Source organism: Fukomys damarensis, unplaced genomic scaffold (genome assembly GCF_012274545.1).
Source record: "Fukomys damarensis isolate Sample0158 unplaced genomic scaffold, DMR_v1.0_HiC HiC_scaffold_33, whole genome shotgun sequence".
In the NCBI taxonomy this organism is placed as follows: Eukaryota; Metazoa; Chordata; class Mammalia; order Rodentia; family Bathyergidae; genus Fukomys; species Fukomys damarensis.
In genome coordinates this window covers 20,097,823-20,169,911 of record NW_022900945.1, presented here as the reverse complement: position 1 = coordinate 20,169,911, position 72,089 = coordinate 20,097,823, and the positions used below count along the sequence as shown (strand labels likewise).

The following is a 72,089-nucleotide window of genomic DNA, read 5'->3' as shown; positions in this document are numbered from 1 at the left end:
CGAGCCAGTAACCCCTGAAAGCTGGCAGTAGAAGGGAGCATTGGTTCTTTGTAAACTGAATGACCTGATTTTTTTCTCTAGTTGGATTCCAGGAGGAAGCATGATGTCATTTCAACCACTGGCCAGAAAACTTCTTGCTTAATGAGCACTTTGAGCTTACTGGCAGCCAAGAAGGCCTTTGTTTACTGTGCTTAGCAGCAGGGGTCAAAGAGCCTTCTTTTCTGGTTCTCAGGAACAAAGGGGCAAGATTGCTAACTGGCCCTCGTCTGGGAGCAAGTCTGACAATAGGCAGACAGACAGATAGAGCCGACTCCCAAAAGGTTAGGAAGCCTACCAGGTCAGGAGGACAGGAGAGAGGAGCTGAAATGCTATCAAAGACAGGTTTTCTTCCCCTCATTATGCTATGGAATCATCCCTGTCTGACCCTAGTAGGGGCTGAGTTGCAGCCAGGCATCCTGTGCCCCTTTTCTGTCGGTAATTCTCACACACTCCTGCCCCAGCCGCAGGTCCCCTCAGCTGTTGGAGCAGCTGTTTTCAGTGGCCTCCACCCACTGGAAGCTGTTGGGATCTGCGCTCTCTAGCACTCTGCTTACTCACTGCCGAAGGTGAAACCAGGAATAGAAGAGGAAAAAGTGCTGCAGGCTGATGTCTGCTTGTGGTGCACAGTAAACTGATATTGGGCAAAAGAGACCAGTACTGACGAAAACAAAGTGAAGCCCATTCTTCAAATAGTGTCAAGCCTCCTGATGATTTTCTGTGTAGGAAGCAGCTTTATTGACTGCTGTGGTGACAGGTACCTATAATCCCAGCTACATACTTGGGAGGCTGAGGTAGAAGGATCTCAAGTTTGAGGCCAAGCTGGTCAGACCCTGTCTCAAAATAAAAACGTGTGTGTGTGTGTGTGTGTGTGTGTGTGTGTATTTGGTAGGGATGGCTCAGTAGTAAGAGTGCTTGCCTACCATGAGTGAGGCCCTTGGTTCAATCCTTAGTATCACACACACACACACACGCGTGCACACACACACACACACACACACACACGCACATAGACAAACACATGCACACGCACAGAAGCAGCTTTATTGGGGTGTAATTTCTGTGTCATGAAATTCATATGATTAAAATGTACAGTTTGAGAAATGTGCATACACTTGTGAAAAATCCATTGCCATAATGATGTTGTTATAGGAAATAGTACCAGACATGAAATATGAAATATTATATCTCTCAACCAGTTAACTGTATGATATGCCAAGTTCCTGTTCTCTAGAAATTGAAGAATGAATCCTAGGAACAACAGAAGTTAAGAGTAGAAAGATATTTATTAATAGGAAAGCTCCGGAGGGGAAGGAGGGGGTCCCGAGTGAGTAGCTTGGGGAACCCCACTTTACAGAGGGGTTTTATAGGGTGAAACCCATGTGGGTACAACGTGGGCCACAGCCATGAACATCCAATACGGTTATAAGGATAGTCACTTAGGTAATGGCGGTCCAATTGGGAAGCAAGTCATGTAGCAGGAGTGGATGGAAAGAGCAAAGATTCTCCCAGGAAGAGGTGGGTCCAGAGGTCTCTGGTCACCCAGTCTGGTGGTCAGTGTCTATCGGGACTTCTTTAGGCCCAGTGTCTGTTCTTTGAGGAAGTTTGCAGGTCTGGTCATCTTGTCTTTATCTGGAGGCCTGGTTTTTAGATGATGTGTCTCTGGTGCATCTGTGTTGTGTTTCACCTTTGTCCTGACCCTCTGGAGGACCTCACACTATCTGACTGCCTGTGATATTTCTACCTAGCTCATCTATCTATAATAATGTGTCAAGGTAGAAAAATGTTGGATGGGGTTTTGATATAGGAAATGATGTAGGATTTCCAAATGATAAAGGAGAAATAGAACTTCCAACCTGCTAAGTGTCCGACATGCAGAGTTCCTATTCCCCAAAACTGAAGAATGAATTTTAAGAAAAATGGAGGTTAACAATAAGAAATATTTACTGAGGGGAAAGATACCGTTCCTGAGAGGCAAGAGAGGGCCTGAAAGTGGGTTGCTGAGGGCCTCACTTCTCAGGATAAGTTTTATAGAGCACAACCATGTGCATACAATGTGGGTTACAGCTATGATCAACCAATAGAATTATAAGTATAGTCGTTTAGGTGACACTGATCCAAAGAGGAAGCAGGTCATGTAACAACTGTACATGGAAAGAACAAAGGACTTTTCAGAAAGAGATGAGTCTGAGGGTCTTGGTCGCCTATCCAGGTGACTGATGTCTATCTAGATGTCATTAGACTAGGTGTTACTTACCTTAGGCCCCGTTATTTTGTCTGTATTTTTAGACCTGCCTCCAACAGATGCACCTCCGGCCACATTTGTAATGTGTTTTTACTTTTGCCCTGACTCTCTCAAGGACCTAGTCCTGCCTGACTGCCTATAATATTTCTGCCTAGCTTAGCTGTCTATAATAGTCTGATAATGGAAGAAGCTGGGTATGTGCGAGTGTGCATGGGGAGAGTGGATGGGAAATCTCTGTACCTTCTTTCCAACTTGTTGTGGACCAAAACTGTTCTAAAAAATAAAATCTATTTTTTTAAAAATGCTAATTACAAAAGCTTTCACCATGATCAGGAGCATCACTCCCAAAAGTTGCTTCCTGCTGTTTTGTAATTCCTGTTGTACTCCCCAGTGAACTTGCACTGCTTTCCATCACTAAAAATTAGTGAGAACTTGCTACAGATTTTGCACAATGCAATCATATGTAATTATGCACTCTTTTTTGGTGGGGAGGTCAGGCTTCTTTTACTAGACCTATTATCCATGTTGTTGTGTATATCATTTCATTTTTTATGGCTGAGTAACTTTGTAGTATTCCATTTGTGGCTATACCACAATTTGTCTATTTACCTATAGGTAGATATTTGGACTGTTTTAGTTTTTGATTATTACAAGTAATAATGATGTTTATACGTCGTTCTATGGACATACCCTTTGAGTAAATTCTGAGGAGGGAAATCACTTAGTCAAATAGGAGAAACTTCCAATTGCTTTCCAAAGGAGGTTGTACTATTTCATTTCCTTATAATCATTATATAAATTTTCTTGTTCTTCTATAGCCTCACCAACAATTGGTGTAGTCACTTCTTTTTTTTTTTTTTTTTTGGTGTTGAGAATCGAACTCATGTCCTTGCACTTGTGAGGCAGGCGACGGCACCCCTGAGCTAAATCCCCAGCTATAGTCACTTAAATTTTGGCCTAAATAATAACAATATACTAACATCACACTGTAATTTTACTTTGCATTTTCCTAATGATTAATATTGATAAATATCTTTTCCTGTGCTTATTTGCTACTTGTACATCTTTTTGGTGAAAATTTTTCTCCTTTTACCACTGGACATCTTTTTTATTCAGATCTGTTGCCCATTTCAAAAATTGGATTATTATTTTCTTGTTATTGAATAGAAAGTTCTTTGTATATTCTGGATATAAGTTCTTTACGATATGCTATGCAATATTTCCTCTCAGTTTGTGTCTTGTCCTTCATTCTCTCAACAGTGTCTTTTGAAGAGCCAAAATTCTTAATGTTGAGATGATCTAATCTATTAATTTCTCTGATGCTATTTATAAAAGGTTAGAGCCCCATCTAGGATTCGATGTAATTTTAAGTGTCTCTACAAATCTATGACTTGATGTTTTATGTGACCTAGCAAGCTCTTTCCTGGCCAAATCTCACTATTACAATGTTCAAATAGGATTGGAAATTTAGCTCAGTGGTGGCACCTCCTGCAAGGTCCCACGTTCAATCCTGGTACCACCCCTACAAAAAGTTCAAATAGCTCAAAGCTGTCCATGTTTCAATGCACACCTACTTATTTCAAACAAAATTCGATAAAGCAAAACCCACAGTACCACAAAGCAATTTGGACAGAAGCAGAAAGGTGTGGTCACATTTTTATAAATGAAACCCAGAAGAGGACAAACCCCCCGAATTGGCAGATACACGGTGAACAGTTTTGTCATCAACCACAAGAAATAATAAAGGCCGGCAAATTAGGATCCCTGAAGAGCTGTGGTGCGAGTCTGCACCGAAAGGCTGAAGAAGGTGGGACAGGATTCCGCAGGAAGGGCATCAGCAAAAGCTGCACCTGCTCGAGCCGAATGGAGCTTCTTAAAACAACCTACTGCTCCCTTCTTCCCCTTTCATTCCGTTCAGGACTCAAGCCTTTTGGATGATGCCACCCACAAACAGGATGGGTCTTTCCCCTTCAGCTTGCTGTCCTGATGTCAGTTATCTCCGGAAACACTATAGACTCACCCAGAAGTGTGTTTTACTGATCTGTTAGGTGTCTCTTAATCCAATCAAGTTGACATTCCAAACATATATTTCCACATGGTGAATGAATGTTTATTGGACACCAGTACATGTGCACCTAACACATACATATCAACTCATTTATATCATGCGCATCAACTCCTCAAAACCTATGGGATTAATAATAATATTGTCATCCCTATTTTTGATGAAGAAATCAAGACATAGAAATATAAAATTAATCTCCATAAGATCTCATAGCTACTTTAGAATCAAAAATAGCCATCTGACTTAGAGCCTAAAGTTTTTAAAAAATTTTAAAGGGTTAGGGAATTAGCTCAGTGGTTCCAATGCCTGCCTCGCAGAGGCAAGATCCCAAGTTCGATCCCTGGTACCAATAAAGAAAGAAAGTTTTTTAAAAATTGATTTATGATATCATTATAGTATAACAATTACTTTATGCATCTTTATTTCTTCTTTGTTAAGAAGGACAAGAATTTGGTTAGGATTCTTCGTATTAACAGAGACAAAACTCTTTCTAGTTTTTGCAGAAAAGAGAATATATTATAAAATCATAAGTCTACCTTAACAACACCAAGAACAATAGTTAAATCCAAGCCTCAGGAATGGTGTCTAGTAATAAAAATAAAATCTTACCAGCTTAAGTAAAAATGGAGCCAGGCATTCTTGTGATCCCAGTACTTTGGGAGGTTCAAACAGTAGGATGGCAACTTCCAGCCCAGCCTAGGAAACTTAGTGACTTAGACCTTATTTCCCTTTAAGGCTGGGGGTGTAGTAACCCAGTTCAAAGGAACAGGAAAAGAAAGAAGAAAAGGAAGGAAGGAAGGAAGGAAGGAAGGAAGGAAGGAAGGAAGACAAAATGGGGAGTTTACAATTAAGACTGATGGATACCTTACCAAGCCAAGGGCAGGGAGTGTAGCCATGCTTTGCGGGGGGGGGGGGCTAGAGAAGAAGGGAACCTAGCATAATTAGAACGTCAGGAGCCATACTCTCCTGATCTCTCAGCTCTGCTTTGCAATTTGCAAGTGTTTCATTGCTCTCACTGCAGATTTTCTGCTTTCCCCCCTAAGCTAGGTAGGACATTCAGAGCCTAAACTTTTAACCATTATATAATAATTAGTCTTCATAGCACATGTAACATTTAAAAGTATTTATGTCCTCTATGCTGCCTCCTTTAGCCAGAAGAGCTATAGATTGCTCATTAGTGTATCCTCGACTTGGCCTTGGGCCTAGAAATACCAACAAATATTTGTTCACTGAGTGGTAACGTAGGCAGTGCAGTGGGAAGAGTAGGGCATCCAGAATGATATCAGTCTGTTACTTTGCTGCTTACCAAGTAGGTAATTATTTTAATAGATCAGTTGCCATAAAAGTATTGTAGTTTTTGAACCTGAAAAATGGAAATTAAATTATTATGGGAATTTATTGTAACTGTGGGAAATTGTGTTAGAAATGGCACTCCTTTGTAAAGGATAGAATGGTGGTTTCTTATACCCCAGGGGTAACTGAAACAGGATTCTTTTCCTTTCCCAAAGAGAAAACACACAAGAGACCATGACCAGAAATATGTTTCTCTCTACCCGATGCTGACTAGGCCTGTAGTTTAGACCTGAATTTCTAAATTAGGGCATGAGAACCTTTGTCTGTCTTACTGAATATGCAGGGCTTTTTCCTACCTAATACCATCTGCAAAAAGCAAGGACAGGAAAATCCCAGAGAATTCTGGAAGCAGGCAGGATAGTTTATTCAATGGCTCATGAGTGGAGAAGAGGTGCTCGTGTTGTAAAGGTGCCTTCTCCCTAGCAGGTCTGAGGTTTGGACTTTTAGAAATGGGTTCTGAGCGGATCTGGTATGAGGGTGTCATCAGAGCTTTTCATGAGAAGGGATAGAGATTTCCAGGAGTCAGGGTGCCACATCTTCTCTTTCCTAAATTGGGCATAGTTGCATCTTGTAATTATGACACTGGTGGATGTGTTTTTATTAATTCAGCAAGCCCAAGGTCATCTGGAGTGTCAGCATCAGTCCTGTGCTTGTGGTGCCCACCCTGGTGATTTGAGATAGGCGATAACTCAGTGGCTGCAGCCTGTTTTTATCAGCATTCAGGCCTGAACTTTTGCAAGCAAGTGGCATGCCTGACAGGACAACAAGCTGTCAATAACTTCGAGGGCAGGTTGGTCGAAGCGGCCCAAAGAGGCCTGCTAGAGTCATTGAAGTTCCACCTCTGCCCTGCCCCTTGTGAGCTCTGGGATGTGAGACTCAGTGTGATCACGTGGAGGGGGGCGTGGCTCTAGGGACAAAGCAGGGCACAAGGACAGTGCGGGGACAGAGCCAGAGATTGGGAACAAGAGAACTGTGAATCCACTGTCCCCACTCATCCTCATAGCCCTCTACTGCCAGAGGAGGGCTGAGAGGGACAGACTCAGGGCTGTGTGGAACATGGGGCTGAGGGTGCTGTTTCCTTCACGTGCTTATCCTGAGTGAGGCTGGGAAAAGCAGGGCCAGGAAAGAAATCGTAGAATAACTTGGTTTTGATAATGTAAAACCTACAAGTAAGGATAGTTGTTAAAAATCTTAATTGCCTATGTCTACTAGTACTGTATTAGGGTACAGTACTATGAAAACTAAGAAGAAAAAGTGATGCCTTTCTGAGCCAGGCTGAGCATGGTAGGAACAGGTGGGGTCTACTTAAAAGACTGGCTGTCCAGTTAGAGTCCATGGTAAGTTGCGTTTGGTCTGGCTTCAGAGACTTGGACAAGTCTTCCTAAAGGACATGGACAGGAGAAATATGGGTTGGTTGCAACTATCTGCTAGGCCCTGGGCTGGATAATAGGAATATAAAGATAAATGAATAGTTCTTTACTTATTCCTCCAGGGTGTGGAACATACACCTCTAATCGCAGAACTCTGTAAAGCTGAGGAAGAAGGATCACAGATTTGAGCCCAGTCTAGGTAACTTAATGAGTTGACAAGACTCTGCCAAAAAATAAATCAACAACATCAACAACTAAAAAAAAAAAAAGAAAAAGAAAAAGGGATGTAGATCAACATAAGGGTCTGGGCTCAAGCCCTAGTACTAATGGATAAATACACAGTTTTTCCCCTAAAGGAGCTTTCAATTTAGTGGATTTTCATTTTGATTAATTCTAAAAAGTTAAAAGTACAGGACTAGCCAGAGATTTAGTTCAGTGGTTCTGCCGCCTGCCACACAAGAGCAAGGTCCTGAGTCTGATCCCTGACACACAAAAAAAGCAGGATTGAGGAATAGTTACCTAGATTTCTATTTCTAGTGTAGCGCTAATCAAACTTTAAAAAAATCAATGGCATCCAGGTGTGGTGGCACACAGCTGTAATCCCAGGATTTGGGAGGCTGAGGCAGGAGGATCACCATGAATTAGAAGCCAGTCTGCACTACATAGTAAATTTAAGACCAGACAGCTCTACATAGTGAGATCCTGTCTAAAAAACAAAGAACCCCCCAGCAAAAAAAAAAAATAAAAATAAAATAAAATAAAAAACAGTGATATAGAGACATAGAAGGAATGGAAATCAAATTTTTGGATGTCTGAATCACCAAAAAGGTTTTATTAGACTGGAATCAATTATGTCCAAATTGAACATTAACTTAGGTTCAAAATAATTAGGTGAGTATACTGTTAAAGAACTTCTGACTTATGGGCAGGGATTTAGCTCAGTGGTTCTGCCACCTGCCTTGCAAGTCAAGGTCCTGAGTTCGATCCCTGGTACTAAACAAATAAAGAACTCCTGACTTAGTTTACATTTTTAAAAAGCGTAATGTATTAGTTAACTACAGAATAAGAGTTAGGGGCACAATGTAGTTTCTACAAACATGAATGCAACTCAAAAATGGAATAACAGAATTAGTATGTCTGGAACAGAGAAAGTTATACCACCACCATCTCTTTCTTCCATTTTTGGTAGATAGACTATTCAAAATGCTTTGAGAATTTTTATAATCACCTAAGTAAAAGAAGCTTCAACTCATGAGGAAAACTTACAGCTGAGGAACCAAAATGCTAAGGAGTACAGGTTAGTATTTACTTTCTGAGATCTTGTCATTATATTCCATAGATTTCTCCTAAATTGACTCCGTTACACAATATCCTCTTTCTTTAGTCTTTTTTCAGCTCCTGAACCTGTCAGCCTCATAACTGTGGCCACTTTTTGAATGTTGTTATCAGCCTCTTTGTCTTTTCTCCTGAAGAGTCCGTCTACTATGGCTCACAACTACTTACTTCTTGGATAATCTAGGAGTCTGAAGTTGTGTCTTTGACCTTTTCTTGAATTCCTGTGCCTCGTTCCATCTATTTAGGGAAAGAAGGCAGAGAATAAAAGACTTAAAATGTATTTAGCAGCATTTCACCTATTTTAATTTATTTACTTCCCGCAGTAACCCTGTTTGGCTTAGGTATTAGTAATTTTCAGATGAGCACACCGAGGCTCACTATAAAAACCAGACTCTTACAGAATAACAGGCTGGTCACTTAACATCCTGGCCTTGTGGCTCCTAGTCCATGGCTCTTTCCATCACAGCATAACTCTGCCTCTTCAAATTTATGGCTTGTACTTGGCATTTATTTATTCACTCCATCCATGTACCCACCTACAAACACTGCATGCTGACCATTTTTCAGGAGCTGTATTAGAGACAGGCAATAAAGAAATGAATAAGCCAAGGTCCTTTCTTTGAGAAGCTAACAGCCTGCTAGGGGAGCTTGAAAAGGCAGGTGACAATAAAAGGTGATAAAGACTTTAATCTGGGATGGCATGAATGGTTCGCAGAAAATATGTGGGGAGGGAGTCGAGAAGAAATATTTGGTGGAGCCTCAGTGGAAGAGTAGAAATCTGCCTTCCCCCTTCTATTAGGGCTGTGACTTTCAGTTCACTCTTCACGTTTATACGGGACTTGCTTTCCTCCTCACTGCATGCATGGACTTGTCAGCCTTCACACTGTGCATGCGAGCTTCTAAGAGGAAAGTGGCTGCGAGGCAATGAAGAATACAAACTTAATTCTTACAGTGAAATTGCAGGACATCGACTGGAATGTGGAAGGAATTTCCTCTCCACTTTGTAAGGGATGAACAGACTCAGCAGTAATAGAGTAACTCGTGTCAGTTGACACATTTGGTGACCAAACCTTGAGCAGGGCCTGCCCCCCGGGCTCCTCATCCCCTACGCACACTTTGTAGCTGTCCATGTCTCAATGTGCTGCTGTCTTCAAGAACAGCTAAAGAGAGAGCCTGAGCAAGAGCACACACACATTTCACCGCTGCAGGTGAGGCGAGGATCCCACAAAAGTGCATTCAGCATCCAGATGCTCATGGCCTATTAGGATCTCACAATTCTGGCAGTTTCTCACCACCTGGACGTTAATGACTGCAATTAGTTATTCACTTTGATCTGACCCTGGGAAAACCTGTTCTGTGCTGTCCTTCCCTATTAAAAACACACTTTTCTGCCAAAGAGACAGAGGTTGTGTTTTGGCCACTAAATTCATACAGGGGAAGCAGTTCTTTCCAATAGGTTTAAATCTGAACTTTCATAAAAGGCACCTTATCTCCCCGACTTTCTCATATGTCTTCATCTGTTCTATTGACTCTCTTTGATGGAATATGTCAGCAGGCACTGCAAAGTGCTTTTTAATACTTCAGTAAACAGTCGAGAGAGAAACCTCATTACAGATAAAGTGAGAAGTGAAGTTGGACAGCCCATTTATCTTACTCAAGATGGAATAAAGGCTATTGTTCAATTAGGCTAAAATACAATCTCTCATGTTTCCTTCCTAATGTCTTGTTTGGGGGCAGAGGTATGTGCGTGGGGGAAGTGAGTGGCAGGATGAGTAAACTTCTGAAATATTGCCCAAGAACGTGACAGCAGAATGCAATGAGGGGGGTGGGGGAGGGAACAGGCATCAGCAGCTGCTCCTGCAGAAGTCTCTTTGCGTTAATTTCTGCCAGCAGGAAGCAGGGACAGAGGTAGCTAAGGAGAGGAGGAGGGAGCCAGCTCTAGGCCCTCCTCTTTCTGGCCTGGCTTTTCATTAGCATGCCTCAGAGAGGAAAGGGGACGGGAGGTGGCAGTCTGCAATGGGTTATCCTCAGTGCGGCCTTAGAAAGAGGAGTTGAGAAGAATTAATTTGATCCAAACCTAAAATGGATGAAGTTTGCACATCTGCTTTTATTCTTTAGCCATTAATAGTAGCAAAGTTATGTACATATACAAACTCCCCCCGTGAATGTTGTTGTTATGTACTGCAACCATGTATTAATACATTTTTAAAAAATCATAACAAAGATTTTGTTGACTTTATGGGGATGGTGGGGGGATATGGGAGTTGGGAAAGAATGTTAGCAGAAGAGAAAAGAAATAAAGCCATCTTGTTACTCAAAGCTTGCACCTGATTCTGTGTCAGTCTGCTGTGCAGGTTGAGAGAATGCTTTATTTATTTTTCCCTTGAATACATATATTCATTCTTTAAAAATTGAGAAAAATCCCAATGTTTTTGCTTTTAGGCTGTTAATTTGGTATAAAGCTGAGATCTTTGCAAGGAAATATGTTTTTTCCACTTTGAATCAGATCAAATTTATCCTGAGATTTCTGATCTATTTAAAATAAAAAGCAGCTAAGTGCAGATTATTTCACATATAACTCTTTAGAATATTACCAGTATCCACTAGTATTTTAAAGGTTTTACATATACTCTTTTTGGTAATCATTCCTCTCCTTTTTGGTTGGTGTTCAAATATGGCAAAAAAAGAAAAGAAAAGAAAGAAAGAAAAAAAAGAAAGAGTGCTTGGCACATGCCTGTAATTCCAGCGGCTTGAGAGGTGGATGGGAGGACTAGAAGTTCAGATACTACCTTGATAATTTGGTGAGAACCTGTCTTAAGAAATAAATGGGCCTGAGGACGTAGCTCAGAGAAACTTTGTTCATTGTATCATTTCGTTGCCTTCACCTAAGCAGTCCCTGGAGATAACCAGACACTTCAAGTGGTCCACAAACACTTTATGCAAACGTGAGTTAGGAACGGTGCTCCAGTTTTCTGTTCATAGTCATTTGTTCTGTGTCATATGGGCTCCGTGTGAGCTAAAGAAATACAGCCTCCTTGCTCCCAACTCTGTTAGTGTAGTATGACATCAGCAAAGGCACTTGCAGAAAAACAAAATAAAGCAAAAAGCAGCTAGAAGGAAGGCAAAAGCTCTGACTCATTAATTTGATATTTTAGGCTCTTCTAAGCCCTTAGTATTTATCTTATTTTATATATTATATCTGTGGTCATACATACTGCTATCCTACTTGCGGCAATAAGATATTTAATAAATATATTAAATATATGAATATATTTAGATAGGAACTAGAAAGAGTTCATTTACCTTTTTCTTCAAAATTTTCTCATTAACCTTAGAAAATCATGTGCCCAGGTACTGCCAATGGTATTTTGATTTAGTTCCCAACAGGGTTATTAAAATAAGATTTGGGGAACTATTTGGGCTGTTCTTCAGTTTTGTTCGGTGCTCCGGGACACCACCTTTAATTTGCATTGCTATGAAGAGCTGTAAAAAAGGTAGTGAGACTGTAGTTCAGAAGAAAGGAATAGAGCTAAGTAATTGAGAAAATGCCTTCTCTTGAAATGATATCTCATAATAAAGACATTAACGACATGCTCATTGGAAAAGCAGCTGGTGTTGAAAGATTTCTGGGACTTAAGAGGGTTAACGAAAATGTGTAAGTGAGACTGGGCATAAAAACCAAATATCTCAGTCAGTAGTTACTAGAGAAACAGGTATAACACAAGATATACAAATATATCGGAATTTTCAAGATTGGCTTACAGTGGCCACCCACAGGGTCGGATGAGAGAGGGTACAGAGGGTCTGCCTGCCCACTGGGAGGCCTAAGGACTCAGTCACAGGTCTGGAGCTCACTGCAGTGTCCCATGTGAGGCCACATCAGGAGGCCGGTGGGTCTTCAATGGAAGGCTGAAGAGCCTGAAGTGGAAGCCAGGAGATGATGTCCAAAGTGAAGACAGCAGCTCCTTGGAAGGAGCCAAAGCAGCAATCTCCTTCCTCATTTCCACTTTATTTTAATTCTCCATGCAGAGCTGCTTTAGGGTGGATTTCCCACACCCTGGGCCCTGGAATTGCTCAGCCAATTTAGCTAAGCTTGGGGTAGGGGAGAGGGAGAGGGTGGGGAGAGGGAGGAAGGGAGGGAGAGAGAGGGAGGGAGAGAGAGAGAGAGAGAAGACAGACTTAGAAGGCTGGCCTAGGAGATGTATCTGTGTGTGATAGCGATATCTGAAACAGAAGATGCAGCAAATGAAAGTGAAACAATATTGAAGCAAGCTTCCAGTGTTGAAGAATGAATTAGCTGACAAATAGAAAAGACTCACAGAGAACCTTTAAAATTTAGTGAAAAAAAGCCTCGACATATCCTGGCGACTTTTTAAAATTTCAAAGATAAAGAAAGTATCCAGACAAAGCAAACAGGTTACCTATAAAGGCGCAAAAGTAAGGCTGACTTCAGTTTTTCTTTTGCAATTGTAAATGCCAGGAGACAATGGAACAATATTTACAGAGTTTTAAAGGAAAATAATTTTGAACAAAAAATTATACCCTGCCAAGTTACTATTTTTGTATGAAGGCAACTGGAAGACATTCTCAAATATTCACGAGTTAAAAAGTATATCAACCAAGAACCTTCTCTGAAAAATTTGCTGATTGATTAACTTCAGCCAACAGAGAACATGAATTAAAAATAACTGAGGAGAAGAGAGACAACTGCATGAAAGAATTGTTGGTAAGCATTAAAACTATTAAGAAGCATGCTCTCTGTAGTCACTTTCTCACTGCTGGGACCTAATACCTACAACGTAAGGGGAGGAGTTCATTTTGTCCATAGCTGACTGGCTTCAAGGTAGAAAGGCACAGGGGAGGGTCTGGTAGGGGAAAGCCGCTCACATCAGCTCTGTTCAGGAAGCAGAGAGGGAGGGGAAGAAGGAAGGAGGGAGAGGGCCCTTCCCGGTCACAGCCCCTGACACTCTTCCGACCTAACAGCAGGTCAACTCTCTTGTCCCAGTGATTCAATCACCTAGCAAAAGCTCTGCCTCCGAGCGCATGAGGCTACTGGGAGACATTCTTGATATAAATTGCGATGCATTCGGTCTAAAATTGTTACACACAGAGCAATAAAATTAAATGCAAAAAAGAGATTTGTAAGGTAGCTCTAAAATTTTCAATTTATGTAGTTTTAAACTGTCAAAGAGCATGTATTCAATGGAGTGGGCAAATGAATGCTGTTTTATTTTTGCCATATAGTATTATATATAAAGATGCCTGTTGTTAAGCAAATGTATGCACAAGTGCCTTTTCACTGTGCATAAGACAGGAACAATAAAAACATTCTAAATGTTCATCTGATAAAATTGAAAAATATTATATTTTTATTTGCCTTATGTTCAGTTACAGAGGGAAAACCAACAAGTTTGTCTAGAATGTTAATACTGACAATGTAAGAAGAAAAAGTCCAAGGCACTGGTTGGAGAGGAGTACATAAAACATTGTTTGATGTACTGAACTGGGAAAAAGGGTGGCTTCTGCATCAGATGGTAAAGTCCATTTGTCATTGAGTTGTGACAAAAAATAGAATATATACATCCAAGTTTTTGAACTAGGAAGGAAGTGAAAAACCAAGAAAAAGTAGCAAAAGAAAAATAGCAAGGAAGTATCAGAATTAGCATAAAAGAGATTGATAGATATCATACTCACAAAATGGTTAAAATTTCAATTTTAATAGGATTTAAATTGGGTAAAAAAATCAATCTCTAATCCAAGATGCCTACATTCATTGGTACAAAGCAGTAGTCAAAGGCCAGGGATGCACAGCTCAGCGCTAGTGCTTGTCTAGCACTGCAGAGCCCTGACTTCAATCCTCAGCCCTGCCAGACAAAGACAAAGGTTAAAGGGATTTAGAGATAATCGAAACTCTTTTATTAGGCAATAAAGATGTTATAAGGCATCTCATATCTGAAGGACTTTATGTGGCAAATAAAACAGCATTCATATATAAGATCAAAGTTCAGTTTTACTTCTGGAAACTAACATAGTTGCATATGTTTAAAACACATTTAAAACTTGTACATTTTGTGTACTTAAAGTACATTGAGTGATTTTTTTTAAATTAAAAAGTACATGTAGAAAAAACAAAAATAAGATTTCATATCTTCAAAGCTTCCTCCCTTTCAAAGGATAACCAAGAGCTCCAGTTGGAAGGGCAACAAACCTCCCTCTTGGCTGGTCACAAGGCGATGAAAACCTCAGTAATTATCTCAACTCCAAAACCTAAGAGCACCTTCCTGCCCCAGAAGATCTGGGACTGTGGCCCAGGCTGTCTCCCCCAATGCCTCAGAAAAGAGAGAAAATGCTTCAGGAAGCACTTTTATGTTTGTGATATATATGGATCTGCTAAACATTCTCTTGTTATCATCACGGATTTGTTTTAACTTATTTGGAATGTGCCGTAAAGCAACATGCAGCCCAACTGGGAAATTCTTCAGGCAGTTGTTAACTTCTTAATGAGAATCCAACTTGCTGGTTGCTTGTTGGGGTAGGTAGAACTGAGCAAGAATGGACAAGAATCAGAGGGTAGAACCAAGTGGCCAACAATCAGTCTCTCTTTTAGCCACTTGAAACATTTAGGAAATGTTACAATCATTTTCTAGGACTTTTGGCAGTCTGTATCACTGGGGAGGTGATTGAATTAGCAGCCATTGTAACTGCAGTAATATATATACTTGTAGTTCTCCCTATGATCTGTGAGCCCTGTGAGGGCAGAAATCCTGTATTTTTCATTTGTTTAGTACGTATGTAATACATGTGACCCCACTCAGTGGAACTAGTGGACTATTTGACATATCATACTGTAATGAGCACTTCAAAATGGAACTTTAAAAGTTAGGGTTTACCGCTGGGGATTCAGCTCAGTGGTTCTACTGCGTGATTTGCAAGCGCAAGGTCCCAAGTTTGATTAGATCCTTGGTTAAAGAGAGAGAGAGAGAGAGAGAGAGAGGCAAAGTTAGGGTTTAAAAATTTTTTTCTAGATATATATAATCAATCTATCCCAAATTCCTCCTGCTGAGCTCGTAATGAACACCCCCTCCTTGCCTTAGCCCAAAAGTAGTGACAAAATAGGCAGATACAAGCCCAGCGGAGGCCAGAGTCCAGTTTACTTTCTATGAGAAAGAGATGAGCTGACATGATACAGCAAGTGTGGCGGTCTGTACTGTCTCTCTGTGCCTCACCCACCTATACACGGGAGGTGGTGACTCGAGGCAAACAGGCCCTCCATCTCCTCAGAGCTGGCTTTGAATAAATCCCTTTACCTTTATCAAAATAAATGGCCTCTTTCGATTTGGCCAGAGCCGAGCAAACAAACCTAAGCACATGAACCTAAGTAACCAGAAACTCTACTGCTGTGAACTACAGCAGTGGTGGCGAACTTGTGGCCTGTGTGCTGCAGCAGGGCTCACAGAACCCTTTCTGTCAGCAGGAGAGCCATGACGCTTCAGCTGCCAACCATCGGAAAGGTATGGTTATTTTCTCTAAACTAAAACATCAGCATTGAGGTTTAATTGCAGTGTCAGCACTTTGTGATAAATAAGTGGGTTTTGGGTTGCAGTTTGGGCTCTAGGTCTCTAAAAAGCTCACCATCATGGGACTGCACAAAATACTGTGTCCCACTTTTCCAGCAAGTCCAGTGGGAAGCCTCCATAGAATGAAACAAGAAGCATATTCTCTCATGAATATATCTGTATTTACAAAGTGGTCATCACTAGGCTGGGTCTGAAGATCCCGGAAGCTGAAATAAAGAACCTGTCCCCACCCTTTTGTAGCAGGTTTGCTGACTCCTGTCACAGAAAAGGATTTTCAGGATGCACCAGAAAGAGGCAGAAGAAGGGTTTATTAGGCAATCAAGAATGGAATGTGGACCCAGAAGCCATCACTTCATTCATGGGTCAAAATGGCAGGGAGGCCTGCTGTTGCAGCCTCAGGCTGGTGTCTGGATGGTATCGGAAAATGGTATTACAATGCTGCGGGATTCAATAAGCTGGGCTTAGTGCGTGATGATACAATATACAATGACAAAGATATAAAAGAAGCCAGGAGAAGGCTTTCTGAGAAAGTTTATAATGATAGGACGTTTCGCATTAAGAGAGCATTAGACTTGAGCATGAAGCATCAGATCTTGCTGAAAGAACAGAGGAACTGTGAGGAGGATAAATTCTACTTTGAACCATATCTCAAAGAGGTTATTCAGGAAAGAAAAGAAAAAGAAGACTGGTCAAAGAAGTAATCACATAGTTGAAATCTGTGGATGCAGCTGTCTTCAAAATATTTTTATGAATTTGGTTAAGCCTGAAACACAATTTAAGTCTTCAAACATCCTACTTTAAATAAATGTCTGAGTAACTGAAAAAAAAAAGAAGAATGGAGTTCAGGTGCTCAGAGACATAAGACATATTAGTTTGGAAATGGCAGCATATATACCTCTGTTGAGGGGTAGAAAAGCCCACAAAAACATGCCTCCCTTCCTGAAGGGTATTGGCTCATTTTACAGGCATGTGGCGCTTTTTCATTAAAAAAAAAGATAATTTTAACATTCTTTGAGTTTGTTTTACCTGTTCCTTACTTTCTCAACTAAGCCAACTTATGAATTCTTAGTATTCCTAAGGAATTTTGGCTGTAATGGGCCCAGAAGGGAAGGAGTCTAACTTTAACCAAAGGAATATTGATATATTATTTCTAAAATAACCTGTTGAGGCTCATGGCAGACTCTGACATTGCACTGATCTGCAGCATAGGTCTTGGAAGGCATAGGACACATTTGCAGAGTGGTCAGGAATGGATGTGCAACATTCTGCTTTGATAACTCCACAAATTCCACGTTTGCTGCTTTTGGAACATCAAAGGCTATTTGGTTTTGTGAAATGGATTTTTTCTCCATTTTTACTTCTGTATTTAATAATGAAATTCCCTCTGCAGTGTCATTTAGAGCTTTTTGTGTATAGTTAATGAGAGATTCAATGTGCCCCTTTACATCTTCAAGTCTTATTTGGGGAATAGAGGACAAATGATTATACCAGTGAAAAACTGATCTAGTCTATCCATGCTGCAAGATTGGGAGATTAGCTGGTTGATATAGCTTTAACTCAGTGCCCTTGGACTCATGAGTATCCTAGTGCACATCTTCGCATCTATTTTGGAGGCAACCAAGGCCATAGGTGCTGGGTACTGTTTGGGGCTGGCCATTTTATTTTAGCTCTTGTCCTCCAGCCAGTAGCAAACAAGTCAGTATCTCTTAACACAATCATGTGATTCTCTGGGTAGAAATTTATCTCGTATTTTGAATGGTATTGCTCTATTTATTGTAAATATGTAATTTTTTTTGGTTCCCCCCAAAAGGATGCTAGTTGGTTGAGTTGCCCTATAGTAGATGTCAGCCAGATATGTTTATCCTAGACCTGAAAATATTTATCTATGAATTGATGGCTAACTTTCATCATAGGAGTTTCAGAAGTATGGAGTAGATCAGGATCTCTATATTTTGATACCTGAGTATTAATTGTGACTAGAGAAAAAATTTCCACGGCCTTTTATTTATTTACTTACTCTTTCATACATTTTTTTTGTTTTGGTTTGGTTTTTTGAGACAGGGTCTTGCTTTGTAGTCCAGTCTGGCCCTGAACTCATTATGTAGCCCAGACTGGCCTTGAACTCATGGCGATACTCCTGCCTTAGCCTCCTGAGTGCTGGCATTACGGATACCATGGCCGGCACTTTCATACATTTTAAAGTTAGTATCTAACATTTTTGTTGTAAGTTTAAAAATAAAATTATTGTGGCTATTAATACATTAAATTTATGACATCATTTTAAAATGAATTTCAAGGAATATAAATATCAAAATAATTTTCTATTATTTTTGTATCAGGAGTCATTAGAGGAACAGACTTAATATAAAAATATATAAGATATATAAAGAATATTCAAAGTAGACTTACAATGGCTGCCTGCATAGTCATGGTGAAAGAATACAAACTGGCCACCTGCCCACTGGAGAGCCAGAGGAGCCAGTCGAACATCAAAGGCTGGAGCTCACTGCAGAGTCCTCTGTGAGTTTAGGCTTTACGTTGGAAAGCTCAAGAAATTGGAGATGAACATCCAAAGGTGATGGAGAACACCAGAGCACCTTCCAAGAGAAAAAAAAAAAACCCAAAAAACAAAAAACAAACTCCAAGGCCTTTTAGTCTCCTTATTGGCCATTGGGAAATATTAGAGCTGGTAGCAAGTTTTAAAATTGTCATTGCAGAGCCAGGAGTGGTGGTGCACACCTGTAATCCCAACACACAGGAGTCTGAGGCAGGAGGTTTGCTGTGAGTTTGAGACCAGCCAGGGCTACATATTGAGTTCCAGGTCAGTCTCAACTACATAGTGAGACCCTGTCTCAAGAAGCCAACCAACCAAACAAACGAACAATAAAAAAATAAATTTGTCATTGCACTTTGCAGCTGTTCTATACTATTTTAAAGCTTTATTCAATAATCTCCTTGTAGAAGATCTACCTACCATGGTAGTCTACATGCACAGGAAGTGGGCAATTGTCCACAAACCCAGTATGAATCTTTGTTAATGTTTTTGGCATATTGCTGGGCCCAGTCAAGGAAAACATTGAAGAATGGTTTAAGGGTCAAGAAAATATTAATTGTCTGATTTCAGTTTTGGACTGGTAATGAAAACTTGTGATAGCTATAAGTTATTGGTGTAGCTAGAAACTATCAGAAGGGATTAGTATAGTATTTGGAGCCTCCTTTTTATTTCGTCATGTTTTAACTTATTATTATTATTATTATTATTATTATTATTATTATTATTATTTTCTTTCTCCATTAGGGCATGTTTCCACCCCCCTGCCCAAAAAAAGGGCAGCCATGGCATCAGGTGAATTGAGCTTATGTCCTTTGGTCTTGCGGTGGTGGGGGAGATCAAAAGAGCAGTTGAAAGGACCTCTGTCAGGGTAAAGTGTTTAGGACCCACATGTGTATGCTTTTGGAGATTGCTTTCTCTGATGTGACTTGGAGACCACTTCTCTCCACTGTGTTTCAGGATTGGGGTTTCCCATGATGGCTGCATGAGAAACATTGCTCAAGACACTGGATAGGGCAGCATTCTTATATTGTGTTTCTGGACAAGTGGGCTCTCAAAGTGACAGTGTCGAAGATGACTGAGTGGTGAGCAGCAGAGAAAGAGCCTCTCTGAGATTTGGTGTCCTGACACTGGAATATAGTAGCATGAGAAGAAGGAGGGAAGTGTGTCCCCAGGACCCAGGAAGGGTCTGATGCAAGAATGGAAGCCCACAGGGAGAGCAGAGACTTCAACAAAGGGGAGGTAGGTGGCAGGTGGTGCTTTCTTCCTGAGCCTGGGCTCACATGGGAGAAGGCTGCTCAAGCCTGCAGGCACATGGTAACTACTGGTGATCACAGATGCCTCCATGGAGAAACACACCAGTGGAACAGAACAGTGGATCCACAGACTGCAGTGGCTAGTGAGTTATTTGATTTCAGATGTTCGCCAGGATAGGGTGATTGGCTAGTAGCTGTTTTAGAAGGGATGAACTGATCTCAGAATTTAGAACAGCTGAGGACCAGCTCCATCTAGTGACTCCCAGTGTCATGGTGAAGCCACTGAGTTTAAATTGGCAGGAGCCAAATTCAATCCTGAAGGGAGCCAAGTGTAAGCCAGAAGGAGGCACATGGATTGTTGCAGGCTCAACAAAACTGGTTCCAGCCTCACAGCCAGAAACCAGCCTGAACTTCAGTGGAACTAACGGCACAGCCTTTCTGGGATTATCCATTAATCCACTGTAAAACTACAGCTGGCTTTTTGGGATTAATCAATTCAGATCTAGACTCTGTCTACATTATCTACCAGTGACAGCAGAGACACACCATGAATTGGGCATTTTTTTTTTTCTTATTTTCTTCTTTTCCTCTTTTCTGGACAAGCAAGATATTTTTGGTCCCTCCTAACCCAGGGATAGAGTGTGAGTGATAGATAATTTAAAATTACCTAGTGAAGCTGCTAACCCTCCTTAAGGGTGTCTCCTGACAACTCGTTCCATTTATGGTTAAAGAGAGCAAGTGTTTCCTGTGTTTGGTGTTTTTATGTATAAGCATTCATTTTCTAGGGGCTTAGGAATCTCTAGCTGCTTGAAGGGAAGAAAACTCTTAAGATAGAAGAAGTTTGTAGAAAGGGAGAAAGAAAAAAATAAGCTATGCCTCAGAAGCAAGGATTTGGAAGAAAACTGCTTCAGAGGGCCAGGGGTTGGGAGTAGGAGTAAGATGAAAATAAAAAATAAAAATAAAAAGTGTTAAAATATTTTTTAAGGGCCAGGGATTTAGCTCAGTGGTTCTGTTTTGCAAGCACAAGGTCCCAAGTTAGATCCCTGGTACCAACAATAAATAAATAAAAAAATAATTTAATTTTAATTTTTTGAGACAGGGTCTCACCATGTAGTCCAGGCTGGCTTCAAACTCACAGCAATTCTCCTGCCTCAGCTGCATCAGTGCTGGGATTATAGACATGTGCCACCATACTCAGCAAAAATTCTTTGGTTGAACTAGCAAACTTGCCTCCTTGATGCCTCTTTTTGTCTCCTTCTGGCCCATGAAAAGAAAATGTCAACCAGCTAGGTCTGTGGTTTCCCAAGCGTAAAATAAGGAACCTATTCTACCCTTTTGTAGCAGGTTTGCTCATTCTCATCATGGAAAAAGAATTTTCAGGACATAATAGGAAGAGTCTTAGGAAGAGGTTTAGCATGTACTCTAGAATAGAGTGCAGTTGTTCAGAGAAATGATTACAATTTGGAGCTGGCGACATTCATACCTCTCTTGAAGGGGAGGAAAAGCATGGCCCACCCCTAGAAGAGTATCTGCCCCCTTTTTCTATAGGTATGGGCAATGTTACAGCTTGGGTCTAGATGCCCCCCCCAGCCTCATGTAGTCATAGGTGGGACTTTTTCAGGGGCACTGGATCTAGAATGTGTGATTAATTCATGATGCAATGTTAGGATTAAGGGTGCCAGGATTAAGGGTGGGTGATTACTAAATCTACTGATTGGTTTAGCACCACCCTAATCTCAGAGGCTTGTCTTGGCTCTTGCTTGGTTCGATACCTTCTGCCCTCTATGAAATCTTTTTCCTTTGAGATACTTGTCTGCCATGCCACTTTGCCTTGAAGCCAGCCGATTATGAACTGAAACCTCTACGAACTGTGAGCCAAATAAACCTTTCCTCCCTTAATTTAGGGCATTGGATATTTTGTCTCAGCAACAAGAAAAGTAACGAAGACAGGCAGTTTGTTTTTTAATAGATAATATGAACATTCTTTGGGTTTACTCAACCTGCTCCTTTATCTTGTGATCAGGTTTTTGTTCTTCACTTTCTCAATAAAGCAAACGTATGGACTTTTAGTGTTTTTAAGGAATTTTGGGTATGATAGGCTTGGTAGGGAAGGAGTATAAATTTAACTAAAGGAATGCTGGTATGTATTGTCCTGGATAGCTTTAGCTGGTTCCTTGAAGTCATAGTCTTCTCAAAAGCACACTTTTAAAATTATACTTTCTTTACCTCCTTTCTATATTTTATTTCTTTTGTCCTACCTCAGGGTGTAGGGGCTATGTTGGGGCAGGAAAAGTTGCTCAGGTTTTCACACAGCTGCATCAAATGAATGAAAGCCATTCAACTCCGAATCCAGTTTCCATGTTCACCAGTCCACACTTAAATTACCAAGGTGGTTTTCCAGATATATTTCTATGAGGAGGAAGATGCTGAGGTGAGAGGGATGCAGAGGAAAAGCTAAAGTAAGTGTTCACAGTCTCTCCATTCAAGTTTGCAACTCCATTAAGGACACAAAATGAAAATAAATTGCAATTAACAGGCAACATAAAGTAGAGGAATTGATTTTATCTTTTGGATGGAGACTCTTAAAACCCAAATATAGATCAGAAAGCTGGCAAGCTCTAACATTCCAAAACACTCAGGTACACATGTTGAGCTGGACTTTGGGTGCTCTGTAGACCTTAGGGCAGCAGTCTCCAACCCAAATGGAATGTCCACCCCTTGGAGGGGAAAAATGACTTTCTATGAATGACTTTCTATGGAATTAATTTCTAGGTCCTCAGTTTCAACTGGGCCCTTTCCTAAAACCGACCTGCCACGTGTATGGTTGGCTAATAGTTGCCACTTCTATTTTTTTTTTTTTTATCTTTTTCTTGTTTTGTTTTGTTTTTTGAGACAGGGTCTCACTATGTAGTTGAAACTGATCTGGAACTCAATATGTAGCCCAGACTGGTCTCAAACTCACGGTGATCCTCCTGCCTCAGCCTCCTGAGTGTTGGGATTAACAGGTGTGCGCCACCACGGCTAGTTTGCCACCTCTATTTTAAAATCCCTTTCTTTTTCTACTGAAAGACAAATCTTTCACTCACAGTAAAAGAGTATCAACACAGCCTGCCATGGGGCACCAAACAAAGGGACAATTCCAGGAATCCTTGCTTCTGAGGAGGGTATCCCATGCCAACAGGAGACACTGAAGGGACAGTCCCTTCTGTTACCTGAGAGATAAACCCCTGGCAAGACTCTGAGGGTTCATCTACTCATCTATCCTTCTTTGAATTAGAAATGAAAAATGAGATCACCAATATGGGGATGGCATTAATATGCTTATCTGAATTGAAAAATGAAGTAAGACTTTTTCTGACCTATGTAAATCTAATTTAGATGACTGGACTACAATGAGACCTGAGTGCCAAGTTATGTTGTCTGTAAGTTGAATGAGCTAAGCGTAAGGCTCCAAGATTTTTGACAACAAATATATTCAGAGCCCCATATGCATCATTGAATATGTTGGAAATTAGACATAATTAAAACTTTTAGATGTCAGTTTTAAATTCTTCAGGGCACACAAATTATTTTTCAAAAACATTTTAAGGGAATAGGCAAGAAAATCTGAAGACAACTTATATAAAAGGAACTAGGCTACGTTGTAGCTGTTTCACGATTTTGTGCTTGGTGTTAGAGATTGAAAGGGTAGCTGAGAGGTTAAAATGGATCACTTAAAATTAGGACTTTTTTTTCTTTAAGAGGTAAACTACTTCTGCAACTTCCTTAAACTGAGAGTATAAACTATTGGCCCCAGGAAGTCAAGATCCCAGTTTCCACAAGGGAGGGAGGGAGCAGAAAATGGCCAGGGGATAAAACAGCTGGAAAACTTTCTTTACTATTGTCTCATTGGATTCCCCCCACCTGCTTCCTTGCAATGAAAGCCCCTACACATATGAACGAAGTGAGAAGAATTGTGGAAAATGCCTTCTTGTCTCCTCAGAGCTGGCTTTGAATAACTCTTTTTTTCTTTCCATCAAAGGTTGTCTCCTGTGTTCTTGGGGAGCGAGAGGCACTAGAGACCTGAGCAGCTGCTAACAAAGGGATGGTTCAAAGTGAAAAGGCAGAGAAAGGAAAGGCTGTCTGGTCATTTGTTCAATGTCAATAGCGTGTGCAAGGACTTCAGTGTTGATCAAACATGTCTAAAGAAGGGACAGTCATATGGCGAGAGCCTTAGGAATGGGATGGAAATAGCTTTGGTCACCTGCCTCTCCTTGAAAAGATTTACTTGCTGGAAAATAAGAAGGTAGATTAGATCTGTGAATGGGAATTAAAGTTAGGGAAAATTTGGAAGGAATGTGGATTTTAAGCCACATGATCTAAGCAGGATTTAATCAATGATCATCTCTCTTATCTCTAAGCAGGCTATGTTGCCCTTCCTCTGAATGGAAAACAGTTTCCATTGTTCTATTATGATATATCTTCCATGTTATGGCCATTATTTATTTACATGTTGGTGTTTTCCTTTACTGTGTGATCTCTTCAAGAACATGGTCAGTGTCTTATTTAAATGTTGGTCCCTGGCACGTTTTCTTTCAAGTGTCAAGCTGTTGATAAACTTTTTTTTCTCCAGTATGACACCCAGGGCCTCACACATGTTTAGCACTTGTTCTACCACAGGGCCACATTCCCATGCCTTTAAAATTTTCACTATGAAACAAGGTCTCTCTGAGTTCCTTAGGCTAGCCTTGAATTTGTGATCTTCTCACCTTGGTCTCTCAAGTGGTTGGGATTACAGGTGTGTGTCACTGTGCCTCACTTTATAAACTTTTCATTCAGAAGTGAAAAAATGAACAAAAGAAATCCAAAAGGAAGATGAAGAGGGATGAGCTAGGAAAAGGGCACCAATACTGCTATGTATTCCTAGGTACTAGGGAGTTCTGGTCAGCAAGCTCTCCTCACCTGAGCCAAAGTTATCGCTGTTGTAATCCACACCTGTCTGTGGTTCATAGAGTCAGTCAGTTTGGTGGGTAGGAACTGTTATTATGAAAAGAGAACAGTATAAAGGATTAACTTCTACTTCCACTCCTGTGTGTGTGCACATGTGCTTGTCTGTGTTTGCACATGGTCTCAATGTAAAATCCATTTCTTGCTGTAGCTCATGATGAAAAAATTGTAAAAAATGCTGTAGGATGCTTTGTTGCCTGGTAGTAATAGTGCTAATGGAAAGTAAGGGATTGATGGTAGAGACATTTGAAGCAAGGGTGGACAGTATTTAACACTTGATCAGTTGAAGTCAAGGATCTGTGAGGTTTGGTACCCAAGACATTGGAAGAATATGAGTATCAGTCAAATAAGAATTAAAGCAAGGAGGTCACCTCGGTCATTAATGCTGTTCATACATGTCCAGTTCTCTGCCTGTGGGTACTTTATAGGCTTACGCTTGATGACCTATGGGCAGAATGAACTTCTTTCTCTTCCAGGCTGGTGCACGTGATGGCTGGTGTGAGACCTTCTAGTAGAACACGCACTCTCTCTGCCTTGGCACCTGGAAACTTGAAATCATGGCTTTTCTGTCAGTCTGAGAACTGGAGTGACTAAATTTGGAGAAGAGGTCCTTGGCCAGCTTGTGGTGAATGTGTGGCTGGAGCAAGAAACATACTTTTATTGTGTTAAACAACTGAGAATTGGAGCTTACTTATGGCAAAACATGTAACCTATTCTAGTTGACAGTGGGTAGTGCTGGTGGTAAGGGGGGACTCTGCTTTTTTCTTTACAAAGCTGGTGGTGGGAGGAGGCATAAGGCACATCTGGTTTCTGAGGGAACTCTGGGCAAGCGAGTGAGAGCTATGGGATGAAGGGAAAATGAACTGAGAATCCAGAAGTTCTATTATCCAGCAACACTAGGTCCAGAGTGTCACAAGTGTGGAAATGCACCTCTATCTCCTTCCACACTTCTCCCTTAGCTGGGACAGTTCTTGAGCCAGCAGCCTTATTTCCTGTGTGAAGAGGAGCCATAGCTCTCAAAGGTGACCATTCCAAAACCACCCTGTGTAGATGTTACTTTTTCACAGCAAATGTGATTTTTGCAAATATCATAAGTATTTGAGATGGGAAGATTTTACTGGTTTGCCTGGGGCCCAATCTAGTCACATGCATCTTTATAAACACAAGGAATCAGGGATGACAACAGGAAAAGGACTCAATCCTCAGTCTGATGTTGCAGGTTTTGAAGATGAAGGAAGGCATCCATGTTCCAAAGATAGAAGTCTCTAGAACAACCTGGAATCTGGAAAGGCAAGGAAATAAATTCTCCTTTAAAGCCCCCAGAAAGAAATGTAGTCCTGTCAGCACCTTGATTTTAGCTCAGTGAGAACAGTGTCAGACTTCTGATTTTCAGTACAGTAAGACAAAGTATATATTTTTTAGTGGGGGGACAGTATGGGAGATTGATCATGGGACCTCAAATCTACTCTGCAAACAAATGCTCGACCACTTAATTACACCCCTGATCTTTTTAATTTTGTTTTGAGACAGAGTCTTGCTAGGTTTCCCAGGCTAGCCTCAAACTTGTAATCATCCTGGCTCAGCCTCTAGAGTAGCTGGGATTACAAATGTGCCTCATTGCACTTGGCTGAATGTGTATTCTTTAAGCCAACATGTTCGTAAGCATTTGTTATAATATCAACAGAAAACTAATACACGTTCCTGGTCATATAAAAAAAAAACTTTCCTTATACTTTCTTTCTTGTATATCTTGCATTTACAATCCCTTCAGTCTGAATATTTTCCGATGATGTGGGCACCTTTTCTGTCTTTAAAGTTTGAACCCCACCTCCATAGGTGTCATCACAAGTGCTCCCAGCTGAAGGTAGCCAGCCACTTGGGTTTGGTCCACAGCTTTACTTTTTTGATCTGGTGTACAATCTCCTACTTACTTGTCACTGATTTCCACTTTGTGAATGAGGTTTGATATATGTAACTCCCATTCCAGCAGTAGTTAAAAAGCAAGACTTTAGGGTTGGGGCTTAGCTCAGTGGTGTTGAGACAGGAAGGTAAGGCATAGCTAGAACTAGTTGGGAAAGGAGGCCTGACAAGGTCCCGCAACACACGCACAGAAGAGTTTCCAAAGCCCTGCATGTGGACTTCTCGATAGGATGGCCTAGGCCTGACATCCGCCTGAGGAGTGGGTGGTACAATGAGGACAGTTCACGTTGAGTTTTTGCGTGGTGGCTGCCCTCACAGCGCAGGATGTACTTCTTTTCCTACTTTTAATTGGCCCAAACTCACCCTGAGCAGCCAATTTCTTTTCCTACCTTTACTAAAACTTTGCTACCATTTGCACTTGTCTCAACCAATTCTTTGCTCAGGACAGAAAGAACCCAGAAACCACTTTCAGAAAGAGACTCCAGCACCCCAAACCCACTAACAGTAGAACACATGCCTCACATATATGAGGTCTTGGGTTCAATCCCTAAAGTAACACTTAAAGAAAATAAAGTTTTTCTCTTCTTTTTAAAAATTTTGGTCTCTTAAAAATTATTTGGCATTTCAGCTGGCAGAAGACATCTGAAAGGACAATCAGAAATAATAATAATAATACTGTATTTAGTACTGAGGGTCCTAAACAGAAAAGCTGTTACTTTTCCCATAAAGTCTGTGCTGTCTATAAAATTCTTCAAGATGCAGGCTACTGGTTGCTAATCTAGCACATACTCCTTACTTCTTAGCTAAGAGAAGTTCGGTTTTATTTTTAGGCATCAACCTTGCCTCATACATTTAGGGGCTGTATGCCCAGCCTTTAGTATGGATCCTATAGGGCTGAGCTAATCATATTAATCCCATTCTGTCCGCTAGCAATTTGTTAGAAATGATCAGAGACAGCTGGGAAAGAAATGTCTTTATAGAATGAGACCACAGAAGTGCCTGAGTCTCTTTAGGCTAATACAAATTTAAGGAAAAGGGAGATTCTTTTTAGGGCAATGACCATACATTAGGTAAAAGCATAGGCTTTTCTTTTTAAATGCTGTCAGTGAGGTCAGCAATGATCTTAATTTACTTCTCATGCTTTGTTTAGACAAGATAATGCACTTAGTACTGCTTAGTTGGTTTCAAATGCTTGGCTGCCTCTCAAAGAGCTTTTGATTTGAGGAAGGGATAGGACAGGACATTCCCAGCCAGCCTTATCAGTACCAGACAGTACTTAGACTGTAGCCTCAATTGTGCATGTGCTCTTTTGTGAAATCTTTAAAAGGCTGTATCTGCTTACAGAGCCATTAACTGCAGGGTCCCACAAGTCATCTTTCAGGGAGTGGTTGAGGATCCCTCTCTAAGTAAGCAGGAGTCTTTCACTCTTAACCTTTTCCAACCCAAGGCATTTTTAACAGATGCAAAGAGAAAGAGTCGTATCATCTCTGTGATGGGCAACTTAGAGGAACGTGATTTTCCATTCATTCATTTACCCAGGGACTCAGCCGTTCTCAACAAAGTTGTCTCATATGAACCAGAGCACACAGGAATTATTTCTAGTGCCTATGTTGTCAGTCCTTCCAAGGAGGGTGCATAGCTAGGGCTATTCTTCATACAAAGCAGAGAAGTTGATTTATACATTGGATGATGGGAATTAGACTTAATTATTTCATGGAATTCCAGCCCATTTGTTCAATGTATTTAGTGAGTGCCTATTATATGCTGACTACTCTTATAGATACTGATTGTACAGTAGTGAACAAATGAAGTTACTGCCTTCATGGAACTTACATTCTAGTAGAGAATTCAGACTGAGGCTAAATATAAACAGTATATATGTTATGTTCCTGAGACTAGAAGAAAAGAAGGGATCTAAATAGTAGAAAGGGAGACCATCTAGCATGGGAACAAAAAGCCATATAGAAACAGATCTGGGATGCCTGGTTGTGTTCTTCTCTTTTCCAAAATGGAGGGGCTAAACTCTGACCACTTAACTTCACAATCCCTAGGCATATGCCTTTTTGTCCACGGGGCGATGGCCAGGTGCACCTGGAGTCAGGTGTCACCTAGGATGAAACTGGAAATTTGATGACAAACCTGGAGATCTGACCCAGCGGAAGTGTGTACACTCACTTACATGGTATGATCTAGGCCCTGAAGGGGTCCTACAGCCCACAGATTCTTTTCTCAAGCAACTCTACCACACCCCTATACTGGTGATTGAATCCAGGGCCTTAGCATTAAACTATATAGCTGTATCCCCAGTACTTTTTTACTTAAAAATTTTTTTTTTTTATATAGGGTCTTCCTAAGTCACTAAGTTGCCAGGAGAGGCTTAAATTTGTGACCCTCCTACCTCAATTCCCCATAATTGCTGGTATTACAGGTATGCATGACCAAGCCCAGTATCAAGCACTATTTTTTTTTCTTGGTATTGAATTTGGGACCATGTGTTTGTGAGGCACACAGGGGAACCACTGAGCTAAACCCCTTGCCTTCAAGCACTTTTTAAGGCTTCCAAGTGCCATCTTTTCCCAGTCCTTTGGCTTAAAGCATAAATTCTCAAACTTTCTTTTTATAGCTTCATTTAGCATATTAATACTTTTTTCATGGCTCTTTTAAGCCAAAAGAAATATCTAACAGTTATGTTTATTAAGTAAATCCTGATAACTTAATAATAGTAATTTGTGCAAAGTCTGACACATCTCTGTTTCCCTTAAAATTAAAAAAAAAAATTCCACAGTGCCCCTGTGAATATTTAGTATGTTTGTTACAATGAGTTTAAGGCATAGAAAGTGCCATTAAGATATAAATGATCCTGGACTAGGGATTTAGCTCATTTCTGCCTTGCAAGCACAAGGTCCCAAGTTCAATCACCAGTACCCCCCTAAAAAAAAGATAAAAATGATCCTTAAGTGGGACAAGTTATCAACCATGAATGCCAGATGCATCCATCTGGTTTGTTAAAAAGTGGGCTGAGTCTAAAGAGATGGGAAATAGACTCAATTTTGATGGAGTGAAAAGAAGTAAAGGGCAGATTATAAACTGCTATAGGAATCGTAGAGATCTGTATAACAGGAAAAAGTCTGCCTTGGGGAGGAGGAAGAGTGTAGGGACAGAGAGAGGGGATGTTACCAGCACTCCTGCACTCCTGTGAGCCACAACAGCACAAGGTGAATTAAAAAATTAAGACAGGAAATGAGAGGGGCCGGGGATTTAGCTCAGTGGTTTCGCTGCCTGCCTTGCAAGCACAAGGATCCGAGTTCAATCCCTGGTACCACAAAAAAAAAAAAAAAAAAAAAAAAAAAAGGAAGTGAGACTTAGAGAAAAAGCTGGGTTCTGGGCCTGATCGATGCTGCTCTGAGCAACAAAGACGAAAAAACCCCAAGTTGCCACTATTTATTGGATTCATAGGGCAACAATAATCCTCAGTTTACAAGGATCTTATGATCAAAGGGAGTATCAGATGACTTTGGAGGGTGGTTGGTAATCCCCTGTCCATGAGGACTTTACGCTAATGAGGATTTTATGTTGATTAAGATGAGAAAAAATGTTCTTACAACAGTAGATGGGATGAGTAGAGTTGATAAGGAATTTGTCCCTCCCCAGGTGAAACCTTTTTCTTACTGCTCAGTTCCGAAGAACCAAGATGTCTTCAGCTGATGTAGTCTTGCCCTTGAGTGTCATAGCATCACGGGACCACTGAGGTCTCAGCTGTGACTAGAAGCAAAATGGAGTTATGTTTTGGTATGTCATAGCTGGCCTGTAGGCAAGAAGACTAGGCCTAAGCCTAATCATAATTTAATTATGAAATGATTTTTCCCCCAAAATTTCATAGAATGGCTCCTGACAGAACAGGACTGCTCTGAGCCCTGCCTGGAAGCCTGCAGGGCTGTGGGAAATAAAAGAAAGATAGTGGTGAAACAAATTCAAGTCATCTACCCCAGGAGGGTCTTCAGCCTGCAATGTCTGCAGTCAAGTGAGCTCTCTTCTCTTATAGGAGAAGCCATACTGAAGCACCCCTCACACTCTTTAGATAGATGAGTACTTCGATGTTCTTGAAGTTCCAAAGATTCCTCACTCTTTGCCCTACCTATGCCAGCTCCTACACGTGCTTCTAGGACAGGCAGGTTAGACCACCTCCATATCCCACTTACTTTGTTCCTATAAACAAACATTTGTCACTCTACCTGGAACCAGGTATTCAGATACTGAGCATGAGTGAACAACAGTTTCTGCTTTTATGAGCTTGGAGGCCCAGTGTCCCCCACGAAGATGTTTGGGTCCTTCCTGTCTCTTTCCCTTTGGCTGGGGGAGAGTCAAATTCATCAGGTTTAAGGGGAATATAGATTTTTTTTCACTAGGTCTGTTCCATATTTTGTCTTTGCAGTTTGACAATTTGATTCTTTTCCCTGACTTATGACTTAGGGAGAAACTGAAAGTTACCACATTTCAAAATGACAATGATCGCAGGATATACCCAATATTTTATATCTCTAAGAAAGAAAACATGCTGCCAAATATAGTTATAAGACATCATTGATTTTAAGGTATATCAGTATGGCGATGCCTCAAAAAACTAAACTTAGATGTTCCATTTGACCCAGCTTTTCCATTCCAGATATCTTCCTGAGAGAGCTAAAGACATCCCATAGTGATGTATGTGCACCCATGCTCTCGGCAGCACAATGTGTAATAGCTAAATCTTGGAAGCAGCCTATATGTCCATCAACAGATGAATGGATAAAGAAAATGTGGCATTTATGTATTTATTTTTATCTTATTGAGTTTTGGTACTTTTTAGTTATACAGTACAGTCACATTCCTCATTGGGATCTTGTACCTTTACATGACAGGTCTTGGTTCTCATTTTTTCCCCTTACCCCTGCCCTCCCTTCATCCCCGCCTCCCTTCCCTATTCACAAAGACTTTGTTTCCATTTTTCCCTTTTCTAATATTTTTTTCTTGTCCCTTATTTCCTTATTACCCTTCCCACTTCCCCTACACCTTTAGCCCTTTTCTTCCTATTTCACATTATCAGTTATACAATTTGTATAGCTACGTAATTTACACTTTTAGTTTTTCACACCAGAGAAACTATTCGGTATTTACACATGTGTGTCCTATTTATTTCACTTAAGAGGAGAATGTGGTATTTAGACGCGATGGAGTACTACTCTGCCATATAGAAAGGTAAACTTGAGTTATTTGTAGGAAAATGGATGCACCTTGAGACCATAATACTAGCTGAAATAAATCGGACACACAAGCTTAAATTTTGAATGGTTTCTCTTACATGAGAAACCCAAACTATAAATAAAGAGCAAAATAAAAGATAACAGGAAGTAAGGAGATAGATCTTTCTCAAATGAGAAGGGAATCAAGAGATGGAGGAAAGGAAGAAAGAGGGAAGGGAAAAAGGATGAAAGGGGGATTAAGATGTGTTGTGTACAGGTACCTACTCCACACAAGGAATGTAAACATTATGTACCACAAACGTGTACTAATAAATAAAACTTATATTTTCTTTTGTAGTGTTATAATATGAAAAGACAAAGCTGGGTGTGGTGGTACAGGCCTGTAATGTCAGCACTCCGAGGGGCTAAGACAGGAAGAGAAAGTCTGAGCCCAGCCTGGGTAACTTAGTAATTAAGGAAGCCTCTGTCTCAAAAAATGTAAAAAGGGCTGGGAATGTAGTTCATCCTGAGGACCCTGGGTTCAATCCCTGTACAAAAGAAAAAGAAAAGAAAAAAAAAAAAAAGGAAGAAAGACAAAGTGTGTCTTAGAATGGATATACTATAGTAACACTGACTAAGCATCTGCTATTTCTGTGTTTCTCCAAAAGCAGAGCCAAAAGCAAGGACTCAAGGAGGAATATAGTTACTTGTTAGGTGATCCCAGGAAGAAGGCAAAAGCTGATCGGATGTGCCTTATGGAAACACTGCCTGAGGATACAGGCATTTGACTCTGCTGGGGCCACTGAAGCCCACAGGATGGCTTCTAGAATTGTCCATCCTTAGGCTGGAAGGTTGGAGCATGTATCCAATGGGCCTCACTCTCCTTTAAACACTGACCCTGGGGCCTTTAGCCTCTTCCTGTGTGTGGGCTTCATGGGACCCTGCAGTTTTGGATTATGTCCTGAGATGAAAGAACAAGGCCAGGGATACAGCTGTGATGCAGGGCACAGGGGCATCTGCCACACCCACAGGAAAACGTGGAATGGGCTGAAATGCCTCTTTCTGCTCAGGCTCAATAGTGAGACACATTTTTATCTCTGGACTCACCCAGTCGTCTGGTTAGTCAGGGAACTCGGGCTCCCAGGTTTTAGTCTTGGCTCTGTGTAGTCTTGGGCAGGGCCCTTCACTGCTCAGGCCCAGCTATCCCTTCTGCTAAAGGAGGTGGACTACACGAGTTCTCAGGAACTCTATCCCATGACCCAACTTTCTGTTGATCACTGTTAAACTAAATTTGAGCATCAACCATCTTGTTCACCACTTCCTTCTCTTCTTAAATCACCCTTTCCTTTATTTCAGTAGCCAGTACTTGCATACTGACCTACATCCATAACCTTCATACATATATAATTTTGAGACAGTATCTCGTTAAATTGCTAAGCTACTGGGCTGGACTCACACTTGAACTCCTCCTGCGCCAGTCTCCCAGAATGCTTGAATCACAGGCATGTACCGCCATTCTATGAAACTGCCTACTATTCCTCCCGGCACTTCCTTCTAGGCCATGGCCCCTCACCTGCCCCTCTAACAGTGCCTGTCAGCCCACATCAATGCCTTATTTGATTGTCCATCCTGCTTATCTGCCCCATTCCACAGCATCTAATTGTGCTGGCTGCTTTTGGCCATGACAAAAACATCTGATGAAAATGGAGGATGCTGGCAAAAACCTTTTCATGGAGATAAATTTGAATAATTTAGACTGATTAAAATGCTGAGAAATAATTGAATTGGAACAGATAATAAAACTCTTTTACGGGGATGCCATGAAAATTAGCTAGTCAGTATTCATGGTTTGAATGCAAAAGAAAAACTGTTATTGATTTCCATATAATGCCTCTGCTGTGTCTTCCAAAACCTCTTTAGCTAATATATAACAAGAGATGGTGGAACCAAATGTTAAACTCAGGATCCATCCATCTTTTTTTGCCAATCAAAAAATAACATCAACCGTGGCAAAGGAGCAATGCTTTCCTTGGCAGTGGGATGGAAGCAAGCCAGCAAGCTGGCTCTGGACCTAGACATTTTAAAGAATTGCAATTTAGATCATAAAACACCATTGCATCCATGGAGTATGGTTCATTAGATTTTTGATGAAAAACTTCAAGGGGCATCTGTTTTCTCTCCTTTGTTCTTACCCCACCCCCATCACCATCAGAGACCATTTCAGATTAAATTATGGCTCGTTCTCAAGCCTAATTATGCAGGGTCTGCTTGCGTTGGCTGCCTTTTGCCCCTCCCAACTGTGTTCCTCCCCGTCATAGCTCCTTAGCCCTGGGCTCTGAGAGTGGAAAAGCAGAAACGCAGAGAAGGAACTCATTCATTATGCCTCTTGTTGGTGATGCTAGGAAGAGGACTGGAATTATGACTCTCAGTAGCAGAGGTGAGGGAGGACAGTGCTGCTGGCTGCCATTCAGCACTGCAGCACAGTTTTGGGGTAAAACCTCCTTCCTGCAAACTTACCACAGCAGTCTTGAGGAGCACTTTCCAGTATATTTTGCCTTTTTCAGAATCAAACCATGTGGTGTAATAATAATAGTCATCGTCATTAAACAACAATTGCAGTGATTGAGTGGCAGGCACTGGAGAAAACTACTGTACTTCAGGCAAATTATCTGCTGCAATCCCCACAAGATTCTCCAGGTGGGAATAGTTATGGTCTCATTCACACAGAAGTAACTTGCCCAAGGTCGTGCTCATAGCAGCAGGAGCTCTGCACAGAAAGAAGCAACCTGCTCATTCTTGTGTACGTTAGCTCTGTCATTTCTCAGGGCGGATCCACCATCCCTTCCTTCCCACTGCCCTTCTTCTTCTGCAGGAGTGGAAGCTTATGTGGATATCCCTGTCACACTCTTCCTCACCTTTCAGGGGTCCCGTCCAGCCCACTTCCCACCTCCTGGCTTGAGGAATTTCCACCTTTGCATTACAGGAGCTGCCTGCATAGCACAGGCTCCACCCAGTCAGGCCCTTTTCCCAACTCAGACACCTGAAGAGCCACTGAGTCATACAGAATGGTGGCTTAGTCACACTGGCTGTGGATCCAGACTGCCCGCGCTCTGTTCAGGCTTCGGTCACTGGTCACTGTCACGTCCAAAGTGTGCACTGCAGCTCCAGCTCCTCTGTTCTCCTTGTTTGATTGCAAGCTCCATACCAGTAAAGGATTAAAGATACCAAATTTAAGGAAAGGAAGACATTTTATTAGACACTTTATTGGAAAGTATGGGAGAAAGAGGAGATAGCTACCCAAATCAGGGTAGGGGGCTCCAGAAAGATGGAGGGCCTGGGCCCTTTGTCCTGGCTGCTTTTATTGGGTGCTGGACCCCTTCACTGCCTAGAATTTGTCACAATATGATTGGTTTCCTGGGCTGTCATGGAGGGATCCAGGGCCCAAGACCCTTAACTCAGGCACTATCACCTATGTGCACATTTCTAAGTGAGTTTCATTTGGTTTTCTTTGTCCCATCAGAGACTTATCTTTAATTTATGAGTTTGTTTGGGAGGACAGTTACATACAAGGTAAAGTTAGCAATTAAGTAAAGGGATGAGTGTGCTACTATAATGGCCCTAGAGTGGGATCTGTGTCTGTTTGTGTCTGTCTGTGTCTGGATAGGTGTGTGTGTGTGTGTGTGTGTGTGTATCTAGGTGTAAGTACTGTACTTTATATGCTCAGTTTTCTGTTATGTAGCTTCCTTCTCCTTTTGTGTGCTTTGTACTTTCCTGGAGGTGGGGAGAGCAACTAGCTTTATCTGGGGGCCCTGGCAGAGCCAGTCCCCTTGATCAGTAGGATCCTAACTGTTCCTTTCTGCAAAGGCTTAACTCTTTGTAGTCTGGATTTTTCAGAGAGTTTACTGAGGCCTTAATCCCGTTATTACTCCACACCCCCATTCTCTCTGGGACCTCAGGAAGCTACCTAGCTTCTCTATGCCTCAGTTTCTTGAGACTAATAATTGTGGCAACTGCCTACAGCTGCTGTGAAGGTCCAAGAGATCGCGCACTTCTGCGGTACTTCCAGCCGTGAGCCAGGACCCTTCCCCGCCTCGCCTTTAGTGTAGAAAACGAGCACTTCCCCCACTCACTCCAGTCTCTTCAGCTCATCTCAGTCACTGGCCCAGAAGGTCTTTTGAGAGCCAATTGCTTGGAACAAAGAGCACACTCGTGAGGTTCCTGGGTCAGTGCACCAAAATCTATTTAACCTGTAATGTGAGTGTAGATCCCTGCCAAGCATTTGGGAAGTGCTCATTCAATACTAGCTGTTATAATTTCCTACTCCATGCTTGTCACTACTCTGGGACTAAAGGGGCAGGAAAAAACCTGGGGTCTGAGAAATTTAAGGGGTTTCAGCAACTCTACAGTGTTCCATTGCACTGTCAATTCTCAGCCACGCTATAGGTTAAATAGATTTTGGTGCAAAGAGATGTGATCGTTTTCTGCAATAAAGAAGAGGCTAGGAAGGGTCCTGGCTCGCTGCTGGAAGTACCACAAGGTACACATCACGGGGTTTAAGGGACAAGAGCAAAGGGAACCCATCCACTGAGCAGCAACCCTATCCATGTGCTTGAGCTGATTGTCCCAATACATTTCAGAAGCTGCACTCTACCTGGGTTACAGAGAGGATAGGTCTCTGCCCCTCCTATCCATCCTAAGCCATGGCCAGGCTAAACGGTGTAATAGTTCATCCGGGAAGCCCTCCGTAGAAATTGAGAGCAAGTCATTTGGAATTAGGAAGCGCTGGGTCAAAGCACAGGCTCTGCCACTCTACCAGGCTGTGTTTTAAGACCCCTCCCTTTCCCTTTTGCAAAACACAGTTAAGAGGAATACCTCGTCTCAGGCTGTGAAAATGAGATGATGAGTATAATCACTTCTAGCACAGTGCCTCCTGTGCAGTAAGCGCTTACATCACTGCCACTATTATTATCATTTCATTTTCCCTCTACAATTGCAAGGTTTCTATTGATGAGACTTTGGGGAGGGGATCTGGGGAAGGAGAAGAGTGGACAAGCAGAGGGATCCCTGCCTGGGCACCCTGTCCATCCCTGTGGTTCCTGTGATCCGTGATGTGAATCTGCAGCAAATAAAGCCAATGACCACAGTGGAAGGGATTGCTCAGCTCCAGCAGGATACTTTCTTATGTGGACCTGGCTGCTAAGAGCAACACAAGTTCCTGGGTCAGTCCTAATATTTGTTTATTACTAAGGGATTTTTTTTTTTCCATTTGAATATATGAGAATTCATGGATGTATGCTCTCTAGTCTAGGGAGATATGAGTATGGCCAATGGCTTCCCAACTCTGAGGTAGGGAGTTGACAACTACTGCATGTTCCGCAAACACTACGATGTAGCATCTTTGTTGTATTAAGGAAGATACTATTCTAACAAAATAATCCGACTTGCCAAGTTAAACAGACTCTTACTAATGTTCATGCTAGTTGTGCTGTGTGACAGTGAAGCAGAAATGGTAAGCTGTTTATAGAAATAATTACGCTTTCCTTAATTTCTCTCTCGACCAATCACACTTTCTGATGTTCTCTTTGCTATCTGTTCCGTATCGCTGTGTTCGGTGTCACTGTGGACTCGGTCCCACATCTTAAGTCATGCTTCTGCTATTACTGCTGGGCATGCTGCGTCCCTCAGCTCCCATGAGTCCTTGAGTCTCAGCAGCATTTCTGAGGGAGCTGTCTGGATGTTTGACCGCTCAAACTTGGAGAGATTTGACTTAAAATTAGCCAGAGAGGGCATAATGTTGGGAGTTAAAGGAAGACTGGGAATGGGATGTGGCAGTGTTGGCTTCTGGTGTCCAACAGCCATGGGGTAGGGGTTTGAGAGGAACTAGCATCAGGACAGGAAATGAAGACACAGCTCAGGAAATCTATCTTCTCTAAAAATTTAAGAGCCTTGAAATGAGCATAGTAGGTTCACACTTAATGTCTCTATGTAAACTTTGGTTTTCTCATTCGTAGAGCTGGGACAGCATTGTGTTGTTCCAAGAACGAAATTAGACGATGTGTAAAGCACTCTACACAGTGACTGATATCTGATAAATACCGAGGAATGGCCTCGTCCTCACAAAGAGGGAATATATGCTCCTCACTGGAAACTAAGATAAAGTTGTGTAGCACTTTGAAAAGAGACAAATACAGGGAATATATTCTCTTATAGATGAACTCTTTTAATCCATGGGCTCTTTTCCCAGTTCCTAGAAAAATTATATTCTGAGCATTTTTATTTGCTTATCAAGTTACTCCTGAATGAACAGACTATTTAATTTACAGAGTCAGTAAAATGGTATTGCATTTCATTTTAATAGCTCGGAGTTTTACTTTGGGATGTGTTATTATTTATTGTTTCTGCAAGTAAGTAAGCTTTAAAGTAAGAGACTGAAAGGAGTTTCTCTGCTTTATCTAAACAAGTGGTTCTCAAAAATGTGCACGAATCACTTCAAAAGCAGCTGAGATTATAGAGATTCTGGGGCTGGCAGAGAACTCTGACTGTAGCCACCACTAATTTCTCTGCACTTCCTGCTCTGGTGATGATGGCCTAGCATATCCCACTTGGCTTAATGACCTTTGTAGTATTTTTAGTTTGATTAAGCCGTGATTTATAGCTATTTACGTTAAAAGCAATTATTTTGTGCCTCAAGAAAAGTTACCCAGAAACAAATAAATAATAACACATGCCAAAAAAGTTACCCAGGAAATAAAGGGTCAGTGACCATATTTGGGGACATATATCAAACAATGGGTGTGTGTTGCACATGGATGAAGAATTTGGGCTTTGCAGCTGGGAAGATAAGCAATAAGATTTAGATTTGTCATGTTCTGGTTGAATGGCTCTCTCAGCTGTTTTTTCATCTGTAAAATGGGAGCAAATATATCTTCTTGCTAGGTTTAAAGAAGCAAATCTACATAATAATCAATCAGGCTGGGGATGTAGCTCAGTGGTGCTGCCACTTGCCTTGCAAGAGCAAGGATCCAAGTTTGATCCCTGGTACCAAACCAACCAACCAATCAACCAAACAAACAAAACCAATAAATCAATAAATGTTAGCAATGTTACTAATATTAATAAATGTTAGCAGTATTTTCCAAGAGGATGTAAAAAGCCAATAATTCCTAAGATGGTCAGTGCCAATGTTCATTAGAACCTGCTAGAAAGTCTGAGCATAGAGTGGGTCCTATCCTCTGAGATGATGTCTCATCAGTTCAGGTAGAGAAGGATTTCCAAAGAAATTGCTCATAAGCTGTCATTAAGCCTTTTCTAGAAAATTCAAACAGAGGAGCTTTGTGCTGTAAAACAAAATACAAAGGAAATAACCCCATCAAATACATTCCAGTACAATTGTGAATGCCACTCAAGGTCATTAATAATTTGGGGTTTAACGTTAGTTACTGCAACATGAACAACTGGGTTTTTAAGAGCATGTTAGAGTGCAACAGCTTCACTTGGGAGGCTGAGGCAGGAGGATCGCTGTGAGCTCGAGACCAGCCTGGGCTACATGGTGAGTTCCAGGTCAGTCTCAACTACATAGTGAGACTCTGTCTCAAACTAAAGATGCAACAGCTAATGGGATCTTAGGGATAACCTGGTTTAATATTTTTACTTTAGAGCTGAGAAATCTACAGCCCTAAGAGGTTAAGTGAATAATATGCCTGAGTGTGCATAACCACAAATTTAATTTCAACTGGACTTGCTGTATAAAAACACAGAAGGAATGCTTATGGTGAACTATTCTAAAACTGCAATTATTTTAGTTTCCTGTAACATGTAATTGGTTTCTATCCAAACACCTATGTGGAAGTTAAATTCATTTGTTTTCCTAGGGTCACACTGTGAAACACATTTATTTTGAGACATTCACCAGGAAGGTACATGGAATAGTTACCCATTTTATGAATGTGTGGTAGAAATTGTTTCATAACCACACCATATAATTGGTGACATATATTTTGAAGAATTTCAGTTCAAAATGACCATGGTTATAATTTGGTAGAGAATATTAGAACTTCAGTTGCTCCCTGTCTTCATGTGTAGCAGCAGATCTTGAACAATTTTCTGAGAAAAGTCTTGGCCTTTTCTCAATACTCTTTTCTGCAGAGGTGGAGTGACTTTGTATACATATTTCAGTTAATATCTGGTAAATAGAATTTCAAGTCATTTTCTACAGTAGAGGGATTTGTATTCCTATATATTCATCAGAGATCTTAACCTCAAGCTTTCAGCTGCCAAACTGTTATGAAAAGCTTTGTGAGAACTTTGCTTGAAAAGTGGGTAGTACATTCATTACTTTAGAAGTTCCAATAGTGATAAAAATAGTAGCTAGCAATTGTTAAGTATTTACTACATACCAGTTATTAAGTTAATCCCTTATGTTAATTGTTTCTTTGAATCCTCACAACTAGGAGCTTTCCCATTTCCTTATGCATCAGATCACCCAAGGGCTCGTTAACCTTTTGCTCTGCCCTGTCCCTGGGATTTCTGATTCAGCAGGGCCCAAGAATTTGTATTTCTAGGTGTTACTGATAATGCTGGTCTGGGAACCATATTTTTTGAGAGCTATTGCTTGCTATAAACCTAGGAGCTAGAAATAGGAAGTGAGAGTATGCAAGCTGTCCAACACTCAGCTAATAAGCGGGATGAATGGTACTTGAAAATTTTGCTTGATTCCAAAGTCTATAGTCTTAATCTGTGTGAGAGGTGGTTTTGCAATAAGATATCCTGTTTGGAAAGAATAGTAACATTGTATAGCAATAGTGGTAGGGTGGGGTGCTAGCAACAGTGTAGGATTCTGACTCCCAACGCTGAGTTCCAAGTGCGTTAAAACATGTAGATGTTGAGATGGCCCTAATCAAAGCCACAATGTTGGATAGGGTAACACACCTCTAAGGGGCTCACTCATAAAGACAGAAATGGCTTAGACTGATGACCAGCTCCTGTCAAGGCTATGGGACAAAGAGCATTGGTGTGAGCTCTGCAATACCCAATGGTGGAACTTATCTTCATCAGACATCTTGGTGAGGGTTTATTCCTGGAAAATTGGCTTTGTGTGTAAATTCTAAGATCCTCTTGTACTTAGAAAGCCGTGCTTTCTGAGATGCCCTGGTTGAACAGACTAGAGAACAAGTGGCCTTGGTGCTCTGTCTTGTCTGAGGTACAGTGAACAGGCACAGAGGGCAGCACTGAAGAGAGTGGGGGTGAGGTCAAGGCTCAGCAAGAAGCAATGTCTGGGCAAGGTCCTCACATACATAGGAGTGTGAGAGGGGTAGAAGGGAGAAGCTGACTGAGTTGTGGACCAGTCACTGGAGCCTCAGGAATATGTGTGGGGCGGGAATCCTCCAGTTCCTGATGATCTGACAGGAGAAGGCTGATAGTCATTGCATTTTAGTGTTAATGTGAATTATTTTGTTCTTGTTTATATTCCAAGTTTGACCAAAACTTCAATGCACCATTCACACAAAATAAGATCCTTGGGCTGGGGATTTAGTTCAGTGGTTCCACTGCCTGCCTCACAAGCCCAAGGTCCCACATTCAATCCTTAGTATTAAAAAAAAAAAGGATCCTTGAGTGAGGGCAAGAAGCTGGCCTCTGAACTCTTTGGTGCATGAGGGTGTCTTCAGTGCCCACTTTGGAGAGCTTGAAGGCCTGTCTCCTAAGCAACCAGCACATTTGTATCCATGAATTGTCAATTGCACGTTTGAACATGCTTCCTTCCTTGCTTGCCTCCTCCCTAGGAGACAGACTGAGTCTGATTTGTTTTTCACACATAACTAAGCAGAATTTTCCATTTTACATTCTTCAATTATTTTTCCCTTTTCCTTTGTGCATTTACCTTTATACTGTTTTGTGGCATACTTTTTTGAAAGTAGGAAGAGGGAGTAGGTACAAAAATGGGAAAAAAAGTGTGGAAAAGAGGTAGAGGAGAAGAAAAAGAAATTGAGCTCATTTTAGAGGGCATTTATATAGAAAATGAAAATACTGCAACCCTAAATCGAGGTGACAGATCTTAAACTTGAAGTGTAAATGTAATCAGCAAAACTGCACTCTAATACATTACTGCTTTTGTAGAGCATAAGCTAGCGATAAGCACTGTAAAATTAACCAGTCCATGGGAAATAATAATGGATTGTGTGTCTATGCTGTTGACACTGACATTCTAAAGGGTCAATATTTCTTAGGGCAAATACATGTAAGGGCACCAAAGTTTGTTTGTTTTTGGTTCCTGGGATTGAACTCGGAATCTCCAACTTGCCAGGCAGGTGCTATGCCACTGAGCTACATTCCTGGCACCATGAGCATTAAAGTTGAGTCCATCTAAATCTGAGAAATGAGAAAGCTGCTATAGGGCTTACTGAAGCTCAGCTTTAGGTGTTCTGGGTGGTGTCCTTGAGCTCAGCTACACTAGCAGGTCACTGCAATTCAGGACAATAAATGCCAGTGGTATGGATATACAATTCGGCCCATTGGGATCCAGAATATCTTTTCTTCCCCCAGAATCATAACAAGCCTTTATCATGGGGAGGATCTACCGGGCTGTCTCTGAACAAAAGAGGAAAAGCAATATGGCAGAACAGGGAGCTTCTTTTATAGGAGCGGGGTGGGGTTAGCCTGAGCTGGGGTGGAGTTGAGTGAGGTAGTATTAAGAGATTGGAGGAGCCCGTGACATCGCTAGGAGGGGCTTGTGACATCACTAGCTGCTAGGAGGTAGCAAGTGTCAGGCTACTCTTTTGGCGGGAGAAGAAGCATGATGGGAAGAAGCCCGTCCTCTGTGGGGAGAAGCCATATTTTAACATGGAGGCTGCTATTCCATGGCAGCCATCTTAAGGCAAGGAAATCTAACTCCAGGCTTTTTGTTTTATAGTTATTGGGCGAAGGTCTCTTCTGGAGCTGCTTCAAGCTTACAAAGGGGTGAAGGTTGGGGCTAAAACTGGATCTGGTGGGGGCAGTGGTAGGTGGAGGCTTCTTCCCTCTGCCACAGTTGCTTTTACCCCACCATGATGAGTTCCATGACTGTCTGGTTGGTAAATGCCCTCATGCATGCTTGCAAGAAATTTGAAAACAGCAAAGCAGACAGGGCCCTATCGTGATTAAAAGGCATATTCAAGCCAGTGGGCTCAACGAAAAAAGTAGCCAAGGCATAATTCGGGGAAACCAGGAACAGCTCTGGTCTATTCCCCAAGAATTCCATTGTCTTTTTCACTCTTTGATGTGCTGCTGTAATTCTTTCAACTTTAACAATCCCTGACTGGTTAACAAAATAACAGCATTCTTCACCTAACACCTGGCATGTTCCCCCTTGGGGCCCTGTCAGCATGTCAAGGGCCCTTCTATTTTGCAACAGGACTGCTGCTAGAGAATTTATTTGATCTGTATTTAAGGACTGGCTTATTTTATCCATATCTTCCAAAATCTCTATGGACAGGGCCTGATAGAAATGTGTGGACATAGAAATGCCCACTATCCCTGTTGTCATCCCAGTGAGGACTCCTGCTCCCATTCAGAAGGTGACTAGAAGGGTAGCTGCCCTTTTTCTGATTGTGTTCTGTGAGAGAACTTGTTTAGACATCTGGGCTTCTGTATAAATGAAGGGAGAGCCAAGGAAGGATATGTAACAGAAAACATCAGACTGACTGAGGTATTGATCGGAACGCCTCTTAATCACAAATGAAGTACAGACCATCGGTCAGGCAAATCAGATGCTCTTCTGTGATAGAGAGCAAGCAAGGCAAGTGATGTTGTCATTTTGCCCCGTGCATGTCAGGTTAGTGGTTTGTGTAGGGAATTGCAAGTATTTGAGACAGGTTAAAATCCAGGGGGATGGGAATAGGAGTGAACAGGTGGGGGTAAACGGACACACATATCCAACAGTCTGACATATTGACAGAGAGATAGTGGAAGGTGCTATTAAACAGGTGTCGTAGCCTTTTGAGACTGAGGTATCTGGTTTACTACTTGGATATCTAGCCCTTATAGGGAGGCGGAGTGGTGGGTTTCAAAAGTCTATCGCTAGTATCTGTTTATTGACTATCTCTTGTTTTCTGCTGGGTGTTTAAGACCAAGTTAAAGTGAGACCTGTGTTCATCAATATGAACATCTTGCTATCTGTCCAGGTCAGTGATGTCTCTTGAGGCATTATTTTGGAACCATGCATAGAGCCTCTCAGCTCCTGTCAGTGTCAGCCATTAGGATGGGTCACGGACCTTGCTTGACTAAGTTGATTTCAGTGAAAGCATGGGAGATATTTTTCTCTTGGTGACCCTCTTTTACCACACATTAATTTTTCCTCTGGTGTCCAGCAGTCTCCCTACTCAGGTGACTTACCAAAGATGTAAGGCCTTATAGAAAAGGTTCCATTATACCTTGGATCTTTGATGACCCTGGAAGTTCAGAGCCAAAATATTGGTGGTCTTCATAGCCCAGTTACCTTCTAGTGTTGGCCTCTGCCCCTTGCTGGTTGAACACCCAGAAGAGAAGATCAGTGACATCAGTAGGCGCAGTGAGCTTAACTGTCATAACTTTATTTGGATAGCAAGCAACATGGAATCTAAAATATAGTTAGAGGATTGTTATTTTTATCAATTATGGTTGTTCTAGCAGTTGATTTCCTGCAGAAAATTAACAAAAAAAACTTTAAATCAGGAGCCACATATACTAATATTTTAGCATCACAATCTCATGATTATAATTATCATGACAATATCTCATGAATCTTATTATCTTTGCAACACTTAGATATGCATCTTAGTATAAAATAGCCATTGTTAAATGTATTTATCTCCCAATAAAAACACATTAAAAAAACCCCAGGAAATTCTTATTTGTTATTATTTTTTGATAAGATGCCATCTAAGGAAAATTTACAGGCCTATAAATGTACCTGTAATCATGAGTAGGTGGAGCAGAAGGGTGAATACCAGGATCAAAAGGTTGTCATAAACAATATGTTGGAAGACCTGTATGGTCAGAAAACATGAATATATTTTGTATACCAGAAAAGTAGTATTAATAATTATTATAATTATATGAAACCTTATGTCCTATAGTGTAGCCTGGAAACAAAAGGATCTTTTTTAATAACTCCTTGTTTTTCCACAGAAAGTATTATATTTTGAAGATGACCATTATTAATGTATCACAGTAACATATTTAGAACTCAACCCTTTGATGATAAACAATATAAATATTTTATAAAAACATATTTAATGATGTTTATTGGGGGTATATCTTCACATAAGGCTATGAGAATTACTGGGGTTCCCATTAATAAACAAAAGATCTGGATAAATTCTTCTGAGCAGCTGCTTCTTTATTCAACAACAGGAGTCTATCTGAACCTAAAAATTTATATTTAACTATTTTGATAATTTTTTATTTAACCTGTAAAACCAAGTTATAGAAATTAATAATTTATTTGTATCTTTGATGTCATTTTGATAAAAATATAATTGGACACTTTCAAACAATTGGACAGACACAGACAAACATATAAGACAATTTATGAAGCTAGAGTGCACTCAAATATATTTGGCCAATTGAATTATAATATCTTTTAATTAAGACTAGTCAAAACTTTTGCAGGTCAAGAGCAGAAGGAATGAAAGCTCTTTATGACTGTAAATGTAAAGAACCCTTTTATAACCAACTTGAAACCAACAAGCAAACGTATATATTTCTTTGATAAATCACTTCTGCATACTTTCTGACATACCTAGGCCTTCTGGTCTTGTGTATCTCTCTTTAGTCTTCTAACAAGACAAACATACAAAATCTTTTTATATCAAAAGTATATCCCCTTTATTTGTAGCCTTTAAATATATATATATATTTCCATCTCATTTACTATAATCCTTTCATAAACTTGGCTTCAGTGGTTAAAATTTTAAAGTGTTCCCTTTTTTATTTCCTCGTTGTTCAAGAAAGTACAGAAAGACCAAATTAACCCTGTAATTACAATGTAAGAACAAGAAATGTTTTAAGCATATTAATTAAACATTACTTTAAGTTGGAGATGAAAGGTACATTTGTCAATTAGCCAGAGGAGGGAATGATAACAAAGTCCTTGCCTTGAGATTGGTGTAGGGTCAAGAACAGAGATTATTTATGGTGTCCAGTGACATCTGAGGTACAAGAATAGCCTATTATGTCCTGTAGCCCTGGCGTTTTATTCTGCCTTAAATGAAATGTAGAAAAATGTGTAACCTTGAGATATAAAGACTCATTTCCTTTGTAAGTGAAACAAACAAACAAATAAATAAACTTGTACTGTTTTAGAAACAAATTAACTCCCAGTTGGCTTGCAGATACAGAAGGAAGACAACAATCCATTGAAAGGTAAATTAATTTTTTTGTACAAATAAGCAAACTTGAATACCAAAGCTAGAGGAAACACACACACACACATTTCACAATAATTTTAAGCAATTAAGTCCAAACAGTAACATATACAAGACAATTAAAAAATGGCATTTAACCAAGAGGGGCCCCACAGGCAGAATGAACTTTTATAAAGTGGTCCGCTGGATCAAAAGTAATCACTTTGGAGTCTGGGCTGAGGCTGGGTGAGGGAGGGAGTCACTCGGGCAAGGAGAATGGGGAGTTTGAGCTAAAAGTACCTGACAGGTCAAACAAGTTTGACAGAAGGAGGGGCGAGAAACAAGGTTTGTAGGTAGGGGATTTCTGACCATTTGCCATTGCGAAGACAAAAATTTTGTAAATTGCTCAGTATGTTAAAATTTAAAGTGCCATTTTTGGGCCATTTATTAGCTAATTTGTACTGAGGTCAAACTTGGTTGCAATAAAAATTGAGTCATTTTGGCTTAAAGTTGGGTCCCAATAGTCCAAGGGGATGACACTGTGCCAGGAGGCAGCCAAGAGGTGCTGTGGGAAGAGGTTTGGACTGCTAACATGGGCAGGTAAGTGGGAGTTAGTTCCCTAGGAAGAGAACCGTTTTTGTCTTGATACTCCCTTAGCCAGTCCCTGGAAGGGGAGAAGGAGGAGTCGGACCAATGGGGCATCCCCCAGGGGCACGGTCCTGGGCTGAGAGGGTCTCTCTGACCAAGCACTTGGATGTTTGAGTAGTCCCCAGGGGGAGAGAACCAGACAGGACAGATGACCTGAGGAGAGGGAAGCCAGCTACCTACTCACCCTGCAATCACTTCCTGGTGTGGATGTGAGTCGCCAGCAATGGAAAAGGTGCAAAGCCCCGAGGAGGTCCCGGCTCAGCAGATGTGGTCTGGAGGAAGCAGCCGAAAGGCCGACCGACCCAAGCCTGCGGGGGATTTCTCTCAATGGACTACCTTCCTCCCGGGTCTTGGCACCAGATAGGTCAGGTAAAAGAGCTGAAAACCAGGACCAGACCCATAACAAGCTTTTATTAAAGGGAGGATCTGCTGGGCTGTCTCTGAACAAAGGAGGAAAAAGCCTCCAGAATATCCTTTAGGGAAGGGAATATTTAGGCTCACTCTTGACACGAGTAGACTATATACAAAAGGCCAGCAGGTACCAAAGCACATGGTTGTCAGGAACTACCTAGAACAGAACAGCTCAAGTGTCAGAAAACTAGACTCAGACTGGGTCAAAACATGTGCATCAGGCTTTCAGAGAAGTTGCTTATAACAGCAGCCTATCTCATTTTACTTTGAATCAGTCAGCTGTCTTGTTCTTATAAACCTGAAGCTGCCTGTAAAACCTTTACAACCCCCTTAAGTTCTCTTACTACTTGCTCCTTATTGGGTGAATAGTTGGGGGTCATCAGCAATAAGCTACATGCTAACTCAAATTTATCGGGGTTCATCCAAGTCATCCAAGTGTTAAAGTGGGTTGGCCTCTGGGGCTTTGTCTATGACTGCAGTTGTAACTGTGGGGCACTTACTTTCTGGAAGTATATTAGAAGTCACATAGTATACTCTAAATAAATGTCTCTCAGTATATATGAATCAATTTTGGCTTCTCCATTCCTGGAGAGGACACTGGGACTTAGCTAATGAAAATTGTTCTCCTCACAGGTAAATGTCCAAAGCACCAGTAGGCCAAGGTGTGGCAGTTTCCATCAGAAGGGAAGACTGGTCTAGCTGACATTCCCGTCTACCACTTAAAAAATTATTACTATTTTGATACATCACTGTAAAGATATGGTGATGCTGCAAGTCTGCACTAGACACTTTGAGAGTATGTGGTTACACTACTCAAATACCTGACTGGAAAAATGAGCCAGACTCTAAGAATCAGATTTGTAGGTATAGGAAGAGGAACAAGGCAATGTTCATTTATTGTGATGGCTTTCAAGGAAGATTATTTACTCCAGGGAGACTGACAATACCAACTGAAATGAAATCCTATTGTTATGGACTAGGTATCAGCTGTTTTGATATGGGAAATTTTTTCAATCCTACTAGGGGGATTTTATTATTCTCATTTGAGAGATGAGCTGGAAGGCTTAGAGGTCTACAATGCAACAGCAAGTGTTATGCCTGCTTTCCAAAGTCCTACTTTCCCCACTACTACCACATTCCCTAAAAGCATCTGTAGTAAGCCTGCATCAAAGCTACCAGAAGACTGCAGTCTAGTTTGATAGTTTTCTGTGATCTCAGTAAAATTTAGAAAAGTGGTAATACTTTCAGGAGAATGAATAGAAACAAGTGGGAGAAGGTATTTACAAACTTTTCAAAGTATCACACAATACATGACAAAGGAGAACAAATTATGTGATGTCAAATATTGACTGATTTTTATCTTTTGTCCATTTACTTTTTGTTTGTTTTTGTACTGGGGATCAAACTCAGGACCTTGCGCTTGTGAGGCTGGTGGCAGAATCACTGAGCCAAATCCCTGGCTTGCCCATTTACTTTTAAACTCCTAAGAACATTCAACTGAAAGCCCTCCAAAACAAAAACTCAAGTCACACCCTAAGTCCTTGTAGGATTTTTTTCATTAATTGCTGATTTTAAAAAAGTCAATTGCTAAAAGCTTCTAGGAGTCAAGGTGACAAAAACTTTAAAACTATCTTAAACAATTAGAGATACACGAAAGGTTTAGCAACACAATGTTCTTTAAAGTGGTTTATTAGTGAAAAACTGGAAACCTGAAAATTCAACAGTAGTTTAATAAAAGGTGGCACATACGATGAAATGTCATGCAGCCATTAGAAAAGATGCAAAGTACATATGACACGGCAAGATAGTCATGGTACTGCTGAGTGAAAAAGTTACAAAACAGCACGTACAATTTGATCCCATTTAAAAAAATGTATAACACATAGAAGAGTCTGGAAGACCATACAGCTAAATAACAGTGGTTTTCCCTGGAGAGTGAAATTGTAGGCGATTTTTTAAACTATTTTTTTAACCAACATGGCTATGACTTATACTATAAAAGAAGCATTGATAATTCTTAACAAGAATAAACACATAGCTCAGCAACCTGAGGTACAGGGATGTACATGTTAGTCAAATACTGCTCTAACAGTTGTCAGGGTGTTTGGATATGAGTCATGAATTAAAAGGCACTGCATTGAGTAGAAACGTGCGTAGTGGTTGTGCATATCTTTCTTAGACCTGAAGGATCCATATTCCTAGACTCCTTCCATAGCAGCCTGGATCCTAAGCAGTATCCTCCACTGACACTAAACATTCCCTTATACCTTCATACTCCCTTGTAGGAAGAGAGCAGTAAGGTTCCTCTACCTTTGAGAGTAATGGTGTAAGAGTTATGTAAGGCAGGAATATTTCAAGTGAAGTCAGACAGCAGGCTTGAAGGTGAAAGTTCTGTTAGCTCTGCAGTGGTTCTCAGACTTTAGAATGCTGCACAGGCACTCAAATGTTTTTTTACAACATATTGCCACAAAGCTGCATTCAGTAGGTCCAGGGAAAGGCTTAGGAATTTGCATTCTTTTCTTCTATCCAACAAGTATTTACTGAGTAGATATCATGAGCTAGGTCTTGCACTAAGATTTGGGAATTTGCAATTCAAAGAATTATAGCCTGTATCTCAGGAAGTCTACATTCTAAAGTGACAGATATTACTAAACAAATAAATTATTAAAATAATTACAATTGTTAGAACATAGTAAACATTTTTGTCTAAACACTTAAAAAGCTGTCACATGAATAACAAAGTCTAGTTCCAGAGGCCCCTGAAGGAAAAAGCTAAGTACAAGTAAAGAATAATACTGGAAAATACTAATCAGCATTTTTCACAACTTTCCAGGTAATGTAGTTATCACTGGTCTGGAGTTTCAAACTATCACAACCACTGCTCTACTGAGATTTTTCCAATTAGGATGATGTGGGAGGGGACAGGTGTGGTTGAGGAATTTCTTCTCTACCTTTAGCGTCTCACCATGAGGTAGGAGCCTTGATCATCCAGAGAAGGGGTTGAAGAAAAACTGGCTGTGAGACCATTTCTCCATTACAGCTCCTCACTCAGACCTGAAGGGAAACTAGAGCAATATATTCCAGAATTTCAGGGATCCTGGAGAAAAGGAAGGGGATTTTTCAGGAATCCTGTTAACAAACTATAGAAGCAAGTTGGGTCTCCTTGGATTAACAAAGCTTTTTTTTTTGTCTTGACCTTCACCATCCTCTCTACTCTACAGTTTATCTTAGAAATTTCCTCCCAACAATAGCTTCCTTTTTGGATGAAGGTTAACAACAGACTAGGGGAATGGGCTGTAATCCACTGAGGATCTTGACCTCAGATTTCTTGTTTCCTGTTTGTTCAAACTGAGGCACATTCTCATTTTAGCGACCTCATATCCTGCAGTACGAATTTTTTGATTAGCACCATAAAAATTTTCTAAAACTATGACCTTCTAGGTGAGACTAAGGATAAACATAAATCCAATCCAATCACTTTTTGTTGATAAAAGAACCTACAAATATTTCTAAGTTTATTATTTTATTCATGTGAGCATGCTTCAATGTTACTATACTTTTGGATGAAGCTCAGGGACATGGGATTGAAATAATTCTGAATTGCACCATAAATTAATAGGCTTCCCAAAGGTTTTCTTCCATGCCTAAGAATTTTTTTGACCATTACCTGAGTAAAAACTAAACCCATGACTTTAAAATGAGCTAAAACCAAAATAAAATGACCACCACTACCCTACCCAACCAAACAAAACCCTATTAAAGTAAGAACAAACCTACACATTACGGTGGATTTGTGGAAGACAAAGGCACAAGAAGCCTTTGAACCTATGAACAATATAGTACCCTGATAATGTATAGAAGCCTTCAATAATTAACATTCACCTGATGGAGAGCAGAAGGTTCTGATAAAGGTTTTCACACCGTGGTGAGGTTAAACTCAGATCTGGGTCTGATTTAAAGACAGAGAATGGGATAGGGAGTGAGCAAACTATGGCTGCATAAGAGGCCTCTTTTGTACACAACTGTGAACAAGGGCACAGCCTGGGTAGGTCCAGGCTAACAAGGGGAGACTGGTATTTACAGAATGTGTTTACTGTACGCCAAGATTTTCCCTAAAAAGCACCTACAATAACATTTGCTGTATTATCCCACAGCAACCCACAATGGTACAGTTATCTGCATCTTATGACAAGGAATGGCCATCATTGGTATGGTAACGTCTGAGCTGAAGATCAAGAGTATGTGAGGATGGTTGGATATGAAACCAGGGCCAGTTTACTCCAATATTCACACTCTTTTCCCTTTCTTATTCTACTTCCCATAAACCTAATTTAAAGTTGCTATTTAAGTTGGACCTGAATTTCTGTTATGTTTCAAAGCCTAAATCTGGACTTACATAGTAGCTGGTATTCTAGACTGTAAAACATAATTTGAGGGCACAAAGAGCTTTACTCACTTTGTTCTACCAAAAACCAACCAGTGAGGGCAGCTTTTGGGATTCTGTTAAGTGTGGCAATTTATATGGTATCAAAGCATCCCATACAACTATAAAATTCAGAGGGCTGTCGTATAAGCACAGATATAAAGGGTAACAATTCTAGTTAAAGTTTGGACAATGAGCTAAAATTACTAACAGGTTTACCAAGCTCTTATTAGTAGATCTTAACAAAAAGGAATATTTAGGGCTGGGGATTTAGCTCAGGGGTTCCACTGCCTGCCTTGCAAGCTCAAGGACCCAAGTTCAATCCCCAGTACCAAAGAAGAAAGAAGAAAGAGATGATTTAAAAATATTTAAATATTTTTTTAAAATATCAAAAAATAATTCTGATAGATTTAACATTCCCTGAAAAAAAAAAAGAAATATACTTTGTACTCTATACTTCAGTCAGACTGGACTACTGATGCATTTGCCTTCTAGGCTGGACACATCTTTTTCCTTCTACCCGTAACACTTCCATCCCAAACCATTCTCACTCTGCTGAGTTAGAGGATACCTGAACATAGTGCCTTTTTTTTTTTTCCTTCATAACACTAACTCTGTTAAAGGACAACTGCTTTATTTTCTGCATCCTCTACTGGTCTTTAAGTTCTATGTGGGCAAGGACTATGTGCCTCTTGTTCATGGTATCATTAACAGGTGATCAACACAGTCTCTGACTCTCAACAGATATATGTTGACTTAATGAGAACAGAAGTCCTAAAAAAAAACCAAAAATCTATCAATCTGCTGACTCACAGCACTGGCCCAAATAGCAATTTTCTAGCTTCAAATCTATTACTAATAATACTGTGTGCTTCATAAGAGATCCTGATAACCTACATCCATTAATAAATTTTCAAAGCTTTATTAAGCCCAGAGTAACCAAGTTTGTATGTAATTTATAATGCAGTTCCCATAATTCATTATTCAATAATAAGCCCTCATTACTGTACTGCAGTATGTTCTTTTTTGTTGTTGGTACTGGGGATCAAATTCAGGTTCTTGAGCTTGCAAGGCAGGTGATGGAACCACTGAGCTAAATGCCTACCTACAGTATGCTCTTAATGAATCAAAATCTGATTATGTATGAAATTGTGGCTATCTTAATGAACTGAATTTGTTCTAGATGTAGAATCTGAAATACAATTGTATCAGGGAAATACAGCAGTGCTTTTCAAGGGCTAGTTATTTCTTAAATTAAAAAAAATTCAGTAGTGTTTAAAAAAGAAAACAGCCGAGCATGGTAACGCATGCCTATCATTCCAGCACTTGAGGCAGGAGGATTGCCAAGAGTTCGAGGCCAGCTTGGGCTACACAGTGAGTTCAATGACAGCCTGAACTAAATAAGGAGAGCCTGTCTCAAAAATTAAAAGTTAAAAAAAAAGAAAAAGACAAAAACAAAAAAATAACCCATCAAAACACAGTATTAAAGTCATGTGATTTCTGTTGGACAACGTAAATTGGTATAACTGCATTTCTGTTCATGGATGCATTAAAAAACATTTTATTTTTCACCAAGGAGATTTATATCCTACAATTCTTTTTTAAACCAAATGCTGAAATCAAATTTTAACTTTATTCTTTGGCTATTAATAATACCTAATAAATGAGTCACTGATAGCAATTCACAATAAATTTATTTTACATAAAAGAAAAAACTTGTAGTTAGTGAAAAATTCAGTAGAAAACAGTTCTTCTGCTTTAAGTTGGGGCTCAAAAGTAGAAGCAGCTTATTAGTGAAATCTCAGTAGAAAGAGAATTTTATAAGAAAACATTCTTGGCATGAAAGCGCTAACAAACTCTTAATGAAATATTTACCATGCAACTTTATTGTCAGAAGGGCTGGTCTCTGATGGCTGGGATTTTGTTTTTGTTTTCCAGTCTCTTAAGACATTACCATGGAAGATACTTAAACCTGCTTTATTTAGTTATTTATATATAAATACGATGTCATGATGAGTAGGTTTTTCATAGTCCACCTATTTAATTGAGCAGTTCTAAGTAGGTAATTGGCACTTTGCCCTTCTGATTTCCCCTTTCCCCCATTAGCCAGTCTGAATCCATGCCAACGACGCTGAACACAGTGATCACCTACAAAGTAAGATATTTCAAGTTATTAATTATAGTAAAAGACAAACACAGCAAACAAACCAGATATATATGAAATTTGTTTAAACTATTCATTGTCAAAGGACTTTAAACATTATCAGGAGGTAAGCTTGGCAAGTTATTTAGTAGGTGAAAGTTTAAAATATTTCTATGATGTTGAATTAAATAATTAGCATTTTATAAAATATCAATATAGCCATCTGAAATCCATAAAATATTCATGGTATACTTCCTCCATAAGCAATGAGGAATCTGCTTCTTGCTGTGCTATTAGAAGATGGGTCAACTGATGACATATTTCTCTTCTCGCACCCACATCACTTACCTCATCTGCCAGAAGGGACAACTCCGTACTGTTTGCGGCATCATAGTCATAGAGAACCCTGGCCCTCCTGCTGCCACTTGATTCCTTAAGGTCAGTGACGTTGGAAGGAGGAGTGATTCCTAGGCCACTGGTTGAAGCCATGGCAGAAGAACCAACTGCATTTGATAAAGTCGATGGCACTGGAGTCCCAGAAGTCTGGTTGTTGTTAGAAAGATAATTGGATGGAAAACTGGTGAAAAGAAAACAAGTCTATTAGCTATTTCCAAATTATTATAGTTCCTCAGTACCACCACTTGGTGGCACTATTTACCTTCTTCCAATTTCCGCATTGGAAGATTAACAGATGCTAACAATTTATTAATACCTTAGTGACAGAGTGTGTTGTGTAGCTTCTTCTTTCCTCTTGGCCCAATTATACTAGAGACAATTCTGCTGCTATTCAAATATAAACACTTGAAAATCTGTTTTAAAGCTGTCCTTTTATAATACTGACTTAAATTTTTAAAAACTTAATGGTGTTCCCTAGCAGAAAAAATGGATAGTTTGTGCCAAAAACTTCTATTAGCATGTCTAATTAATTTATTTTTATTTTTAATAAAAATTTAAACAAAAATACCACTGAAAAACTACTTAAATATTAGACACCAACATAAGAACAAAGCTTTACAATGAAAATAGTTTGAATATCTGAACTCTTCTCATAAAACTGATCACATTTTTCTGTCCATTCAAATGACAAATATTTACTGATTATGTACAAGTGTAGCACTAATACTGCATACTGAAGACAGATAAAATGATATCATTCACAGTTTAAGTGAGGAGGCTGACATTCATATGTTATGAGTGTTATTCATAGTCTCAGTGGGACAAAAAGGCAAATTTCAAAAGTTCACTTTATATTTTTTAGGGAAAATAAGTTTTTTATTAAAATGCTTATAAACAATGTGAAGATAATGAAGATAACTGTCAATTTATTTTAAGCTATTAGTTTCCCAGTACTAAATGGGAAACCGATGGCCTATAATCACTAATTCAGCTATTTCTAACGTCAGAAATTATCTATGAAAATTCATATTTAAGGCACTTTTATTTTCTTGTATGGTGTTGGGGACTGAACCCAGGGCCCCTCCTCTGGCATTCCCCACAACTCTGTTTTTCAGTTTCTCAAACCAAAAATTTACACTTCTTGCACTGTTCTTAACTCCTCTAAATTTGATGTACACACAGATTATTAGCAAATTCCTGCTAAAAATGTACCTAGGAACTGATGACTTCCAGGATGACTGCCACAATCGCCCTACATTCAAGCCCCCATCATCTTGACTGGATTGCTGATTAAATTACTGCAAGTCTTTCAGCTTCCAGCCACGCTAGTATCTATTCTCAACGTAAGAGCCAGGATGATCCTGTGAGAGCCTGAACTAAAATAGTGTCATTCTTCAGTTTAAAACTGTCCATAGGAAATGTATGCATCTTGAGATCATAATGTTAAATAAATCAGGTATACAAGCTTACATATCTCATGGTTTCTCTTAAATGAGAAACCCAAAGTAAAGAAAATAAAAGATAATAGGAAGTTGGTAGCACTTTCCTCAAAGGGGAAGGCAATCAAGAGGTGAAGGGTGAGGGGAAGGATGGACAAGAGATGATAAACGGAATTAAGATGTGTCACGTACACAGACCAACTCCACACAGGTATGTCTGCATTACGTGCCAAAAAATAAAAAAGGAAGGGGACCAAGAGACTGGAGGAGGTGGAGAAGAAGAGGGGAAGGGAAAAGGGATGAAAAAAGGAATTGAGATGTATTATGTATACGTATCAACTTCCCACAAGGAATGTAAAAATTATGTACTATACAATTTACTAATAAAAATAAATTAAAAAATTAAATTGTCCAACGGCTCATCTTTGAGACAAGTCCAAAGTTTAGACAGTAGCTTCCAACACCCTCCATACGTTCTGGCTGTTTCTTCTATCTATCTCCAGCGAAGTCCTCCTTGCTGTTCCTTGAACACGCCAGCTAAGTTTCTGGCATGTAGCCTCTGCTGGAGTACTTTCTCTCAGACACCTGCATGTTCGCTTTCTTGTATCTTTCTCTGCTCTACAACTCATTTTTAAGATCCAAAATTGGATTTGCCAATGATTTTGTTCTAGGTCTAGTTCTAAAAGATTACTATGAATAAAACATCACCAAAGTGACCTTTTAAATCTCTCTCTTTTTTTGGGGGGGTGCCGGGGATTGAACTTGGGTCCTTGTGCTTGCAAGGCAGGCCACCGACCCGCTGAGCTAAATCCCTGGACCCCTAAATATCTCATTTTTTGAAACAACTTGACATTCTTTCAAATGGCAGTTATCACTCCTCTGTTTTAATCATTATACAAATTCTAAACTGCTTGCCACAGCTGACTTTTAAGGCCATTCATAGCATGACCCCTCTTACGCCTCTAGTATTCCATTCTTACCTTCACCATTATGCTCTAAACAAGAACTACTGTCAGTTTCCCGAATCTGCCACTCTCTTTCCTCCAGTGTTTTTACAAAAATGTTTTAAATTTGCTTGGAATATTCAGCCTGCCCTTTTCTTATCCAGCTATGCCTTGTATCCCTACCTAGACTTAAAAATCGTGAAAGTGGAGACCGTATTTGCTCTATACATTATTTCTAGTATTGCCTTACAATGTGAACTCAGAGATAAGCATTTTGCCTGTTTTGTTTGCTGATGTAACTCCAGAATATAAAGTGTTAGGTATGTTGCAGATATGCTACAAATATTTGATAAATGACTGAGCTATGTGCTTTATATACTGTCATTTTGCTTTAAAGTATATTATCAAAGTCAGAATAATCCGTGTCAGTGGACTTACACTCTTACAGCATAGTCCAAAACTTCTTTTCCTCTTTAATGAGTAAGTACAGTTGCACCTCAGTTCACAAACTTGATTATTTCCCTGCTGCTGGTCACAAAATGAGTTGGGTGAGAACTGAATCAAATTTAATGGTTAGGTTGAACTTAAATGTGATCCAGTTCTGATCCAGTTCCATTTGCGACCAGAATCATGGAGAGAATCAAGTTTGTGAATGAAGGTACCACTGTAATTAACTTATGTATATAAAACAGTTTATCTTTAAGGGCAACTATGTGTTGACCAATAATAAAAAAGTATGCAGCAGCAAAGAAAAGTAAAACCTCACTAAAAGCTTTATGTCACTAAAAAGGTATTCACTTATCTTCTTCTCCCTGTTAATATCCTTCTGAGCCAGAAAAGCTCAAAATGTTTTGTTATCTCAGAAGTTTTATGCTTCCATTAAAAAAACAAAAACAAAAACAAAAAACTTCAATTCTATGCAAGCTCAAAGGCTCCAATTCTTAATCATCCTCGCTAATAGTCTATATGCAAAAATCTGAATTTATTTCTTCTCTTATCCAAGACTTCAACATGTGAAAAGGAAACTACTACCTTCCCAGTTGTTTCTGGAGGTCTAGCATGTATTGGTAACACTGTGCATAATAAGTCATCTGGGCTTCTACAAAGTCATTCAGACAGCGAAGATGATGAGCCTGTAAAGCAAAGTTATAGTCAGCTCTTAACTCAAAGTGGTAAATACTAAGAGGGGACAAAGTACAACATTGTAATAAAGGAGAATCATGTATCTAGCATCTTACTAAAAGGTTTAAGACTGACCTTGGTGAACAGTATAACAATAAACTTTGTTTAGCTAATGAATGCCAACAAAAGTATCTGATGAGGGTGGGAGAAGTAGGTGATGAGATATAAGCAAAAATTTGAAATATTTCTTCACTTATCTTTAGCACCACAATTTAAATTTCCTTAATAAAATGACTGAAAAGGAAGTTCAGTCTTTACTCCAAGTTGTCTTAGAATGATCAGATGTCTTGTTCTAGATGAATTTTTGATGAACACTCACGTGTGTACTGCTGATTCCCTCTAGCAGAAGTCTGGTTATCTCAGCCTGACGATCAAACTCACTTTGAGTTATTCTTAATTCCTGTTCAGACTTAAATTAGGACACAGTTTTAGAATCTCATCAGAAGACTTAGCCCATTTTATACAAGTTCTTAAAAAAAAAAATCCCTCAAAAAAATCCCAAATTATAATCTGGCAATTTCCCAATTCTGCTTTTGTGACATCTAAACTGGTTCCTGGATTTTAGGCCACAACTTTTCTGTATTATTCAACCTCAACAAAAATGATTCCTCACTAGCACTTCATTCAGAATTTAATGCCAAAACTTAATGACATACTCAGGAACCTAGAAACCTACTATGGACAGTTAGGTTATTCTAGCTTCAATTCTGCCAAGTTTAATATTTTACAAAATCTGAAGAGCACCACAGTTTCACAGATATAATATTCTTTAAAATTCTCAACTATTACTAAGTTTTTAAACAAGAATCTTCAATTTCAAATACAAAGACTTTGGAGTGAAACAATAGGATTTCTACTTGTTTAGTTACCAAACACTTATTAGGAACCATTCTTGGTTTCCTACAAATATTTCTTTGCCCTCCATTTTACATGTCTTTCTTTTAAATTTTTTCTCTAAACTACACATACAACAGGCCTTAAGCAGAAATACTGTTACATTGAGGAAAATAATTTTTCTTAAAATTTATGATTGACTTTTAGTCAGTGTTACACTAATCAACTGATTTTCAAAGAAAAAGAAAAAGCTCTAACATCCTGATTTGCACGATAAAATACTACCGCCATGGCTAATTTCAGGTTGCCAATGTCAAGTCACTGACTTTGGAGTTAGGTGGGAAGAGATGTATATAATGATTCCACTAATGGTTTCAAACATCTGATACATTTAAAGCTGGGACAAAACTGTTCAGTGAAAAATTAACAAGCTCTAAAAATAATAAATACTGGCATAAAACATCTTAAAACTTTTAATCACAACTTGCTGGTAATAAAGTGGAGAGGGAAAAATAAAACTTCACTCACAGCGCATTCTAAATAATTAACTCCCTTCAATCATCTTTGGTAACAATGCCATTATTATATTTTTTACTCCCTCTCTAGCATATGTAGCTTTCCCTCCTATGTAAATATTATTTACATTTTCAAGATGCAGTTAAGTATGAACAAGGTCAGAATTTTAACATGAAATGAAATTTCGTGCCTTCTCTCTACTTCCTTCATCCCTGGATGACAATAACTAACCTATGGTCAGTCAAGAAAGACGCAGCACAGAGTAGATAGTTGCTATAATATCCCAATAGCAACAGACCTGGAAAAGGGGACTAAGAACTGACCACTAGATTGAATTTATGAGCATGAGCTTGAATTTTCAATAAAAAAAGCAGTGAAGTTAAATGTGAGTAAAGCAATACCTTAGCAAGCTAAAGTCAGCTTCTCTAGAAGCTAGTATGAAGCAGAAAAAAAGTGCCAGGAGAAGAAAAGAATGTTCTTCCCAAGGAAAGCATCAAGAAAATCAATCACTTCAGGGTTACCTTTGTAATATTCACTCTTCTATGTGGATGAATACAAAATGACTTTAATAGAAGAAATTGCAGTAAACCAAAATAAGTGAGCTTAATAAATAAATTAGGCTAGTTCCATGTGGGTCTTTATAAAGTACCATTCAATTTAATGGCTGTAGAAATGGAAAAAACTACTATAATGGCAATATTTCTTAACAAGATGTGAAAGACTAAGTAGACAGGTTGAAGAGAACAGGAAGCTTGAGACTGAAGTGCAAATAAGGTTTTAATGCTAAAAAATACTAAATAAAAATAATCTCAATAAGGACAAGGAATCAGCCATCTAGGTTTGAATAAAATTTAATATTTATTTGTGAAGATAGGCACCACAGAACTTATCAAGCCAGTCTTCTATACAATCTAGACTTTTTATTTAGACAAAATAAATGACAGGAAAGGAATGATTCTCACTGAACAAATTTCAGTAGATGTTTGGGGGTGGATGTAAACAGTTGAATGTCCCAAACCAATCCACATTTCTGACACATGTAGCTGAGTATAATTAATCTGAGAAGCTAAGGAAATTTAAGTTAAGTTCATCAAAATCAGCTCAAACAGGAACAAAGTAATCTATATTGGAAAGATAGATGAGAAAGACTTCTTTACTGTTTATGGTGCTGGTGATCAAGCCCAGGACCAGGCAATTGCTCTGCCACTGAGCTACAGCTCCTAGCCCTGAGAAAGATACAAAGGCAATGAATTTAAACAGCTGATATTCTGTTCTGGAATATCTTATTCTGATTTAATTTTATAAGTAAAAGTGTAGAGTTCTAGGGAAAACAGCCACTAAGAATTACTGTTACTAGACTAGTTGATTTAGACTGGATAATAGTATAACATTACATAAGGAGAAAGAGTTCTTTTAAGGTATAACTTGGGCGGGGGGCGAGAGGATTTAGCTCAGCAGCACCCTTGGAAGCACAAGGTCCTGAGTTCCATCCTAGTACCAAAACAAAAAAACAAAAAACAAAAAAAAAAAACCACAAAACAAACAAGTAACTTTAACAGGATTGGATATTTATAAGAAGTACAATTTGTTGGTCTATAATAACAGGATTGGATATTTATAAGAAGTTCTGGTCACACTTCTGAAGCACTTGCTGTACAATCTTGGCTGGTGTTAATTACCTTTTTATAGGCTTAAATCTTATAATATTTCAGGAATGTGAAATTTTAAAGTTTATATATTATAAAAATGAAAGGAGTATTTAAAAATCTCTTCAAATCCATTTTGATGTATTTCCCTAATGTTTTATATATATATATCTATACAATATAAACATTTGTTTCATTATTTTCTTCCCATTTATTATATCGATTATTTCTCAAATTGTAGAAGGTGCAAATCAAGTAAAAAACTTTTTGGTGTCCATGTATGTTAACCAAAGGGAAGACATCTGGTTTTCTTGTTCAAATTATATTTTCTCCCATATTGTTCTTGCCCTTTTTTTCATGCTAGTTCTGGAAGAAATCAGAAGCCAGGGTGGAACCATATAATAAGCTAATGAAAGAAAATATTCCAGAGGGGGATGAGAGCCTAAATCAAGAATTATACCAGATTTATGAGTTGTAGAATCAATAGCTCAGTATACTGTGCATGAAACAGTCTGCATAATCAGCATCTCACAATGCCAGAAAATAGTTAATGTCTGTGTGAGGCTATTAAAGCCCCCTGGCCATAATTAGCACCTGTCTTCACTCTCCAAAATCATCCTCATGTGGACGTCAGGTTTTGGTAGACCTTAGGATTGGAGAATAAATGAAAAACACTTCTGAACTCCTAAAAGCATTTCAAATAAATCTGCACTGAAGTTAAAATAGTTTTATTCCTTAAATTCTTGCTTTATTACTTTATTTTCAAGCCCAGAGATGATTAGAAATGGTAACACAAGTAGAGGAACTGCTAGCAGTCTGACATAGAGGGAAAAAGACAAAAACAATGAATCCAATTGCTACATGTTCATTGTCTTTACAATTGGATATTCATAATAATGACCTTAACTATAAAATGAAATACTTGCTATCCTGTGTTTAATACAGCAGTAAAGTACATTTTTATAGACATTTTCTGCTAAAGTAACAAAATAGCTTTGGTGGTAGAGAGAAATTCTGGTTACCTAATGTTGACTATATAAAATATCTGCCATTTAAAAAATTATCAATGAATAAATCACGTATTTCATCTGTCTTCTAGAAAGGCACTGTACAATTTTACCACCTGACTAACAGGTATCTAGGATTTATCACGATATGTGCCAATCAAATCTCTACAACATTGTGTGGAGTTGCTATTGGCCAAACAGATCTAAACATCTGTGATCTAAACATATAGTGAGCTATAAATCACCATATATTTCAGATTTTAAAGGATACTGTCACACAGACCACATGGGTTTCAAAGTTGTCACCCAACAGATTTTTACTGAATGGCAATTGAATTCTTGTTTCATAATTCTGTCATGTAATAATTTACTTACTTTTGTTACTTCCTCTGCCCAAATCTAGCCAGCATTAAAAATTAGAGAAAAATATAGAGCATGAAAGAAAGTTGGAAATTAATATTTTCTACAACTTAGCAAAGAAAAATATAGGAACTTTAATTCAAATGGCATACTCTGCTTTCTCCAAATCATATTAACAGATTAAACACAGTAGTAATTAAATCAGTGCTGCTTAACATATTGTCAAAGATGCCTTTGTATATATCAATACTATCGATTTTAAAATGTTAATTTTATAAATTAATAACAGTTTTCCCAAATTGGGAATATTTAATTTGTCATAGTTCTAGTTTTCTCATTCATAAAATGAGAGGTTTGGGCTAAATGAATTCCAATTTTTCTTTCAAGTAAAAACTCTAAAATGCTAGTAAATAAAAATAAGCCAGGACAAAAGATCACCAAATGTCACTGATAAAGCTTTTTTGGGGAAAAAAACAATAAACTTGGAATAAAATGAATTTTAAAATTACCAAAACTAGACATATCTTACTATAAGCAGAAATTAGTAGTAAAACAACACTTAGTGAAGGAAAAAAAGTCCTGCTATTTGTTTAGGATATTTTTTTATCTAACACAAAAGAAAAACTACGATTTGTATACTAAATTAGCTATGATTTACACTTTTCATTTATATACACAGGACAATGGAAATAAGTGCGTTCTTTTGCTAAGAGAACCCCTAATTTAGTCAAGGTTTCAATAATAAAAAATAAAGATTTTTCTTCTGCTTTTAGTTAAATGCTAATGGAATAAGAGTAGTCAATCAGTTGCCAATGTATTATTAACTGTACTGCAGACTTGTCACTTTTAGTGGAAGTAATGTGTCTAGGAGTACCAAATACAACCAATTTTTATCAGGTAGCATATGAACTGTCTGGTTACAACTTGATATTTCATTAAAATTAAAAACTTTAAAAGTATGTCAAAAATTTCTTCAAACTGAACTCAACATACACATTAGATATTATAACACACCTTTTATTCTCTATGTTTGCTGCAGGCTACTATCATTTGGAATTTTCCAAGAGTTAGTACTACATGTGGAATGGGTCTGGCTACTACAGAAATACCTAACTTACTGGAGTTTATCTTAGCCTGTAATGGTTAAAGAAAATAATTCTATATTGAGTTTGATTAACAAAAAAGCGAATGTTGAAGCTACTGAGAGGCAAAAACCAATTTGTGTACCTTTATCTTTCTTTAAGTAAGGTAAATGTTACTTTCCTTCACCAAAAATGAAAATCTGAAGTGCCAGCTTACCATCTTTTACTGAGTATAAAAATGTAGTAAATCTGTGATTCTAAAATCTGCATTTGGTATAATCAATACATTTGACAATTAAAATATACAACATCTTTTCTTCAAATTCCGGTGTCACTTTAGCTAGTACTTTTCCTACAAATAAATGAATTCATGGCTTCAAGAATTTTACATGCAGCTAATAGCAAGAGAAGGCACTTTATTCAAGATGTAGAAAACACAGTAGGCCAACAAACCTTCAGCCATTTTACATGCAGGAAGTTGAGCATGTAAGAGAAATTTACCATAATGTTATCTCCTTCAAGGCGAGCTGAGTTTAGTTGCTTAAATGCATAGGTAAAGACAAAGAACACATTATACCAATGAACAGAGTGAAACAGTTACTTCTACACAATAAAGCACACACTAAACAAGTATGAAAAGAGCTGATGTTTCTTATAAAGATCCAAATTTCCAAAACAAAAAATGATGTTTAATTTTAAATTAAAATCATTTAGGGAAATCTCATCACTATAAAAAGTGCCAATTAACTAAAATTTTCATTAAATTTCCACCCATGAAAGCCCTGGGACTATCCTCAATTATCCTATTCAAAGATCATTTCTTCCTGGTACATGTATGATGCCTTCAGTCATATTTAAGTGTGTTAAGGGAATATGTGCTGTGTGAAATATTTGAATAAGTATTTTCCATCAAATTTAGATGCTCCAAAAGCCATTTTCTTCCTATTAATTAAACTCTAAAATATTTTTTAAAGTTTACATTAGACTAAGATTAGGTTAATAAAGGTAAGTGCCTTATACTTGAAATACATGAATTATAGTTTTAAAATAGTATATAGATAAAAGTATTTTTATTCATTTTGACAAAATATATTTTCTGTTTATTGCTCAACTGGTATATCTTAAGAAATACCTTTTACATTGCTTTGCCATTCTTCAACATGCTAAGTTAGTATAGCAGCAATATTGGATACAAGCAGATTTTTTTACCAATTGGGCTAAATCATTAAAAAAAAGTTTCACTTACTGTACTGGATGGAAGGTAGCAAAGATTTTTTATTATTTATCTATGTTCCCCTTTTCAGCAGAGCTCCTTATATACAATTAGTACTCAAATACAGAATTTAAAAAGTGGTCATAGGAAACTAGTAAATAAAAATTTTCAAACAGTGCTGATATGCACATGTCCCAAACTTTACTAGTACAGGAATAACTAGTCATATAAAGTCAAATTCTATTCTTTAGTCTGTATCTTACATGGTGTATCACTAAAATATTTTATAAATTTTAAAGTATTGACCTAAAATATTTTTCTATCAGAAAAAAAGAAACAAAACCAAATAAGTAAAAAATTACTTACTGAACTTCTAGTTTCTGCAGCTTTTGCCTTTTTTAGTCTGGTTTTTGCAGCATCCAAATCCAGTCTCTTATTTTGTAATAGTTTCCTTTCTTTCTATAAATATAGAAAAGATAAAATGAAGGATAAAAATGCTGAAATTCATTAAGAATGTACAGCACATACTTAGCAATAAAAACAGTAATGTTAAAAAATACATTTCTAGAAATGCATAAGGAAATAAAGTATAAGTGCCAGAAATATATATCTTCTAGTAATTAGGCTTCTAGCTCCAGTTTAAATAAATGGCTACCTACTATCCTATGGTGGTATTTTGTAGCATATTTTCATAATTATTCCAGGACCTTCTGTATAGATTTGTGTTGGTAACAATTGAGAATGTCTGCAAATGTACTGCAACACAGCAGAACACAAAAATGGAATTACATTATTAAGATCTTTTATTTTTGGTCTAGTTTCATGTGCTGGTGAAAATGCACCTACATTCACAGTCATTAAAGAAGCAAAATCATTCACTAAAAACTGTAAACATAAATCTAAATTATTTTACTAAAAAGGAACATTATCCAACTCACAGCAATTGTTTTGTAATCTCCTTCAATGAAGTTTCTTAAAGGAGTAAGAAAATTTAAGGCTGATGTTTGAATGAGTTCTCTGTCAGCTGTTCCAATTCGTTTTTGTGTTTCTCCACATTTAATAAGGGCATTACCTGAAAAGAAAAAAGTTTTTGTTTTATTGTTTTAAAAAAAGTGGCTAGTAATGTCAGAAAGTTAAAAATCATTTGAAGATAATTTTCCAGTTTGATTTGCTTCAAAGTTGTCAGTTGTTTATCTCAGTAAAATTAAACAGAATTAACTGTAATTAAGGTAGATTTATTTAAGAGCAAATTCAAGATAAATATCCAAATGAAAAAGACCACATGGACTTCCTACTACATCATAGTCAATTGGCAAATCTACCAATGAGACAGACTAGAGAGGACAGATATACCAAAAATTAACACAGCTCAGAGCATTTACACTTAGAAAAATACAAAGCTTACACTATTTTAACAAGTGGATCAAGTCACAATTTGTCTTCTGTTTTCCATATGCACTTATTTCAAGTACTAAACCCATAGTTTATATATTAAGAAAACCCCATGTTTTACAACATGTATAATCTGATATTTAAGTGGGACAAGTATACTAGGCAAAGCAAAGGTAGAAAGCAGAGCAAAAAGAAAGGGAACCTCAAGATTATGTTCTACACCTGTTCTAGTTTATTAAGCTTTACCTCTCTAGATCTTAAACCTTCATATTTCAATGAGATTAGGTCTGACTGGTAAGGAAGGTAATAGCATAGTAGTTAAGAGCTTGTCTCTGGATACAGACAGATCTGAATTTGAATTTACTAGATGTGTGAACATGGATAAATTATTTAACCTCTCAAGTCTGAGTTTCCTTATCTCTTTTTTTTTTCTCATTGAGTTTATGGGTACATTTTAGGTATACAGTACAGTTACATTCATCATTGGGATCTTGTACCTTTACATGACAGGTCTTGGTTCTCATTTTTTCCCCTTATCCCTGCCCTCCCTTCACCCCCTCCTCCCTTCCCTATTTACAAATACTTTATTTCCATTTTCTCATTTTTTTTCCTTTTGCCTTATTACCTTTTCCTCCACCCTTCCCATTTCCCCTACACCTTTTGAGTTTCATTCCCTATTTAAATACTTTATTTCCATTTTCTCATTTTTTTTCCTTTTGCCTTATTACCTTTTCCTCCACCCTTCCCATTTCCCCTACACCTTTTGAGTTTCCTTATTTCTAGAATAGAGATGATAAAGTTTACATTATAAGCAAAATATAAATGACAATTTACTAAAATACATAAATATGTTTGCATACTCACACAAAATATAGTGCGTAGTTCAATGCCTGGAATACTCAATTTTAGTTATTACAATTTACTAATAATAGGTTCTCAAAGTTCAATTTCAATTATCAGGATATATTCAGGTGTAAACAGATTAAACAGATTAAGCAGATTAACAAAGAAAGACCATCTAAAAGCTTTTCTAATGTTTACATTCCAGCAGGCCTTTAGCTCTGTGAAGGAAAGGGCTAGGTCTCCTTCATAAGCCTTTATGACCTCAGCACGAACAAGCAATACAACATGTTTAATGCAAAAAGTTTTTCTGAAAGTTAACCTTTAAAAATTTTTTAATGTCAAATTTATTTTAAGCATTTTTCAGACTTCTCAGTGAATTATAATGTAAATATTTCAATGTTGTCAATCTAAAAAGCCATTTGATGGATTAATGGTATTATAGAATATTGTGGGTATTTTCTGATGTAAAGATAACTATTATTAAAACTTTAAATACATATGATCAGAATTTAGCAGCTATTTCATCAACAGGAAGTATCTGGAGAAATTCATTTAATCTACCTCGCATTTAATACTCAAACAAGAACAAATTTCCTGAAGCAGTCTGTCTTAAATAGAATTGGCCATAAACAATAGGGAAAGGAAGCTAGAGAAATCTGAAATAGTCTCACAAATAAATGAGGTCGCAATAATAAAACTGTAATTTTGAACTTCTGGGATGTATATTGGAAAAGAATAGCAACTAAGCAAAACTGAATTACATAGAAAACATGAAATATATAAAATCAAAATAGAAATGTAATTAATCCGAACATTCAGAGATAATCACTGCTAAAGTGGTATTTTTACAAAATTTTAATGAAAGTGCTAGTGATTTGTTCAAACATTCATTGTGTAAGAAGTACCTTTAGTAGAAAATAAATAGCCTTCAGGCAAGTTTTATAAAAATCACAAAGAGGAGACATACATACATAATAATTGCAATATAATACAAGAAGTATTAAAGTATTGAAAGAACAATGACAATTACAAGTAAAGAATTTTTTTAACTTTTAAGAACAAATGAAGATACAAATTCTCAATAAATATATGTTTAAATATTAAATTAAAATATACAAGTTTACTGGTCACATTTCTCAGTTCATTAAAATTTAAACATAATAAATTTAAAATTAAAACTGATGCTACTGTATGTTAATGACAACTTTAAAGAGCAAAAATCTAATGTAAAAGTACTTCTTATCAGAACTTTTTGCTTTCCACTTACCATAAGCTGTTCCTGGGCCAAACTCAGTCCCTGCATCAATCATGTACTGTCCCAAAAGTTCTGGGTTGTTTGTACGAGTTGGTGCTTTTCTATCCAGTTTCTCATAAACAAATTCTTCTATTCTGGCATCTAGGAGAAAGATTAAAATTACCAGTGACTTCAAAAGAGCAAAACTATTTAAAAGACTTCTTTGTTGCCCTGCCCTCCAGACATTTACTACTTCTTATAAGTAAAAAATATATATGAAATTAGCATTCATTCAAGTTTGTACCTTTATACTTAATTTTTAAATTTATATGTAAAAGTGTTAAGTAGGTCTAAGAAACTGATATTTTAGAAACGTGATAAACTCTCGCAGCACAGAAACATTTTAAAATAAAGCTAAATTCACATTACTTGAGTATTTTAAACGATTTTTAAATTTCAGAAAAGGATTGATAGTACTTATTCTAATCATCTAGTAAAGTTCCCTTTGCCCTAGTTTAGCATTTTAACTCTGAATATATATTCATAATTTCAAAATTAGATTTTCTGCCGAAAAAACATAGATATAAAGTATCTAAAAGAACTGAAGAGTCATATGTGACACCTTTAGCAGGAGCACTTCTTGCCAGAGAGTCTAAATATAGGTACAGAAGCTTGAGATAGATCCAGGCTTGGAGTAGTCTCCAGACAGATCAGCAATATGAAGACTTGGCTTCAGTTTACTTACGTTTATATAGGTGGCATCTCTGGCATGCATTCATTGAAAAGTTTTTACCATTACAAATAAGTTTAAAATACAAAACGATAAAGGCAATCACAGAATATTAGTATAAATGGAAAGAAAAAAAATCAATAAAAGCCAAAATACACTTGGTTAGGGTAATATATAACATGAAAGAAATTCACATTTATATTGCTGCCCAACAACAAGGTATTTGAGGGACAAATAAAAAGTAGTTCATAATTTGTTCAGAAACAATAATTAAATATAAATCAAAACTACAACCTCAAAAGTAGCTAAGTCAAATAAGGTCTTTGTAAGCACCTCACACAGATTTCTACATAATCAGAAGTTTCACACGGTACACATAAAAATTAAAACTGAGTTGAACCAGTAATAGAAACACCAGAAGTTGGTAAAATTGTCAATATAATACTTAAAAAATAATTATTTATTATAGAATGTTGGAATAATACCTACTTTTATAGCAGATCCTGGAATAAAATTAGAAGTTTCAAAGCAAAAATTTAAAAAACTGTTTAAGTTAGTTAAATGATTCTTTTCAAAACAAGGTCAAAGGTTTAAATATGAATTATAAGTTGATTTCATTATGTTAATAAGACATTTGGTATATTAATTACTGCTTTCTTTTAAAAAGTCACTTGATAGGTTATAAAATCTTAAAATAGGAAGCTCTGCTACAATACACTATACATATTTATGTGTTTATGTTAACATATTTCTGAAAAAAATTTAGCTTATGGAAAGAAAATCAAACACTAAAAGCAATAGGACTTATATGAGGAAAAAGGGCCAGTTTGACCCCTCAAAATCCATGTAACTTTATAACCATGACACAAACAACAAAAACCCTCTTATTACTTTACCCCATACAACAGGAGTATGGGGAATTGTATTATACTTGTCTATCAATCTATCATGAATGAGCTTTATGGCTAATTAGAAAAATATCCTGTAGAACAGATTCTACATGTGAAGACTTTTGGACAGAGGAAGAACAAAGGGAAAAATGTCTACTACTTTTTAGAAGTGTCATGATATATATAATTTATTTATTTTTGGTTTTTTGAGACAGAGTCCCGCTATGTATTTCAGGATGGCCTTGAACTAACTCCCTATATAGCCCAAGTTGGACTCAAACTTGCAGCAATCCCCTATCTCAGCCTCCTGAGTGCTGGAATTAAAGGCATGCACCACCATGCCCGGCTATGCTATATAATTTAAATGGCCTTAAATGAGTCAAGTTTTATTCAAGGTATGAAAGGCTTATTCAGAAGGTTACTCCAACTTAACTAAAATGGCATGTAATTAATAATATTTTACAATGATTTAAATTTATGTTAATATCTTTTTTTTTGAGACAGGGTCTCACTATGTAGTTGAGACTGACCTGGAACTCACTATGTAGCCCAGGCTGGTCTTGAACTCACAGAGATCCTCCTGCCTAAATCTCCTGAGTGCAGGGATTACAGGCGTTTGCCACCACACCTGGCTTATGTTAATATCTTTTTTTTTGAGACAGGGTCTCACTATGTAGTTGAGACTGACCTGGAACTCACTATGTAGCCCAGGCTGGTCTTGAACTCACAGAGATCCTCCTGCCTAAATCTCCTGAGTGCAGGGATTACAGGCGTTTGCCACCACACCTGGCTTATGTTAATATCTTAAAATAAGTTTATGGAATTTTGTAACATGCTCATAATAGCACTAGGGAAATGAGAAGCAACGTACGCACTGTTTGTCCTCCATTTTTAATAAACAAAGCTGATAGTGAAAAGAAGAAATGTCAATACACCTGGTTCTTGTCCAAATTCTACTTCTAATTAGCTTGTACACAATGTATAAAATGGATAAAAGGCTAATTTGTGAGTTTTATCCAATAATTATTATACATTTCATCTGCAAGGTTATTGAGAGATAACAAATCTCACAGCTGTCAGAAAACCCAAAAGCATAAAACTGAAACAAAAACTGGTAATTATTTAAGCTTCTATATTAACCTTTCTTTAATTATTTACGAACAATTTTCTCTAGATGAAAAAGAAAGATGTATTTATCTTCTCAGCCTCTCCTAACTTTTAAAATTCAAATTCACTGCCTAAAATTGAAATTTCATCAGAATCCTACAAAGGCTTGAGAAATGTTACTTGTGAATTTGTTAAGAGTACACAGAAGTATTTATTGTTTCTTTACCCAAAGCACACATACCAAAAAATACCATAGATCTTGAAGCCACAATAAAAGTCTATTTTTAACATTAAAAAACCCATTAACAGTCTTTAAGGTAGATAAGAGATAGCAAATTTCTTACTTGGATTTGGCTGCAATAATACTTCAGTTTGTTTCATTATTTTTTCTGTCCATATTTTTGTACATTCAGCTTTGCTAAGGAGGTTCTCTAAGTGAGCATCCAATTCTGTTTTCTCTGCTTGGCCAAGCTTTTCTTCTGTGAACTGCGATGATTAAAAAATACATGAAATAAATATACTTCAGATAAATGCCAGGAAACTGAATCAATAAATAAAAGGCAAACTGAAATCCAAACAATTCTAAACATAGAAATAATTGTATTCCAAGTCTATAAGCTACTGTTTATGAATTTTGGTTTTTTTGGCCCTGTGGTAATTTATCTATAACTTCTACAATAGCAGTAATGATGACTTTATCTTACAGTTATCATATAGCCTTAGTTCTTTTAAAATGCATAGTGTGAATTCTGGAGAAACTGAGAATATTATTTGGATGCAAATTATATTGATATTTCTAACATATAAAGGTAGGGCAACATAAAGATAAAGACTAAGAGCTCTGAGTCAGTTTTCACATCTGTATTCAAATACTGACCACACTGTTGAGTGATCTGAGCAAGCTTGTGAGAATTTTTTTTTTCAGTAGCCTCTATCATAAACAAGATAGTATCTTCTAGAGCTTTAAGGACTCAGACTACATACATAAATCACTGTTTAGCAGCTGCTATTATTTTAAATTTGAAAAGGGGCACTTTAACCACACCCAGGGATGTTTATGGGAAAGTATCTTTTGTTTCTTCAGGATATGTTCCAACAATTATTTACAGACTATCTTTTGTTATATATCCCATTCACACTATGAAGGTCTTTTAAGGAGCATAAGATTAATAAAACATATTCAACATATAAATTTTTATTACATTAAATGTGTTGGTATTTGAGGAATGGTAGTACTGTCCATACAATAATAAAAAGGAAAAAAATAGTGTTGATCTTTTGGAACTTCTGGATTCTTTTAATTAAACACTAGAGGCAATAATTCAGGCTGTTGTTCATGTTATTTTCCTTCAGAAAATGTAATTTCCACATTTCAATGC

The 72,089-nt window shown here is 38.5% G+C and overlaps 2 protein-coding genes across 2 annotated transcripts; one reads left to right on the top strand and one right to left on the bottom strand.

Annotated features, from left to right (window-relative positions):
• Window positions 1-16,349: 16,349 nt before the first annotated feature.
• Window positions 16,350-16,682, top strand: LOC104870896 (cytochrome b-c1 complex subunit 7-like). Its single transcript, XM_033758109.1, has one exon. The coding sequence runs from the start codon at window positions 16,350-16,352 to the stop codon at window positions 16,680-16,682; it is 333 nt and encodes a 110-aa protein (XP_033614000.1).
• A 36,777-nt stretch (window positions 16,683-53,459) lies between these two features.
• On the bottom strand, window positions 53,460-71,194 carry Sh3glb1 (SH3 domain containing GRB2 like, endophilin B1). Its single transcript, XM_033758279.1, has 10 exons — window positions 71,055-71,194; window positions 68,017-68,145; window positions 65,453-65,586; window positions 64,881-64,973; window positions 63,755-63,841; window positions 62,235-62,258; window positions 58,176-58,265; window positions 57,707-57,807; window positions 54,244-54,472; window positions 53,460-53,900 (listed from the first exon to the last, which is right to left on the bottom strand). The coding sequence occupies exons 1-10, from the start codon at window positions 71,089-71,091 to the stop codon at window positions 53,793-53,795; spliced, it is 1,032 nt and encodes a 343-aa protein (XP_033614170.1). The 5' UTR covers window positions 71,092-71,194; the 3' UTR covers window positions 53,460-53,792.
• Window positions 71,195-72,089: the final 895 nt, after the last annotated feature.

What these genes read in the sequence shown, in the direction of transcription:
- Sh3glb1 (XM_033758279.1), bottom strand. Translation starts at nt 71,091, where the DNA reads ATGAAACAAACTGAAGTATTATTGCAGCCAAATCCAA. An exon ending in TGGCCCAGGAACAGCTTATG is followed by an intron (nt 65,587 to 68,016) that starts GTAAGTGGAAAG and finishes TTTTCTTTTCAG; the next exon opens with GTAATGCCCTTATTAAATGT. An exon ending in TGCATGTAAAATGGCTGAAG is followed by an intron (nt 62,259 to 63,754) that starts GTTTGTTGGCCT and finishes AATGCTGGCTAG; the next exon opens with ATTTGGGCAGAGGAAGTAAC.
- LOC104870896 (XM_033758109.1), top strand. Translation starts at nt 16,350, where the DNA reads ATGGCAGGGAGGCCTGCTGTTGCAGCCTCAGGCTGGTGTCTGGATGGT.